At 36.1% G+C, this 72089-nt stretch overlaps 1 protein-coding gene across 7 annotated transcripts; it reads left to right on the top strand.

Annotated features, from left to right (window-relative positions):
• The first annotated feature begins 2002 nt into the window (after positions 1 to 2002).
• SUCO (SUN domain containing ossification factor) lies at positions 2003 to 57768 on the top strand. Of its 7 annotated transcripts, none has more exons than XM_084799614.1 (24): positions 2003 to 2434; positions 12918 to 13029; positions 14626 to 14736; positions 16852 to 17009; positions 18855 to 18992; positions 19389 to 19539; positions 23172 to 23295; positions 24058 to 24194; positions 24629 to 24696; positions 28417 to 28524; positions 29813 to 29918; positions 31632 to 31652; positions 31856 to 31911; positions 32373 to 32464; positions 33209 to 33274; positions 38228 to 38296; positions 39279 to 39369; positions 41753 to 42913; positions 44107 to 44194; positions 46754 to 46858; positions 47877 to 48031; positions 48484 to 48575; positions 54234 to 54289; positions 55784 to 57768. In XM_084799614.1, exons 1-24 carry the CDS (start codon positions 2373 to 2375, stop codon positions 56225 to 56227), a joined length of 3771 nt encoding a protein of 1256 aa, XP_084655740.1. In that variant the 5' UTR covers positions 2003 to 2372; the 3' UTR covers positions 56228 to 57768. The 7 variants fall into 7 exon arrangements, 6 of the variants coding, with proteins under 6 accessions (XP_084655740.1, XP_084655741.1, XP_084655737.1 ...); XR_014782695.1 differs by lacking the exon at positions 55784 to 57768 and adding an exon at positions 48856 to 48954 and having other exon boundaries at positions 2239 to 2434; XM_084799611.1 differs by having other exon boundaries at positions 2239 to 2434; positions 24070 to 24194.
• Positions 57769 to 72089: the final 14321 nt, after the last annotated feature.

Here is a 72089-nt window from a genome sequence, read left to right on the forward strand (position 1 = left end):
TTCCGAGACAGGGCCTCTCTGTGTAGTCTTGGCTGTCCTGGACTTGCTTTTTAGACCAGGCTGGCCTGGAACTCACAGCGATCCTCCTGCCTCTGCCTACCGAGTGCTGGGATTAAAGGCGTGAACCACCACGCCCGGCAAAATAAATTTGTAAAATATGGGCTGACTTGCTGTTTTGGGATGAGAGCGACAGAAGCGAGGACAGTAAAACTGATATTTTCCAAGGCTTGAAATGCTCATGCATAGCAAGAAAGCTCGTTGGCAGCAATCTCTGAGGACACGCTGAGGCACACCAGTTCCCTATCCTGACTAGTATAATTCCTTGATTAAGAAAACAAGAAGCAAGTGATTGGTGGCACATGTCTGGGATCCCATACTCAGGCGGTTAAGAGAGGGAGGAAGTGGAGTTCAAGGCCAGTCTGTGCTACCTCGTAAAACAATGTCTCAAACCAAAACATAAAAAGCACTTGCATACTAATCACTTGGTTCTGTTCTTCATGTAAATAAACGTTGCTCTGCAGTGGGATAAACTAAAAAAACAAAACAAAACAAAACAAAACAAAAACCGGCATAAGATGATTTGAATGGTTAACTCTGTAATTGACAGATAAAAGTTTGAGAAAAACTTTTCTGAGGACATTAGCATCTTTCGTAGAGTTTCTAACATTTGATTGTATTCTTTTCAAAATTTACTCAGTAAGTTATTTTGTTCGTCTCAAAATCTGGTATTTAGTAGACACTTTCCTTGCTTTTTCCTATGGCGGCACGAATAAATTTCACCACTTTCTCCCCCCCCCCCCAAAATACAAAATGTCATGTCCTAGGCACAGATAGCTGGGGGTAACCTCTGTGTTCCCTTCCTCCACTTTGAACAACGTTCTTGAGATAGTTTCCAGTCTCCCGATAGGAAAAGGCAATAAAAACAAAACAATTGAGCTGCACTTTTATATTTTGTATCCAATAAAAAAGTTTCCACCAGTAACGACTAGTTTAAATGTCAGAGTCTGTAAGAAATGTGCCACTAGAGACCAGCCGAATGAAGGACTATGCTACGAGGCCAAATGTCTCCTCCTGTTCTCTTCCAACAGCTGCCTTCCAGGATCAGAATGCTACTTGAAAAGATGTCTGGCAGTAGCCACAAAGCATTTTGAAGTTGCCCGCCAACACACCCTAAATTAGGATCCTGGGCCTCAGCTTTGTACAGATCTGGGATTTCCATACTGTGGACATCACAAACTGAGATTTTTTTGCAGGGTCCACAGCAAAAGTGTGTAGGAAGTCACTTTCCCTGCTTTCCGGGAAGCGCAGCACGCGGAGTGCCTGCAGCGCCCTGCCTCGCAGCAGCGAACACAAAGCCCGAAATTAAGAGAACAAAAATGAACTCCAAAGCTCTATCTCAGGAACCTGGCGGGCAGGTAGGAATTCTCACTTAAGTGAAAGAAAAGCTAGCTGCAGCCAGTCACATGAGAGAAAACCTTGACACGCCTCTTTCTATCTTCCAATCAGCGTCCACCTCAATAAAGCCCGACCCACTGCCTCGGGTAAAACGACTTTTAAATTACATTAGTGTGCCTTTCTTCCGACCCTCCCCAGTCATTCTAGGCCATCACGTGACTGTGCTGGAAGAAAGCTGGACGTACCAATGACAAATCTAGGTGAGGAGTGAAAGTATAAGATTCTAGAATCAAACCTGCGGGTTCTAAGGAGAAAGGCGTGTTCGGGCGAGAGGACTACAACCCCCAGGTGGCCGTGCGCGCAGCCGGAGAGGGGCGGGCCATTCAAAGGCGGAAGGCCGAGGGTCACAGGACTTCCTGTTCGGCGCCAGAAAGTGGGCGGGACCTGCGTAGGCAGGGCGGCGGTTGTGAAGCTTTGTCAGCGAAGGGGGCGTGGCCCGCGCGGAGAGTAGGTAGAGTGCGAGCCGAGAGGGACGTGGGTGACGCGTCTCCTTCCAGCTCAGCGGAGAGTGAGGCGTCCCGGCCCGGTCGGCGATTGGCTACTGAGAGGCGAGTACGCGGCGGCCGTTGGTCGCTGGCAGCACGGAGCGAGGCCCCGGGCGGGAGGGGCGGAGATGGGGAGGCTGTGGCGGCGAAGGCCGGAGGAGGCGGGCGCGGGCGAGCGGGCGGACACGGCGGCGGCGGCGGTGGCAGTCCCCGGAGCGTCCCTGTGAAGCGTCCCTGGTCCCGCTGCCTTGGGTCTCTCGCGGAGGCAGGCCGGGAAGCGAGCCGCTGCGGAGCCGCTCCCCCAGCGCCACAGCCCTTGAGCCTCTCGGTCCCATCCTCGCGCTCCTGCTCCGGCTCCTCCATCTTGGCCTCGGCAGTGGCTGCTCCGGGGAGGATGTGCCGCCTCCTGGCAGGGGGAAGAAGGAGGAGAAGATGAAGTACCACCGGCGGGCCTTGGCCCTGGTCTCCTGCCTCTCTCTCTGCTCTCTAGTCTGGTGAGTAGGGGCGGCCTCGGGAGACTCTCCCGAGGGGATGGGAAGGGAGTAGCGGGGGGCGGGGGGGAGGAGCAGGTCGGGTCACACCCCCAAGTCCATCTTGGCTTTTAGGGTGGGCGGGTGCTCCTGCCTCCGAGCAAGGGACCCCAGCCCAGCTGTTCTTCTTCTTGTTGAGATTTTCGAGTTGTGTTTTGGAATTTGCAGCGTCCAACAGGGAGAGAAGGGGAATAATATTGGAGATCGCTGTGTGCCTTCGTACACAGGTGCTCCATCACCGCAGCCGGGGCAGTTCGGGTAGTGTTCAGAAAGCTGATGAGTGAGTTACTGGGTTTTACTGTCGGTCGTTTGCTTTCATGATGAGGTAAGGGCATGGGCGAGTCAGGTGTGATGTTTTCCGGGCCTATGATTTTGAAAACGTGAGTCGTCAGGAGGGTAAGAGTAATGTATAAACTGTTGTTCTTCTGGTCGGTTCTTCCACAGTCTTGACCAAGAGTACTTTTGGGGCTGCTGCTCTTGAAACACGGCGGTGGGCGTGGGGAATGCCTTATGAATTCCTTTTTTTTTGCTTTCTTTTTGCTTTTCGGTTAGCTTGGTGGAGTTATCGCAGATGTAGTGTCTACGTAGTTTTGGGACATTGCCTTTGGTACTGGAAGAGTAAACTATTTTGCGACTTGTTCCCGTTCTTTGTCTTTGAAACTTTATGGAGTTCAAGTTAATTTTAAGCGCATCTCTAGTTTGTGAGGAGCAGAAATAGCTTGTGAGCCAAAGGATTGCCAAAGGTGTACTTGGAAAGGCAATTCTTTCTGAAGGAATTCCTTCAGAGTTATGACATTAGGTGACTGAAATGGTGGCTTTTCTGTCAAAGTGATTTTTGTTTCTTATATTTAAATCCCGACAAACTTCCTTCCTTAGCTTATATCGTCAAAGCACCAACAGTAGTTGTGTTTGTATGGGTATGTAATAGGAATCCAGAGGCTTGAAGCTGTAGAATTGTTGCTCACAAAGGATAATATATTAATAAGCTGGAAAGAAAACACTTGTTTGAGAAAATATGACTGGAAGGACTATTTGGAGAAGAAAATGCTTGGTCTCCTGTTTGTCATTCTGAACCCTGTAAATACTCTTTGGCTGAAACAGGTATCTGAAACCAGTGCAGAATTGGACAGCAATTTCTTAGAGCTGGTGAGCTTCCATCACCGGCCACCTTTTCTCCTCTCATTCAGAAATAATCTCCAAATTTTGTTAACCCCTCCTGTTTTGCAGATTGAGTGTTCTATGTTCATATTATAATCCATTTCTATGTTTTTTACCCCCTTACCCTACTACTATTACTGCATTTTAGTTTGATCTTATATTGTCATAGTTTGATATAGTGTGATAATGTCTTTCTTGTCTAGAGTACTGTAGATTTACCCTAACAGAACAACCAAATGCATCCTAGCCATCTCATTCATTCTGGTTGTTACGGTTTTCTTTTTCACACTGTTAAGGTGCTAAAATGTATTCTAGATGTAGTTGGAGCATAGCTACACAACAGCAGTGGTAGCTAATCTCTATCGTCAGCTGTGCTGAGCATGTAGCATGTGTATATTTTGTAGCGTCTTTGTCAGCATGGCCCTCTTAGCTAGGTATTATTCACTTGATTCCTTATTTTACAGATGAGTAAGTAGAGAGGCTGAGGTTAAGCAGCTACTGCATTCTAACCTAAACAACTAGTAATAGATGCTCTTCACTATAGTGGTCTTTGACTATAGGTTAAATAGGCCTGTGTTATTAGACAGATATGGTCTCATCTTTTACTAGATACGTCTACTTGGACATGTTGTATAACTCCTTTGAACTTTAGTCCTTTAGAGCCTCAGTATGATAAAAATTGATCCATTCATATCAGTTATTAGAAGAAAACGAGATAACACATAGGCTCCTCTTTGTAAAACAGCAGAGCATACTATCTGTGTCTTTCACTATAGAAGCATTCAAAGGGGTTTTCTTATGCTTACTGTGCATTGAACATTGTGCCTCTGGAAAATTTGAGTGAGCAGCCTGACTTGTTTTTAGTACTGAAACTATCGTGCCTGAGAAGCCCCCTTGTTTGTTCCTACTGCTGCTGTAACAAATTACCAGAAACCTAGTGGCTTACACATAGTTATTTTATAGTTCTAGGGAGTGTGTGCAGGAGTCCAAAATCCGTCTCACTTGGGCAAAGTAGTTAAGGTGACATGGCTGCCTCATTCTGGAGGCCCTGAGGGGGACTAATTTCTTTGACTTTTTCAGCTTCTAGGTAATGTATGGACTCTGTCTTTTGTCTTACATCACTTCAACTTCTCTTTGGCCCTCAACATCTGCTTATGACTCAATCTCCTGCTCCTCTCTTTCTTCTATAAGGACTTATTATATTGGGTTTACCCTTGGTCAATTTCCATGCCTCAAAACTAATTTGCTGAAGTCTTCAAAGTCTTTTACAATATAAAGTACAATATTCAGATGTTGGAGATACAGAACTCTCTCAATCAGTGGCAAAAGAAAGTTGGTCATCACACTGAAGTGGAAGATATGACCCATGCCTCTGAATGTAGCTATTCTGATGTATGCCCTAATTAGTAAAAGTTTGTGCATGTGCCTTTAAAATGTGTCTTAATTATTCCTGAGTTATATATATGTACCAATATGACATCAGTATATTAGTACATATAATTACAAGTTAGATAAGAAAGATAAAATATTTTGTTATATTACCATATGTTTTCATAAAGTAGTAATTTTCAGTGAGAATTGTATGATTGACTAGATTATTTTATAGCAAATGTAAATGGAGAATAGTTTATTCTGCTTAGTCTTCTTAGCCTTGCTGTTTTCTTATTGGCTTATGCTTGTTAAATTATCTTTGTTGGCTGTTTTTTTTTTTTTTTAATATAAGGGTTTGTTTAGTTAAAATAATCCATCCGTCTTCCTAGCGGGACACACGTGTAAAGCATAGCAAGTCATGGTATGCTGGAGGTGAAACCCATTGCTTGGGAACCTCTCTACCTCTTTACTCTTCCTTTGGATATCTGGCTGTAGTTCCTGCAATTTTTGGTGTGTCTCCAGCTAACTCTCAAGATCAATAAATCTTTTACATTAATCTTAGTTAAGGCTTATATTTTTTAAAGTAGTAACTTCTTTCTGTGCTTCAGATGATGATCTTAGAGGAACTTATATTTAGACTAATGAGAAGAGCTTGACATTTAAACAACTGATATATTTGACATACAATAAAGATACTTACAAAGGACATTAGGAACAGCAGATGAGTTTGTATTTTAGAGTATCTTTCCTGTCCTATCTTCAACCATATGTCTTTGGGTCAGTTATTTCTGTGAATATCAGTTCTCATTTATTAATGGTTTCTAGGGTAGATAGTCAAGATGGGAGACTTGTGTTACAAGCAGAAGGAACATTTTTGCGTTTAGTAGGGATGGAGAAGCGTTAAAAGGATAGGGCTTTGATGAGAATTGATTATTGCACAGGTGAACTCTTATTTTAACAAAGTCAGGATGAGGAAGTGAAGTAGGTTAAATAAGAACAAAAGAGGCCGGCCATATTATATTTTAGGTTACTATCAAAGATAGAATGGATTTTCTGACAGACTCTGGAGGTGGTGGTAGCTCATAAATGGAGATACAGTAGGAGAGCATAGGGCGCTGTGTAAATCAAGATGATGGCCTTTTTGACCTTGGACATAAGTCAATCTAGTTTTTATGGATAGAGGAGATATTTTTCCCCTTTGGGTTGTGATTCTATTTCTGTATTCTTTGTTTTTTTTTCTCTGATTATGTTTCCCATTTATTTTGTTAGTATATGAGCAGAAAAAAAAATAAACTATATAAAAACTTTCCTTTTTTATTGTAGAAAAATTGAAAATTCCTATTCTGTTTCTTACCTGGAAATGTTTTTTGACTCATTTTCTGCTTCTGTAGAGACTTTAAAAATGTCTTTGAGTCTATTTTCTGAATAGAGTGATATTCAAAATAAATAATGAAATAATCATAACTCTCCATACCTTTTGATGTTGCTAGAACTTAACAGTATTTAGGTTTGCTGAGATGTATATTCAAAGGATAACATTTGGTGCTTGGAAAGACTATAGGGTCATTATAAACAGTGCCGGATCCCTTCATACAAGTTGGGTGAACTAGGTCACTTTAGTGTGCAAAGAGCTCTGTAAAAAGGGTGGTGGTGCATCTTTATGCAAATTTGTAGCATCTGTGTCCAAACACAAAAGGCACACAATTCTTTATACTCTTCTTTGAATTATTTTTAAGAACTGGAGATATGGCTCATGTTGCCCTTTTAAGGTTATTAAACATTTGAAGATGTTTTAGAATGTAAATAAAAATAGACTTGGCAGACAATAAAAAAAGAATCAAAGATATTAACACTGTCTTTGAGTACTTTCATTTCATAATTTTTGTTGTTTGTGACTAGTAAATTATTCTTCCCTTTTCAATATGAGCAGAGAAATTAATCAAATATGTGTACTTAACATTTTTGTACTTCTAATAAAAAGAAACTTATAAACTATTTAATTGCTTTTTGTCTCTCAAGTCATCCTCTGCTGTGAACATTATATATGTTATATACAGCATATATATATATATATACACACATACACACACAATATATGGAAATAAATAGAACACTCTATTTGAAACAATGATTTACATACGTCAGATTTTTTCTTTAGTGCTAGCTATATAACATACAGAACAGAAAACACAATTTTGACCTGCATTACCTGTTTTCTTTTTCAAGACCATATTGTAGACTGCTTTCACAAAGTATGGTTTCACGTGTCACAAGGGAATGGGAGATTGCTTTTGAGTATTTGCAGTATAAAAGCTATAATCCCTTGGGATATACTTGTTTCATAAATGGAGTGCTTTTTAATTTTTAAAGATTTATTTGCTTTTGAAGGACTTGTCTTCCTTCCTTTTTTGTGTGTGAGTGTAGAACCTAGGGCTTCCCAAATGCTAGACAAGTACTCTACCATGAACCACACCCAGATCCAGAACTTTACTTTTTTATAGTGAATTACTAGTTAAAATGATTTTTGTATTTTATATAAAAGTTAAAGTGACACCTAGCTTTGCTATAGTGTTGGCATGGTTCTTAGGTACTAAGCTCATTATATATTAGGTGCTGTTACATACATTTTGATTCATTCACTCTGTATACTTTGGTAGCTTATTGAACTAGGAAAGGCTGTGTATTAGGATTTGTAATAATCCACACATTATTTTTTTGTAAATTTACTTAAAATATTACTTTGTTACCCACTATGCTTTGGTACACAAGAGGAACAAAATAAGTGTCAGACCTGCGCCTGGTGTGTAAGTTGCTTGTCATAATACAGATAGATATCTATATTAGAGTAGTGGAAAGGGCTTGATACTCTTTTTATGATTGTTGTAACTCTTGTGGAAAAAAGATGCAGCCCTTTTAGTATAGGCATCTTCACTGAAAGATGAAGAAGGAAGATACATAGACACTAAGGAATCTGGCCAAGTTTTCTCACAGCGTTGGATCCAGAACTTAGGTAGTTTTGAGTTTGTGTTCTCTTAACCAGTGTTTTGCTTGTGTGCCAGTTGATGTCTTGGACTAGATTTCTTATGTGAAAATGGTGGTGCCTGGATAAGCCAAGAAAGGATTTAACAGCAAGAGTTAAAACCTGATACTCTTAAAATCCTAGCATTCCGACCTTGAAGAGACTATATTTCTGGATATTTTTGGTTTTGTATTCAATTCAGTGTTACTGGACTAGATGAAAACTATTTTTCTTCAGCCAACATTCTAGAAATACTAGAATCTAATGAATCATTCAGAATGTTGAGTTTCATAGTAATTCTTAAATGGAGAAGATAGGGCTAGAATTGCTAGGAAGGCTTGAAAGTATGTGCCCAGTCATAAACTCTCCTGTGGGAACAGGTGCTTCATGAGCTGAAATAAAATACACTGTTGCTGCTAATATGAATGATGGCTATGTCTGTGTGTATGTGTGTCACTGCCTGTAGTCAGCAGATGGCACTTAATTGTCAAGAGGAAAGAATATGAGTAAATTAATAATGGATGGATAGAAGTGGTAATAAGCAGTTAAGCGTAAGAAAAAGTAGCAGATATATTTGTGAGATTATGGTGAATTTTGTATGTGAAGCCAAAGAGCTAGATGATAAATACTGAGCAAGGGAAGTTCTGAGAAGGCTGTGTTGACATCATTGTGCTAGATGTGTTTCAGAGAAGAGAGACTTAAAGCTTGCAGGGACAAATACTTCGAAACAGAGTGATTGAGTTTGCCACGAGAATGTGGTCCTAGAAATGAAGAAGAAAGTAAGTGTATTAAGTACAAATTTTACGGAAGTAAATGATTTGGTTTTATAATAGTTGTGAAGTTGGCCAGTAGTACAACTGTAGTGCAAAAGATACAGCATTGAGCTAGGATTCAAAAGAACTGTTTCGGTTTGTCTCTGACCTGCTTTTGTTCAACACCTATTACTCATCTCACCTTCAACAGATCTACCAAGGTTCCTATGCTATATGGTGCATTATTTGTAGGATTCTGCCAAACAAGAAAAGATAGCTACTTTATTGGAACATACTGTAGATGAGAACATAAATCCATGTATATTGAATTATGAATTTGTATAGCAGGTTCAAAGAGAGAAAAATTGTATTCTTGTGTTAGTGGTGTACAAAAAGAAATAGAAGTGTTAATAAAATATTGAAAAAGGAATGATTTTTTTTAGTTGGAGGGGAGTATGGAGTATCTAAGCCCAGAACTGTATGGGACTTAAAAATGCAGGCCTGAGACATAAAAGATTGAATTGTCTTCACAGAGGAAATAGTTTTTGAAGGAAAATATTTGACTTTTGAAACAGAGCACTGAGTTTCTGTAGATAATAGGAATCAAGAAAGATGACAAAGAAAGCAAGCTTTGAAGGCCTGGAATGCTGCAGCATTCTTGTAATCCCAGCACTTGGCGGAAGGAGGGAGGATCAGGAATTCAAGGCTGGCCTCTGCTACATGGAGGACACTCTTAGTTACAGGAGACAGTAAAAGGATAGAAATAAGGAAACTGGAAACAAAGATGGAAAGAGGTATTTAAGATCACTTTGTCAACAATGTAAAGAGTTTGATAAGGTTGAAGTGTTTGAAAACTAAGTTTTTAAGAGGGAAGTGTTGATAAACTGTTGTAGTTGAAATAGATGTTTGGAGGTGGCAGGCATAAATTCTTGCATGGTTGTTTGGCAGCCTGGAGGAAAAAGAATACTTACAATAAGAAAGTTAATGGCTACAGTAGCCTTATACTTTTTGTTTTAATTTTTAAAAAGATTTATTTTTAATTTTTTATATGTGTACATACCTTTGTGCATGTGAATGGAGATTTGTATGGAAATCAGAAAAAACCAATGGATCTCCTGGATTTAGAGACAGTGTGTTGTTATTTACCCAATTTGAGTGCTGGGAACTGAACTCTGGTACTCTTCAAGAGTGGTTTGTACTATTAACCACTCATCCGTCTCTCCAGCCCCATGCTTTTGATTTTTGTCAGCCCATTACTGAAATACTTTTAGATGATTCTGTTTGCCTGAAGATAAAAATTTGAAAGCTTAGTCCCTAAACGTACTTTTGAAGGTTATCACAAGTCCATGGGCCTGATAGAGGTGAAACTTAAAACATAACTGATCAGTCTTTGAAAATCTGAAGTATACTGGAAAAAAATGCTTAAAAGAAAAAAACTAAGCAAATTTAGTATTAAAAAAAAGTATTTCTGGGAAAACTGGAGAAAAGGAAACAGACTATTCAAGATGAATCAGCTGTAAATACCGTTAGCCATAGCAGTAGAACTGTCAGTCTAAACCAAACTATGACGTGACTGTATTAGCAGCATGTAACGGGATCTTACCATAATAGAATAGTTGGTAGTTAACACACTGAAGAATTCTTCTGATACCAATAATATGTATTATTAATATATATCCTAATATGTAGTCTTAATATATTTTTATATATAAAGTTTATATATGTACACAGGGTGTCTCTGTGTAGCCTTGGCTGTCCTGGACTCCCTTTGTAGACCAGGCTGGCCTTGAACTCACAGCGATCCGCCTGCCTCTGCCTCCCAAGTGCTGGGATTAAAGGCGTGCGCTATCACGCCCGGCCTCACACACACATTTCTTAACCTTACAGTTGGAGCTCATAAAAGCTGCTTTGCTTCTGCTTGGTCTCTTGGTAGATAAGAGCACAGTGTCCCTTCTCTCTTCAGTGTAGCTGAGAAAACTGTTCTACCGATTGCTGATAATCAAACCTCACAGTGTAGTAGTTCAGACCATTACTAGTAACATAGGACTGGATTTTCTCAGCCAAAATACTCTGCATATCAAATTATATTCAATGGCTGATCATTAAAAATTAGCCTATAATTTCAGTGATCCATCATGAAGACGCACTGAGCAATGTAGGCAGTGATTTGTGTCTTAATCTATCATTAGTTATTTTGTCAATAAAATCTGTCCTTATAGCTGCTGGAAGTAATCATACACGAATCATACTTAAAATGGCATCTTTTAAGAAATTGTGTAAGATGTATTTATTCTAGAAAACTCAAATCACAGCGCTTTTGCTATAGTAATTTTCAGTTCAAAGTACAAATAAAGTTACCAAATAAAATTAGTGCCAGGCTAACAGTGTATGTACATGCAAAGACACACATGTACACACAAGGGGGTAGGGGGAAGGAGGAGGGAGGAGAGAGAGAGAGAGAAAGAAGTCCCAGAAAAACATAAGCCAGAAACTGTAATATATATGCAGAAGAATGGTTAGGAAAAATAAAAATAAAAATAATGCTCAGACAAAGCTTCATGAGGCAAGGAGCCTCCAAGAATGCCATTGAGGTCATTTTGTGTTGACTATCTACTGCTAAACATGGAGTCTGTCTTTACAAGTGGTTAGTATAGCCAGTGAGACTCCATTGGAAAAAACTAATTTTCCCTTATGAATGATTATCTATTAGAGCTAGCTTCTGGGTTAGGGATGAGGGCTTATGTTCTCTTCCCCTCTCAGTACTGGAACCCATCTTGGTGTAAACCTGTGCAGGCCCAGGACATGCTGAGTTCAAATGTGCTTCAATCTTGCTGGTGTTTAGAAGGCCTTGTTTCCTTGGTGTCCATCCCCTCTGGCTCCTGGAATTCTTCTACCTCCTCTTCCAGAGGATCTTCTGATCTCTGGAGGGAGGAATATGATGGAGACATCCCAGTTAGGACTGAGTATCCCAAGATCTCCCACTCTCTGCACATTGTTTTATTGTGGGAATCTTCTGTTTTTAATCCTCATAGCTTGTGATACTGTTGGCCATAGACTAGTGATGCTGTTGTGTTTCAGAACTAGATGGATTACTTTTATGTTTTTTTTTTTCTTTTTTAATATTCTGACTTTTAAACTGGGTGGGGGTGTGTGCCTTTAATCCCAGCACTCAGGAGGCAGAGGCAGACAGTTCTCCATGAGTTTGAGGCTAACGTGGTCTACAAAGTAAGTTCCAGGACAGCCAGGGAGAAACTGTCTCCAACAAACAAATAACAACAACAACAACAACAACTAAAAACAAAGACGAAGACTTTTAGGATTATATAGCTTATGTTCCCCATTGTGTGTGTTCATTTGCATAGTCTTTATAGCTTTGTAAGTTTATCCAGATGTCTTTTAGTGGCTATGGTAATGATCCTAGGTATGCATTACAAGTGAAATAGATTACAATTTTGACAGTCTACTTTCTAAGACTATCTTAATTTAGAATGAAAGTAGTGAGAATACTAGGCTACAAGTTTCTGGAAATTCCTGTTTTATTGTTATGAGGAGCTGCTTAAGTAATTTTGACATTATGATAGTTCAGAGATCTTGTGTATTTATTTTTGTTGCTTGTTGTTTTGAGCCAATCATAAGGTGTTCTGTATTTCTGTTATTTTGTAGAGAACTCCTTTGTTTAGAAGAGTTGCATTCTATTTCGTAGTGCTATCAATCTGTAGTATTTGTGCTTGTACAGTTTGTTACTCCTGGCTATCAGTATGCTTTATATAAGAATAGTTTATAAGCGCTACCTTCTTGCTTTGGAATAGTTTAGGCAGGTTTTAGAATTATCTTTAAATATTTGTAAATGTCTGGCATCTGGACACTTTCTCAGGAGGCTAACTCTGGCAACTTTGTGTACCTTCTGTGATAATTATCACAGAATGCTTCTATCGTACCCTCCAGAAATGTGCGTATTATTTGCCATTGATGTAATAGAATGGTTAGCTTTTTTCCCTCCTAAGATATTGATACTCTAGAATTGTGTTCTTGAGCATATTAGGATAAGAATTGTTTTTTATTGTCTCAGGCTGTAGCTCATAAAAATACATTTACTTAATAATTTTCCTTCTCTGTTGTTTGTTGTTGCTGGTGGTGGCGTCTACAGGCTCCCCAGTTGGCATGTATGCTGTAAAGAGAGTTCTGCGGCTTCAACGTCATATTATTCTCAAGATGATAATTGTGCGTTAGAAAGTGAAGATATACAGTTCCAGAAAAAGGTACCTTAAATGGAATTGACAGTCTGCTTTCTAAGACTGTTTAAATTTAGAATGAAAGTAACGAGAAATACTAGGTTGCAAATTTGGTAGAGATTTTTGTTTTATGTTATATTATGAGGAGCTACTGAGGAAATTTTGACATTAAGATAGCTTAGAGATAATTGTATATTTTTGTTGCTTGTTTTTTAAATTTTGGTAACATACTGTGTTATATAGTAGGGAGCAAGAATGATGTATATTCAATAAGAATTGTTCTTTTATTGCTGCAAAGAATTTTACTATTATAAATTAAAAGCTACGAGCAATAAGTGTTGTTTGGAGAATTTGCAGTTGGAGGCTTGGTAATTCCCAAGATATAATTAGGTACAGTGAATAGACATAAAAAAAAAAGTAGTTTTGAAATAATTTAAAATTTTACTACTTCAAATGATAAAGGTAAACAATCACTTGTATTTATCTTTTGCCTCCATCTTTCTGTATTTTGAATTACAGAAGTAACTTTGGCTGACTATAAAATAATCATCCTTTTATATACTATTTCTATCCCCAAAGAAACCATAGCTTGCTGCTTCTTTTGAGTGTTCAAATGCTTTCCTGTGGGTATAGATACACCCTTAAATAGGAACACAAACTAATATTTTTATTTCCATTAAAATAATAACATAAAAATATTACATAAAGTTGATTTCCTTCTTTCTCCAAGGATCCATAAACATGACCTTTCCATGTTGGTCATTTTCACTTTAAAAAAAAAATATATATATATATATACACACACACACACATCAGAATGTATATTTTTCTTCATAGACTTTACTGCTGTTCCTCAGCTGTGTGTGCATGTATACTTACATATACACATGTTAAACATATGTACTATGACTTATTTTTATTCATATATTTGGAGGTTTTGAGATATGATATTTGGACTGGAATATTTAATTTTTGAGTTGTATAGAATTTATTTCCTGGATGGAAGATATAAACTTCTGAAAATTTGTCTAAATGTTTCTTTAAAAACAAAACTTAAAATTTTATGCTTTTACTCAGAGTCAATAGAACTTGTTTCTAATATCGTCCTTGATGAAATATTTAAATGTCAAGCGTTAAAAAGGTGAATTGAACAAACATTAAGTGGGAGAAAAATTCTTTCAGCAAAAACAATATTTTGTGTGTACTAGATAAGCTCAGGTTGAAAAAAGACAAATATGAACTTTGCTTTTTATGAAATGCATATTCTAGGAAGCACATTTAAAGGTACAGATATAGAAAATTATAATAAATGTGTCAAAAGAGATAAAACAAAAACCATATGTTCTGTGTAAAAATGGAAGTTTTACTTTGTATCTGTTACTTATGCTTCGTGTAGGATGTATTTATTAAGCAATCAAATGAGGTTCTTAAACTCACATATTCCATATTTAAATGTGGTACAAAGGAGAGAGCTAGAAGGAGAAAGAAAATAAACATGTAAATAAAGTTGAGAGTTAAACGCACTCAGACTTGTTTATAGCAAAGAAGGAGACAGTTTTGATGACTGCATTCACTTATTTATTTAAAATATTTTTCACCATTTGTTTCTTTGTCACAATGTAGAGTGAAAGAGAGGACTCTCGTAATGCTGAGCTATCAGAAAAATTGAATTCATATTTACCTATCCCTCCAGAAGAAAATAAATTAGAAGATGACTACACTGTTGATGTACAAGTAAGCTATATACTGCTTTTGCTTTTAATAACATACCTTTATGGTCTTTTTGCACAGGATTGGATGCCTTTGTTTAGTCCACATGTTATATTTTTTTCACTGTAACATGCCACATAATGGAATGTAAAATTGTTCGCCTGTTAATAGTAGTGCTGATTTTGAGAAAATGTAAAATTATAGATTGAATAATAAATATGACTTTTCTTGAAAGTAAAATTGTAGTGTAAGTATATATTTCAGCCTAAGTTCTATTTTTTTTGCTCATATTTTCTGATTTTTAGTTTCCATATAGTTTTCCCCATCTACTTTATTTTACAACAGAAGTAGTTGTATGTAGAACTCAGAGCATTTTTTATAGCAATACTTAATTTTATATAGGAAATGAATTTAAGAGAATAGGTTAAAATGTTTTGCCCTTTTTCTTCATTCTGAGACTTGTTTTTATGCACCAAAATTTGTGGAAGATATTAAAAACCTGAATAACTATTTTATAAACCTAGTATAATGCTGATACATCTGGAAACCATTTAGTGGTCGAAAGAACTAGGGATGTTTGATTTGGAGACAGAAAGATTAAGAAAAACAAAATGTCTTATAGATTAAAAAAAATATGTTCATTTCAAAATAAAGGAATTTCGTTTTATTACATTTTGAAAAATATTTGCCAAAGATTTATGGATAGACTAAAAACAAAACAAAACAAACAACAACAACACAAAGAATGCTATCTATTGCCCTTCCAATTACACAAGTATCTTGAAACTGGAACAGCGGTTCTCAGCCGTGGGTTCGATCCCCACGGGGGTCACACAGCATTAGGAAGGTTGAGAACTATGGGTCTAGAAGCTTTTCTCTCTCGTGGAATCTCTTACTCCTGTGTTGTTTAGCATAGTGGTCATTAGGTCCTTTGGGTTTTGAGCATTTGGAATGTGGCTGATTGATAAGGAGATTTACTGTTCCATGCAAAATACATACTGAATTTTAAGGAGTTAGTTGAAGAGAATGTAAAGAATCACTTTTTAAAATTTTGAATATATGCTGAAATAATACAATATTTGATAATGTCCTTTCCTAAGGACTGTCTACCTTTAAAAAAAAAACGGAGCTATTGTTATTTGTGAACATTTCACTGATACTAATTCTCAAGTGATCATACTTTGACTCCTATTGACACTGTCCTGTGTCGTCTTTTTCTCCCAACTACTCACCTGTTTTTCAAGGCCTACCTTGCCTAGTCTGTAATAGTTCATAGTTTTTCTTAACCTTGACGTGAATTCTTCTCGCTTGTTATTCTTTGTTAAACTTTTAAATGCACTGTGTGCTAGACACTGAATACATTTAAATCAAGAGAACTTTCTCCTTAATACATTTATAATGGAGAACAAGAAGGAGACAATGGCAATTGAGGTATTGCTATTGGGATGAGACTGACTAGCGAAGATCGGAAGCAGACAGGAAATGTGCTGGCTCATCCTATTACAGCTGGGTTCGTGGGTAAGGTTCTCGGATACCAGTAGGTATTCAGTTGATTTTTTTGTTTGGGAGGGGCTAATGACCTAGAGCACTCAGGACTGAAAGAAAAACAATTTATTGTGTTGTAATACCTTTACATATCTTATGTTGTTTATTGATAAACATTTTTTCCCATAAACTTTTTAGGAGTAAAAGAACTGTATTGTACCATTTTTATATATTTATATAGGATTCTGCAGTTGATATTAGCATTCATTAATTAAGTAGCAATGGAATTACTTTTAGGACCTGATACAAACAGGAAGTAAGAAAGAATAGGCAAGCCGTATTTGCTAATGTGTGAAAACTGTGCAGATTCTATATTAGAATATGAAATAAATTTCTTGGGGTAGTAATGTTGGAAGGATTTTTTTATTGTTTGTAAAAGTTTTTTGTTTGTTTGTTTTTTAAGTAATTTTCTTTTTTTTAATGCTGGAGAGTTAAACCTATGATTCCAAGTCTCATATATATTAAGCACATTACTATTGGACTAAATACCCTTTAATTATGAATATTATATAGCCATTTTTCAGCTTTCAATGAACTTTTGCCCATCAAAAGAAGTGATTTATTAATCTTAACATTTAATATAACCCTTAACAGCAGAATATGGAAACAGCAACGTTAAGTCTGCCTGTGGTTGAAGCACGCCCCACAGCTGGTTTACATGAAGATTCTTCCAGTGTAGTTGGGGGCAGTGAGAACATCGAAAATAGATCAAGTTCATCTACCTCAGAGACGACTCCAGTCTCAAAGCTTGAGTAAGTCATTATGAAGAGGGTTGGGTGGGAGTAGGAACAAAACAATACATTAGAAATATTCCTTATTAAGACACCTTAATATATTTAACTTTGATATTCAGGCTAGATAGCAGCTCTAATTTATAGTATCTATGTATGTTGAATGTAATCAGAGTAGTGAGCTTATTTACCTGAGTAGATAAATAAAATCGATTATGGACTAGTCTTGAATCTCTACTTAGTGTAGGTTCAGCTTAGGAGAAATTGTGTATTTTTTAAAAATCTGTGTAGTTATTCAAAAATCAAACATCAGTTTATTTCCATTATTCCTAGCATTCCAGTAATAATGTTATTGTGTGAGCAGCTACCTTTTTGTAACTTAGTAACATTTGGAAAATGTAAGCTTAAGTTATCCTTAGCTTAGCAAATCAGTTCTGTGCTTCAGAGTTGTAATGAAGAGAGCAGAGCCAAACACCCTCTCAATACTACATGAGGTATTTATTTTAGCATAAGAATTAATAACAATTGCTAATTGCCGGGTATGGTGTGCACACCTTTAGTCCCAGGACTCAGAGCTAGGTGGATCTCTGTGAGATCGAGGCCAGCCTGGTCTACAAAGGGAGTCTAGGTCAGCCAGGGCTACACAGAGAAACCTTGCCTTGAAAAACCAAAAAACCCCCCCTCCCCAAAAAAAGAATAATAGTAAGCACATAAAAGAATATTTGACTCAGAGTAAGGATAAATATTAGTTTATCAGCACTATAAAATATCTTTTTACCGCAGTGCAGTCAGGCCTTATATATCTTCATTCCTCAGGAGTGTAAGCACTAGGCTGATGGAGTTGTGCACAAAGATGCTATCATTGGAGAATGTTGCTCACTTAAGTAAAAGGGAACAGAAGGCATGTCGAGAAAGGTCTAGAGGGATATTTAAAAAACAAGATAAAATACTATTTTAATATCTGAACAATATGTTCTTCCATTTTATTAATAATTATTGATAAGTGAATTATAAGTAAGACAGGGAAAATATTGAAACGTTGGCACATTTTAAAAAGTAAAGTTGTAAAAGTGCAGTAAAGCTTCAGTGAAATGGCTTGAAATAATTGGTTGATTTTGCTCTATGCAACAGCAGCCTTATTTCAGTGTCAGCAGAAATCAAATGTTAAAGAAGATACACTTAGGAAAAAATAATTTATTATTGTTGTTGTTGGTTTTCGAAGCAGGGTTTCTCTGTGTAGCCTTAGCTGTACTGGACTCACTTAGTAGACCAGGCTGGCCTGGAACTCACAGAGCTCTACCTGCTTCTGCCTCCCTGAGTGCTGGGATTACAGACATGTACCACCCTGCCTGGCTAAGATCTTATTTTTATCAGACCAAATACTTGCTTGTTTTAAAATTCAGTAGTGTTTTAGGTGGAGAGACACTCACAAGATCGTCAACAGTTGATTGTACATGATTTAAAATAAATAGCCCAGGCTGGCCTTGACCTCTCAGTCCTCCTGTGGCTTCCTAGGTACTGGGATTACAAGCATGTGCTATGTGCCCTATTTAAAAATAATTATTGAAAACATTCTATAGATCTGCAAGCTTTCTTTTCTTGGGCTTAGGTTATGTTTCAGCCTCACTATTAGCATTTTTAAACTTATATTAAGTCAGAGCGGGCATGGTGGCACATGCCTGTACTCCCAGCACTGGAGGCAGAGGCAGGTGGATCACTGTGAGTTTGAGCACAGCCTGGTCTACACAGCAAGTCCAGGACAGCCAAGGCTACACAGAGAAACCCTGTCTCGAAAAAGAACAACAACAAAACCCAAAAAAACTCAGTCAATTAAATCACTATCATTTTTTTCTTTTCCTCTTTTAGTGAAATAGAAAAATCTGGTACTTTATCTGTAGTCAAACCAGGTGAAATGGAGCAGCCTGAAGCTGACTGTGATGCTGGTGAAGCTCCTGATGCAGATGCTCCAGTGCAACAAGCTGCTTTTGTCAGTCCACCTGAGAGGTTGGTGTGAGCAGCTATTATCAGTGTGGTTCTTCTGTTGTCGTTTTGTCTGTTTGTCATGTCAGTGTCTTTATGTGCACACCACCTAGCCTAGCCTGGAACTTTATGTGTAACCCAGGCTGGCTTCAAACATAGCAGCATCCTGCCTCAGCCTTCCTAATGCTGGGATTATAGGCCTGCACTATATCTGATTAGAGATACGGTTCTCTAATAATTGTAGCGTGATTTTTAAAAGGTGTTTGGTGCAAAGTTTATTCTCCTTTTATGATTGAAATTTTACCTCTTTGTACTTTAGGTTTTCTTTGTATGTGCTAATCATAACATGTATTTTTTGTGTTAAACTTGTATAAAATGCTATCTTGTTAAAATGTTTAATATGTCTTTTGCTTTAAATAGCCTTGTTGGTCAGCATATAGAGAATGTGTCATCTTCACATGGCAAAGAAAAAGTAACAAAATCAGAATTTGAATCAAAAGTTTCATTGAGTAAACCAGATGGTGATGATCCAAAGTCTGCATTGAATGTTTCAGATACTTTACAAAATGAGGTTAGTGTGTAACTTTGGCTGGCTCACACTCTGTTACATAATAATGTATGTTAATAAAGTGGAATCTTGAAAAAAATTGCTAAACATTTGTTATGAAATTAAGAATATTATACATAAAACCGATAGGAGCTATGTTTCTATATATAGCAAGTAATTATTTTATGATGATCTGTCTTGTATACACATATAAAGGTGTTCTGGTATGGATTCTCTTGGGTTTTATATATATAATTACATAACTTTATGCCCACCATCAGCTATTTGGGGTAACATAAGTAAAGCCCTTGTTTAAGCAGTGTTTCAGAGCTATGTAGATGCAACAGCATTAAATTAATAATAATCACTTAATTCAATAAGAATAAATATATGCTGATCAATATTAGAATATTTTAAGGGCACATTTTTGTTTTTGTTACTTATATATAAGGTACAACGAGATGCTAAACTACTCTCTTGAACCATTATTCTTGCAACAAAGATGGACTTCATCACAATGAAACACTCTTTCTGAAGTCTACTTTAACTGCATAGAAGAGCCCAGTAAAAAAGTTCCTGAGGAACTGTTACCCAGCAATTTAGGTCCCTCTGATCATAAGAAATAACTAAGTGAAAGATGCTTTTCTTTTTCTTTCTTTCTTTCTTTTTGTTTTTTTGTTTTTGTTTGTTTTGTTTTTTGAGACAGGGCTTCTCTGTGTAGCTTTGACTGTGCTGGACTCACTTTGTAGACCAGGCTGACCTCAAACTCATAGCGATCCTCCTGCCTCTGCCTCCCAAGTGCTGGGATTAAAGGTGTGCACCACCACCACCTGGCTGAAAGATGCTTTTCATCAATGTGAAAGTAAAATAAGTTGAATAAAAGAGTAATTTAAAGTATGAAACACATTTTTAAGATAACTTTTAGTTTGGGATTTTCTGTTCTTTTTAGTGAATTTTCACTTAAACTTCCTAACCTACATTTCAGAGCTTTATACTAGTCATAGGACTAAGCTGTGCCTGTCTCATACTTCCTGGAAACACAGGAGGTCAGTGTTCTATAGTCTGGTATCTTAAAAGACCTCATTTTAATTTTCTCAGTAGAATCAGATCAAGCATTGTTAAGTTCAGTTGTCAAATATCACACCCATAAGTAAAAGTAGGCAAACATTAAAACATGCCTCCTTCGGAGCTCTTTAAGTATCAAATATGAATTAAAGCTTGGCAGCCAGCTGTAGCACTCTTTTTTAAAAGCTCAACTTTATTTGGGATGTTTAGGCCTCAACTTCCCTTCCCCTTTACTTCTCCCAATTGTTTAGGGGGTGAAGGGTCTTTGGAGCTATACCAATCTCTGTCAGCAAGCAGTCAGCAGTCTCCTCCAAGCTGCTGTGCCCCAAAGTGTTTGTTTCAAACACTCTCTGGTCTTTTCAAACTGCTACAGGCTACACACCAACACCATCTGCTAGGCCACACACACTCTGGGTTTCATTTATATCCTCAGAACCCTGGACCATGCCTCTCTCTGTGTTGGTAAGGAGGCCTTACCTGCTGGCAAAAGCCATACCCTGCCCAGGACAGGTATCAGCAGTAAACAAACTAAAGCTATTTATGTAACACAACTGAGTTTACAAAGAAACCAAAACTTCCATTGCCGCCAACTCTGTCCTAAATTTATTTATTCCCAACTATTAGCCAGCTACAGTGCCCAAGGCCTTAGACTGTGAAATTTTAATTAAATGTGTAATTATCTCCTCAACAAATTAATATCCCAGAAAGGTTGTCAGAGATAACACAAGTATCCAATTCAGAATAATTCTGCTGAGTTAAGTCCATATAAACCACTTTGTTTTCTAATACAAGTAGATCTGTGCAGCATCCATTATTTAAAAGATTTATGGGACATTGACATGATTGATACACATAGTACATTACAAAGTAATTCCATTTGTAGAAAGTGCATTAGAAATTGATCTTATGTTTTTGTTTAGATCTCTTAGTTGGCGAGAAAAACTTTTTTACCTGGAACTCAGAGTCTGTACATGTCTTTTTTTTTTTTTTAAGAGGAGGATGAGCCTTTACTATCTCAGCCAAGTGAATTTTTATAATTATTATTTATCAGTTAGTGCTCTAAACAGACTTTATTAATAAACATATTAAGTTTTTATAACATATAAACGGTTAAACCGTGAATTGTTAAGTAAAATATTCTGATTAAAAAAAAAATAGTGTGCTCTTTCTCAGTTACAGCTCCTCTTCAGACAGTGCTATCATGCATGTGGTGATTTTAAAACTTTTTCATTTTAGGACTTTGAAACAGTCTGTAATGACACTCATGTCTTAAAAATATATATTTATTTATAGTATTCTGCCTGCATGCAAACCAGCAGGCCAGAAGAGGGCACCAGATATAGATGGTTATGAGCTACCAGGTGGTTGTTAGGAATTGAACTCAGGACCCTTGGAAAAGCAACCAATGCTCTTAATGTCTGAACTCTCTCTCTAATCCGTATTCACTCCTTTATTTAGCCTTTTACTCAGTGTTGAGGTTGAGGTTTGTCTTTGTTACTGCTGGCTATAGTTACTCTGTTACAATTATTCGTTTGAGGAATATTCAAGTTTCTGATTTCTTCATAGTAGAAGTAGTGCCCCTCTATGCTATTAAACACATTCTTAAAAGCCACATACATGCATTTTTACTGACATTGCACATAGGTGTAGAATTAGTGGGTATGTACATTTTGTTAATACTGTATTTTAGCAAGATATTCTATCTTGCAATCTGATAGATTTCCCCATGCTGCATTAGCTATGTCACACTTTGCCCAGACTGTCACACTACAACCTCCATCAGACTGGTATTTATTTTTGTCTCTGATTTTAACTATTTGTGACTATTTTTATGATTGCATTTCTTTTTGTTGAATTTATTGCTTCTATTCCTTCTGCTGCTTATTTCTTACTGATTATTTCAATTATTCTTTACATTCATTCATTTGTTGGTTGAATATATTGTAAATACTCTTGAGGCTTGTTTCATGCAGCTTATTGTCTTAATCTTATTTTTAACTTTTATATTGCCTGTGCACCAAAGTTTTAAAAATACATCCCATACATCCATTTTTTGTTAAATCCTTTTGCTAGCAAGAGATATAACACAATTTCTGTATTCTTTTAAAGCATAAAATCTTGGGGTTTTAAAAATAACATTTTAAAAATCTACTTAAGTTTTGTGCATATACTTGTTACTGATTTTGTAAAAATAATATACTACATTTAAAACTACTCCTTTGATAAGTGTGTATGTACATTTTAGATTTATTTTAAGGTATTTATATTGCAAGTACTCTGTGTGTGTGTGTGCACACGCGCGTGTCCCTTTTTTAAATGACTAATGACTTAGATTAGGGTATAGCATTCTGCCTGCTTTATTTTTAAAATAAATTATATTTATATTATTAATGTGTGAAGGAATATATTTTATAGTGCTTGAAGTTTCTTTTATGTGATCTCGAATTTTAAGTAAATCAATATTTTATCTTAAATAGTATTCATTATAAAATTATACTTTTATTTAGTGTTACAGAAATACTTGTGCTTACCTTCATTTTTTTTTTTTAAGATTGAAGTCTAACTTTTTTTTTTTTTGGCATCTCTTTCAGAACTCAGATTATATAAAACCAGGAGAAACTGACCCTACATCTGTCACAGGTCCCAAAGATCCAGAAGATATACCAACATTTGATGAATGGAAGAAGAAAGTTATGGAAGTAGAAAAAGAAAAAAGTAAGGAGCATTGAGATTTTATTAATTAAAAGAACCTTTTAGTTATTTGAGGAGGTAGTTTAAATGTGATTTTTCTCTTTTTAAATGATAAAATAAAATTTCTAAAAACTTCATTAGGGAAATTTACCACATTGCTGCTGATTTCCTTCCATATACTGGTAGTGTATAATTTTAATCTTAATTAAAACCCGTTCTTAGATTAGCTAATGATAGTAAAATAAGAACATAATGATATCATTCCCAATTTATGGGGAAAAAGCTTGGACATGGAAAGTTTAGTCAGAAAGCTTTAAACCCTTTGTGTAATAATTCTGAGTTAAGAATTCTTGATGTCGGGGTTAGAAGTAGAAAGAATAAAACATAAAAGCAATAAGGCTGTATTCTCATGGAAAACTTTCTATGTTCTGTTATTAGGCATACCTCAGGTAATGTGGATATTTTAAAGCACTTTGAATTTCTAGTTTGTTAGTTTTAAGATAGCTCAAAGCCAACCAAGATTACATAGAGAGATTCTAACTGTGAGTACAGGCTGGCTTCAAACTCATGGCAGTCCTCTTTGCATGGCATTTCAAATGCTAGGATTGCAAGCATGTGCTGCCATGCCTGGCTTGATTTCTCATGTATGTTACAGCTCTAATTGTAGGAGTTAAAACCTGTTCCTTCTTGGAAAGTAACCTGTTACTTTTGAGATCATTGTGTTGCTGGGTGTAGGGGTAGGTGGGTATTGTCAATCATAGTCATCATATGTATGTTTATAATAAGGTTTGTCTACAGGTCAGTCCTTGCATCCATCTTCTAATGGAGGTCCACATGCCACCAAAAAGGTCCAGAAAAACAGAAATAATTATGCCTCAGTAGAATGTGGTGCCAAAATTTTGGCAGCTAATCCAGAAGCCAAGGTACTTAAAGTATATAAGTTGTTTTGAAAGAAAATAAACTAGTGACTTTATTAAAAGTAGACATTGATATGATGGTAACTATTTTAATGTGAGTTATTTTTTAACTTTACTAATTAATACAACATTAGGCTCTTAAATATTTTATAGTGCCAATTTTCAGTTGTTAGCATTACATCTTTAAAAAGCATGTAATAACCTTATGCAGCTTTAAAAATGATGAGAGACATTGTATATTTTAAGAGGACAAATTAATGTAAGGCTAATTTAATGCTATAGTCTTAACCGCTAAATTTTAACCATTTAGTTTATTTTTCCCCCACAAGTATTCCATCTTAGGTTTATTTTAATAGTCTAAAAATAGAAGAACCCCATGATATTTTAGAATTGAAATATTATTAAACTGCTTTTTGGAATTTTCTTTCCTCTTGAAATAGAGCACATCTGCTATTCTTATAGAAAATATGGACCTTTATATGTTGAATCCTTGCAGCACTAAAATTTGGTAAGTAACATAAAATTTTATGAAGTTTATTGGGGTAAGATTGATATAGTTGTATAATGTAGTAAGCATTTATGATTGATTAGTATTGATATTACTCCCAAATTGAGAACAAAATGCTTTTCCTTTTAAGGAGGTAACAAAAATGCTATTAGTGACAGGGCTGGTCAAAAGAAATTTGGAGGTGTTTTCTACATAGAGATAAACACAAAGGAAAATTTGTAGAAGAGACAGTTTCTAGGCTGAATCTTGAAGGAAGTGACAGATGATGGAGATACTGTGCTTTAAAAGGCCCACATTTTTTTCTGGGAGACTATGTAGAAGCAATTAAGTTGTGACAAAAAGTTAAAATTAGAATAGTGAGCTATATGATGAGGCCAGAGCATTAGTTTAGCTACAGTCAGACCATCTGGTGCTGTGGATACTCTCAACTTGACAATGTACATGCATCTCTCTCTCTCTCTCTCTCATTGTTTGCTTGTGTGGATGGAAGCCTGATGTGTCTTCTTTGAATGCTCTCCACTTTTCATGGTCTAGTTGAACCCAGAGTTTGCTGGTTCTACTAGTCTAGTTAGCTGACTTGCCCAGGAATTTCCTGGGGTTACTGGCAGCTGTCACTCACACTCAGCTTTTACCTGCTGGGTAAAAGCTTGCCTAGCAAACATTTTCCACGTGTGCTCTCTCCAGTTTGACAGTTTTTAAGCTTTGGTTTAGGGACAGGTAGGCTAGCAATTATTTTAAATAAAGAAGTGGCATTATCTTATGAGCAATTCAAGAAAGCTTGTCTTCAAAGAATGGCCTGGAAAAAAATGCAGTTGAAGCAAAGAAATGAGAAGGAACACTATTGTCATAGCCTTAGTCAGAAATCATGACCTTGAGCTAAGTAATTGGTAGTTTGGGTACAGAAGAGAGGAATATATCTGAAAGACATTTAAACAGGTAAAATTGACAGAATTTACAGCACTTAGTAATTAGGAATGTAGAAGAGAAAGACATCTAAGAAATACTCTGTTATTAGGCTTTACTGCTTTATAATTTTTTGATTAATGAATGTCATAGACATTGGAACAGATTTATGGGGGAATTAATAGACTTTCATTACGATATTTCATTGTTCAAAAGTTCATGCTTAACAGCAGTTGAGGGGGCTGTGGAGCTGGCTCAGAGGTTAGGCGTACTTACTGTTCTTCAGAAGACCCCGGTTTGGTTTTCAGCACCTGCATGACAGCCCACAACCATCCATAACTACAGTTCTATGGGCTCCAACACCCTATTAGGTCTCTGTGGGAAGCAGGCAAACTGTAGTGCACATACGTGTAGGCACATATATGTTTGTGTTACAAGCACTTTACTAAGCTATCTCCCTAACCCTTCATAGTGTTTTTTGATGAAACGTTTACCTTGATTTTGGTACCTCTGGGATTATTTCTTACATTGTGTGTTGGAAGAATTCATTCCCCACTTTCTGGTTTTTCTGTTGATAATTTTTTATTCAGTAATTCACTCTGTTCCTTATCTCAAAAAACTTTATTACAAAGTTCCTGTACATAAAAACCTTTATTACAAAGTTCCCGTACATAAAAACCTTTATTACAAAGTTCCCATACATAAAAACCTTTATTACAAAGTTCCCGTACATGCACTTTTGTTGCAGTGTTTCTTGTGGTTGGTCAGTTTATCATGATTTGCATTAAGGCCATAGTTTGGCCTTGTAGATCTTCATATCTAGTAGGCAAATTTTCTAGTAGGACTTTTGTCTCTGGTTGATTACTATTATTTTTAGCCTTTTCTTGTTGAATTCCTGATTTCCATATGGAGATTTTGAGATTGTATTGGATCTCTAAATGACAGATACTGAATTTTCTTACCAGTAAGTAAAGTTTATCCTTATTGTTTTAACATATTTAACCTTTTTCCATAAAAGTCTTTTCTGAAATATATTCCTCAGTTTTTTGTTACTATTGTAATCATCTCTTTTAAACTGTTGTATATAGAGATGCATTTGACTGATATATATATAGCATATGTGGAGAGATAGCTACCTCCTTTTACTTTCTGTTGCTAATAACTTATAAGTAGCCAATGAGGGCATCTCTATGTAGGGAGTTCTATATAATGTTCCTATAAAATAGTCCTTTAAAAATTTCTAAATCTTACCCCATTTTACCTTTTCATCAACATGGTGATTTGACCTTGAAAATTGTTGAATAGAAAATGTCAACAAATATTTTCAATTCTTCTATATTTTAAAGACAGTACCACTAACTTTGCACCTCTATTTTTTAAATGTCTTAGTGGTGTTTTGCCTACATGTATGTCTGTTTACCATATGTGTGCCATGTGTCCTAACTAAGGCCAGAAGAGGCATTAGATCCTCTGGAACTGGAGTTAACCTAAAAGTTACAATTGGCACTTGTGGATATAACCCACTATCTAAAACAAAGTCTGTGATAGGGAGCCGTATTTGAGCTACAGCTTAGGAGGTTCTGTTGTTAAAAGAAGAAAAAAATGTGAAGTAGTTAATTACTATCTATTAAATGATTCTATAGAGACAGTATCCTTTGCAGAACGGATGCAATGTCTCATGAGGTATCTGAGCCAGAGTAAGTGTTTGATAAATGTTACTTGGCTCTTTGTAACCTCTCTGAAGCAAGGTTGTTTTTACCATCTCCCAAAACTTGGTTCTATTTTTCTCCAAAATTAAACACTTAATTTTAATACCTTTGATTTCATTTGAAGCTGGTAGTATCACTCAGTACATGTTATCAAGCATGATGACCTGAGTTCAGTCTCAGGGGCCAACATGGTAAAGGGAGAGACCAACTCTTCTGCAAGTTGCCCTCTAACTACCACATGCATACACTGTGACATTTGTTTATACAATGAATGAGTGAATGAATGAATGAATGAATGAATATAAATAAAAAATTAATTACATTTCATGAAAATTGATTAAAACGGAATGCTGGCCTTGAGTTTCTTTTCCCACAAATTGATGCTGTATGCAGTTTTTGTGTCTGGAAACATATTCAGATTTTTTTAAATGTGACATCTTAACTATATCAGTAGGCTCTCACATCTTCTTCTTTTTGGTCTTTAAGTGATAAAAATTGAACCATTGACTTTGATCTAAGGGACATTTGGTTTGGTTTGGTTTTGGTTTTTTGAGACAGGGTTTCTCTGTGTAGCCTTGGCTGTCCTGGACTTACTTTGTAGACCAGGCTGGCCTCGAATTCACAGCGATCCACCTGCCTCTGCCTCCCGAGTGCTGAGATTAAAGATGTGTGCCACCACTGCCCAGCCTAATGGACATTAGTTGCTTCATTGTCTGGAAAGACATTTTTAAAATCCTTTTGGCTGAATATATAAATTGGCATTCTTGCTTCTTCTTAATAATCTTTACAAAATGTTAATACAGATGTGGACATTTGGAGTATTGTTGCCTTTAGATAATTTTTAGGAGTATATCTTCATACTAATTATACAACAATTCTTGTCAGTTTAAATAAAATCATTTCAATAAGAAAGGTATTTTTAAGACTATCATGCATGTATTAATGTTCCTCTCATCTTACTAGATTATGCTTGTCCTGATCAAGGCATTTTCACCCATGGATATGTTAAGTTACAAATAACTTGTAGATGTGTAGTTTATACAGATGTTTAATATAGGTAGCTTTGACTGGTTTATGTAAATAAATAATTGTCTTTTTTTTTTTGAAGGTTTGTTATTGAACTTTGTGAGCCAATTCAAGTGAAACAGTTTGATATTGCAAATTATGAATTATTTTCTTCTACTCCCAAAGACTTTCTGGTTTCTATCAGTGACAGGTAAATTCTTAAGCTTTCTATAGAGTCCGTGATAGAATCTCAGAGTAAAAATTAAGCTCTGATGCCAATCTGTTGTCTTCCTTCATTTTAGTTTTTATTTTAATATCAGTTTGTAATAACATTTGAATTATGGGCTCTTATTAATCACTTACCTAAGCATCGCAACTACGTTATGTTACTCCCTCATAAACTGAAGACACACATAGGAACTAGCTTGCTTAAGTCCTGTGATTTGTTATTTGGGAGAAACAAAATTCTAATCTAGAGCTGTGTGACTTCACAGTCCTTTTAATCATTATACTTACTGCTTTCAGACTGTCCTTTAAAACTTACTCAAAGTGTGGATATATAAGTGCTTCATTTTATATCACAATGTATATTTTTGGTGAAGAGTTAAAACTTTTTAACTTGGATGATTATGGAAGAAGTGAAAAATCTAAGAAATTAGAAAGAACTAAATTCTGTTCCTAGCAACTAAAATTTATCATTTTTAGCATTTTAAGCCTTTCCTGTATAATTTTTTATTCCACTAACATGAGTATCCTTTTATTTCTTATATCTTGAGAATATTTTTGTCACTTAAGCATAGCAGTTTTAATTAGAATTTAATTTTCTCCCACAATGGAGGTGTTTACTTGCTGCCTGTGCCTTGCCCTAGAGGATGCTGTGACTTCACTGTGCTGCTCTAATGAATGTCAGAGTCCCAGCGTTCCTCCACCTCACAGTCACCATTGTATCTGTACAGCTTTTGGAACCAGTTCTCAAAGTATCTTGAGAATTCCGTCTACTATTGTGACACTTACCTTTTTTAAAGCTTACTCCCCCATATTGCATGTGTTAGATGGTTATATCTAACTGTGAAAATTAAAGTATGCATTCTTTTTTAAAGACGAGAAGAGAGAACTCATTAATTTGGGCTCTTTAAATGTTATAAACAATAACATGCTTAGAGTTTGAGTATTAGATTTCCTTTTAAAGGAACTGGCTATGGAAGATGTCTGTTTAAATTCTAACCTGCTTTCTACTGTTCTATATGCATTCATCTCCTCATCATATTCACTGTCACTGCTTGTGTGTAGTCTCTTCCTTCTTTCTCACAGTATCTCATAGCTACTTTTATTCCCCAAACCCTCAGCGGTGCCTTGCTCCTGCTTTTGTCTTTTCTCGTCTTCTGTTTGTTAATGTGATTTTCCAAGTATTCTTTCCCAGTGAAGTAGTACTCAAGGGCCTGTTTTATTTAAATGAGAAGAAAAACTGTACATGATAAAATTACTTTTATATTTTTTAGGTATCCCACAAATAAATGGATTAAGCTGGGTACTTTCCATGGTAGAGATGAGCGGAATGTCCAGAGTTTCCCTCTGGACGAACAGATGTATGCAAAATATGTGAAGGTAATGTTTGTACATAGAATACTATGTTCTGTATTGAAAATATTCTATTCACCCAGCTTATTTAGAAATTAGGGAAACTAAGAGGAATCATAGCATAACACTAATTAATTAAATACTTCTTAGTAGGCTATTTTAGAGACATCTGTTATTCTGGCTCTTTTCTTTTTTTTTCTTTTCTTTTCTTTCTTTTTCTTTTCTTTTTTTTTTGTATTCTTGGTGATTTAGACTAAACCATTTATTTATGGCATTAATAAAATCCCAAGTTGCAAGTCTTCTTTTTGAGGTGTTTTTGTTTTTTGTTTTTCTTTTGAGACAGAGTCTTATGTAGCCCACCCTGGTCTAACTCACTAAGTACCGCTGCCTCTGGGCATGAAGTAGTGTCACAAAGCACCATGCTCAGCATGCTTTAGAGTCTGTAAAGTGTCAGTCACCTGACATTGTGTTCTATTTTGCAACTTAAAATATTGCTGCCATTGGAATCTTTTAAGTAGGTCTGATTTGTTTTTATTTGTTAAAATCTTATTCCTTGATGATTGATTCAATTTTGGTATCCATTTATTTACAGCTCATCAATTGGACTATGGCCAATTAGCAGTTTCAGATAAAACTTTAGATACTCCCATTGTTTACTATGGCAACTGTCAGTCTTGAGTTTAATTTAATCTATGGAAGTCTCTGTGCCTCTTTCCTGACCCCTTTTTTCCTTAATAGAAAATAATGGACATTTCTTAAAGTACCATGCTGTTAATAATAAGACCTTTTGGAATGGCAGAATTTCTAATTTCTGTTCTATCTTCCTTAAATTGTAAGGACTTATAGCTACTTGATTATGTCTTCTGGGATTTTACTCTCTCTTTTTAAAGCATGAATTAAATTGATTTCTATAAATGGGTAAACTTGCAGTATTCTTAATTTCAATATGAAAGTTATAGATTCTACTTTGAAAATGTAGTTGATATTTTCAACATAAAAATTGCCATGTAAAACTCCCTTCCTGTTTCTTTTATGGAGAGAAACTATAGAATGTTTTTTAATTTATTTGAAAAAAAAGCCCTCCTCTTTAATATACACAAGTCTAAAAGCCATTTGCTTGTGATTATTATAGTGATGAATACTATATATGTACACAAATTCTTACCTGGATTTATGCTTCCTTAAAGGAACTAAACATAAATATGCAAATTACCTTTTAAAACTTGGATTTTGTAAATGGAGCATCTTTTAGTTGTGTTAGTTATAAATGAAATAATAGTATACCAGAACTTATACATTCCCTGAAACATGTTGGATACAATATTTTACAACCACCAGAAACACTTTAATAAACTAATTTGTTTATTAATGTATACATTTATCTATAGATATATGTGCTTTACATGGCTGTAATATTTAACATAAGACATGGTTTCTAGAAACCACTGGTTTTAAAATCCTTTATCAGATGGAAAACAATAGCAACAAATGTAAATTTTATTTAACTGTATTAGCTTAAAGCTAATCTATTACATATATTTAGATTGTGCTTTTCAATTGTTGTGGTAAAAATGGAAGTTGTGGCTTTTGTTTCTGCCAAGAATTAAGAGTACTACAATGTTACCTCTCCAGTGTGCGGCTTCTATACTTCATCCATGTGGGTTGCAGATACTTGTTACTTATGGCATGTGATCCAGACTTGCAACTGATTCCTTTTTCTTTTCCTTTCTCTTGCTTCAGATGTTCATCAAGTACATAAAGGTTAGCAACCTTCTCTTTTGCAATATTGAATAACAGAGCATGGCATATTAATGTATTACAAAGAAAAGCAATCCCAAAGCTTTACAAGTATTAATTTGGGGAGAAATGGATGTATTTTTAGAAACACTCTCGTGAGAAGATTGAGTATATTAACCTTACAGATGCCCTGCTGCCTTTCCAGTTCATGCACTTCTGTTTTTCAGGTCGAGTTAGTATCACATTTTGGATCAGAACACTTTTGTCCTTTAAGCCTAATAAGGTAATACAAAACAAAATATTTGCTGTGTTTTTACAAGTGATACAGAAAAGCTTAACATTTTTAAAGTGAAGAGATAATTTTTGCTTATGTGAAGTTAATGGCATTAAGCCTCCATTTGACTGTGTTAATAAAAACATACCCAAGATAGTCTGAAAAATAAACTTTATTTTTTTAATGTTTCTGTTTGCTTTGTACTTTATTGTGGTGGTAATACATAGAAGCATAGATTGGTGTAAAAATTCAGTCATTATATTCTAAATGCTTTAAGTTACTTTTATATTTTAATGGAAGAAGTGGATGAAGAAATGTAAAAAATACTTATTTTGAAGTGCGAAAGCTAATTAGTGGCCTATACAACAATCCCAGTATTGATGTTCGTAACATTTTTGTTCCTGTGTTATGAAGAGATGAGCCTTAGTAACTTCTGTTTTAATGAAAACCTGTAATGAAATTGTCACTAGGGTTTTTGGCACTAGCATGGTGGAAGAATATGAAGAAATTGCTGACTCCCAGTATCAGTCAGAACGTCAGGAACTATTTGATGAGGACTATGGTGAGTGATTTTAAGCAGGTGACTCTTAGGATATTTTCTCCTCCTCCTCCTCCTTTTCCTCGTCCCTCTTCCCTCTTCCACTTCCTCTTCTTCCTGTATCAACAATTGTGGTCACTTTAGTTTAATTCATTGTTTTTAGTTGTAGAAGCAAAATTTTTCTTAAATGTATCTTCTAATGTGAGTATTTTGTAATGTACATTGTTTCCCAAGCCCATCTGTGAGTTCTTTGTAACTGGACTTCTCTTTTGTAACACCAGTGCTATAAATTATGAGTGTATCCCAATTCTGGGCCTGAGAATCTGTTAAACCGAAACCGAAATAAGTATTGATTCCTTTGATTTGCATTGAGTCTTGGAGCAAGCACACAAAGACCTGAGAGTTTCAGAAGCTCCTTTGAGTCAGAAGGGGGAAAATTTTTCCCTGGCTGCTTTGATCAAAATGGTGTAAACCATAACTTTAAAAATTTAAAGTATCTTTCATCATTTTCCTACAAAAAAATTACAATGACATTTGCTAAATGCTGGAGAAATATATTGTGTTTAATATTTTTAGTTATCACTAATACATTTTCCTTGATTTATACCTTTTAAAGGCTTCTGAACCTCTTTATGTGAACATGTTTTATGTTTATAATTAATATTTACAATGTTTTATATGTCAGTTGATGACAAAATAGAGGAACTTTTAAATGTTGTTATTGGAATTAATTTTTATCAAAAATATTTTTATCTTCTCTTAAAACAGATTATCCCCTGGATTATAATACTGTGGAGGATAAATCTTCAAAAAATCTTCTTGGTTCCGCTACAAGTGAGTATTTGGGGGTTCCTTATTTATACCGTTGAAGTCTCAACGTCTCTTGCTTTCCTGACAGGCTGTTTGTTGTAGTGTATTTTAGGATGCTTATGCTCCCAATATTGTCCTTTGTTAGCTTTGAAAGATACTTATGTGGAAATGAAATACAATAGGTGAAATAGATGAAAATGTAGGCATTGGATGTAATCAAATTGGAAGGGTGTGATCTCTTTACAGTGAAGACAAGCCTATGTATTTCTTGGGAAAAAATTAAGAAAGCAGCACATGAGTAAATTGGTTGTGAATGAAGGCTTGGTAATCTGTGTATATACTTAGTTTTCTATTCAGCTGTAAATTATCAAAGCCGTTCCCAGCATGCACCAATAATAGTAATAATACAGTATACTGCTGTCAACGAAAAAGTGCCTAACATACCTACTTGGTGGTATAGTTTGTTCTTCCAAACTAGTGTGGACCTACGGGCAGGCTAGTTAAAGAAACTTATAGACAACTTCTACCCAACTGGAACATTATTTTTGCTGTTAATACAAAACTTAACTAAGCATTTTCTTTGTATTTAGAGATTAATAACTGAATAGCTAGAGGTCATACTAGTGTGTGTATCGCCGTATCTACTGCCTATCGCATGTATATGAAGTTGAGTCATTTCCCTTTCTTTTTATCTTCCCTTTTTCTTTTCTGTCTCTTTTCTCCATGGAGGACTGTAGTTTTTAGCAGCCTCCTAGGGATGAGAGTAAGAGTGTTAAAAATACATGCAAGAGGAAAACCCATTTATGTAGTGTTTGTTTCATAGTAGTTCATTATACTTTGTGAATATTCATTGATTTTGTTTTCTTTCATACATTAGGAAAGTGCTGTAGCACTCAGTACAAACCTAGCCACTCTTGCTAGTTTTTGGCTTTTTAGGTTTGAGCAACTACTCTCAATTAGGATCTATTGTTTATTTGCTGATATAAAAATAGTATTGTGGTATAACATTATTTTACTGATCAAAAACAAGATGATATGGTATATATGTGAATTTTACTATAATTTTCTTAAGTGTATATTTATTATATGTTCTATAATAGTCATTATTCTTAATGATGTTTAGCTAGTTCTAAGGAAGCACCTTTTTCTTTTTTTTTTATACATGGAGTTAGAATCATATTGGAAAGGAAAGGGCAAAAAGGGCAGTAATTAGTTTTTTGTCATAATTTTAGATAAAGGAAATCCCTTTTAATATTCCTGGTTTTATTTTTTTCTTCCTATGGTATTAGGTCATTGATACCATTAAAAAGATAATTATATATAAATGTAAAACATTTCCTTACTTGTAATCTTTACTTTAAATATATGTATATATTTGCATAGAAACTCCTATTTTGGCCCAACTTTTTCTGTCTTTCTTCTTGAGAAATGTGTTTCTTGCAAACATTTTTTTTTTTCTTTTTCCTTTTTGGGTCTTGAATGGGCAATCCATTTACCTTTGAGTGTTCTGAGTATTGAAATAATTTGCATAGTGAAATGAAGGAAGAGGGAGATGTTACTTGTTCTATAGTATGGAAAATAGCCTTTTGAAATGCATATGCCTCTTAAAGTTTCAAAACAAGAGGTGGTAAGAAGAAAGCATTACTTTGTTGTTACGAAGCTTACTGGTCTGACCTATTTGGTATTCCCTGAAGAATTAGGGTTGCTTTTTGAACCTGACTTAATTACATTGGCTAAGATAGGATAACTAATAATGTAAGGAGTGTACATGTGTGTAGACTTAGTCTAAAGAGTCCATGTCTGGCCATAGAATGTTCAGGTGTAGGAGTTGTGAATGAGCTTGAGATTGCACTTATTTGGAACCCATCATTTTGATGCTGGAAAGGAGACCTAGGGCAAACACTCTATTACTCGCTAAGTTTTCTTCCCACTCTTTAGAGTTTTGAAAATCTATGCAGGCCAGGTTGTTTAAGACTTGTTATCCTCCTGCCTCTATCTACTTCCTAAGTGTTGGGATTAAAGCTGTACGAACACATAAACTTTCCCCTTTTTAAAATTGTGTACATAGTCTCTACAAAACAGAATTTTGAAACTTTAATCTTAATAGAAACTCCTTATCCCTTTTTCTATTGGGAACATGTTTAGTATCCCTTAATTGAGGTTCTTGGAGCCAGAAATATTTTGGCTTTCACAGTATTTAGATATGCATAATGAGATATAAGTTTAAACATGAAATTCCTTGTTTCATAATTTGTACACATAGCTTCAAGGTAATTTTGTGTGATATTTCTAGTGTGCTTGTATTTTGACTTACGATCAATCATATGAGATCATATTTAAAATTTTCTAATTGTGGAACTGTTAGTGCTCAAAAGTATATTTTGGAGCATTTTGGCTTTCAGGCTTTAGAGTTTTGGAATAGGGATGCTTAACATATAATTAGTATTCACAGGATGTCTACATCACCAGAATACATGCCCACTCCATACCTAGACGTGTTGTTACTGTGTAATTTAACTATTACAAGAGGAGGCATGGCTGTCTTCTGACTCATGCTTACATTCTTGCACTAAGACACTTAAGTCTTTTATACCAATACAGATTCTCCCTGAGGCTTCTTCTGCTTCACTTGTGCTTTGTCTTGTGGGTTTGCCAGCTTAGATACATGTTTAAGATGAAATGGAGTTTTAAAATCAACATATACTTAGAAAACTAATATATATGTAGTATGCAGCCCTATAAAGAGAACGTAGAAATGATTGTTCAGAAGTAGCTGAGTACACATAGAAGGTGTAGTATTTTGCTTGCTTTATCTTGGTATATTGAAATAGAGTCAAAAACTCCTTCATCTTTGCATCCTGCATTTGTCTATAGCCAAAGTGCTGAAGACTCAGCAGTAATTTAGAGACATTTGGTTCCTAAGAAAGTTCATTCTTCAGTGAATAATATGGGATGAAAACCTTGCCCAACTCAAGAGGACTGGTGGACTGTTTAATCCAATGTGGGATTGTGTCTGACATTGTTGCTACTTCAGCCATCTGAAGGGATGTAGGTGGCTTATGGGGATAAACTGCCTCACATTTGCTGTGAGTGTATAATAGTCAGAATAAACTGTTCCCACAGTTGCTTTGTCTCAAAAGTCCAAAAGAGGAAAAAAATGTAATATTCTGTGACCAAAGGGAAGTTGTTTGTTTTAGTTAGATGAGCTAAGGAAATAGAAATCTTTGAAATTTTGCTTTTGTTACCAAGCAGTCCCCTAAAATGATGACAAATAAAATTTTAAGATGTAGAATCTGTGTCTTCTTATTGTAGAGTAATAAAATTAAGTTCAAAATAACACAAGAGACAATTCTTTATACAGATGAGTAGAGGTTTTTGTTAATTGAATTCTTTAATGATGACCTAAATTGGAACTGAGATACAAGTTTACTTGAATACAAGAGAGCATTAACCAAAGATACAAAAGTTTGCTTTTTGTAAAGCAGGCAGCTTTGATTGGCCTGTATGTGGAGGTATGAGTAGAGGGCCATGCCCAAAGGGGCGGTGGTATTGGCGTTCAGAGTAGCTTTGTGAAGAAGCAGGAGTTTCCATTCCTGGCTTGTAGGTTTGTGAAGTGACACCATTATTGTTTGTGTCGTTACCTCAGGTGAAGCATCCTCTCAGTCTCAGTAGGAATCCAGGGCTGTACTTTTGGGGTCACCAGTTTGTCACATCTAAGGGCACAACATTTGAAAGTGGCAGCTTTTGTATTATTCTGATGACTATAAACAAAGTACCCTTTCGTTTCATTTTCAGATAAATTCACAGTTATGTACATATCAAAATTACTGTACTTGGGGTTTAAAACAGTCAGAAGTCTTTTCCCCACCCTACACACATATTCACGGAATTGGGTCTCTGTGGCTGTGCTGAGCTGGCTCTCAGCCTTCTTGATGTGCCTTCCCTTAGACCTTTTCTTTTCACATCTTTGGTTTTCATTGAAAGTGTAACATTAACTCTATGAATCACTTTTATGAAGCAACTAAGACAGAAATAACTTGGGAAGCTTCCAGTACAGCCTCTGTCCATTCTTAGTACTTTAATATTGAAAAACAGATGTCAAGTAACAGTTCAAGCTAGACTGGGGAAATTCCTGTGTAATTATATTATATTACTACAGGACTCCCACACCAGTGCATTGTGGGTTTCTGCCATTCTGATGTTCTAATGTATTCATATATGTATTTATATAGAAATGGATGTTTATACCACCTTTATTTGTTAATTAAATAGCTTTACTGAAGGCAAAATAATATTAATAGTAATCAGAACAACCAATGTAGCAAATTGTTTTATCTACTAATCTTAGTTTTGTCTTTGACTTTTAAAAAACTTGTCTTATCCACACAAAGATATTTGGGACAGTATATAACTGATAAGACACTGTTTTGCCCGATTAGTCATCAAAGAAATTTAATTATGTGCATTATCAGTTTATGTGACCAACACATATTATATGATAATATAATAGTATAAAATTGGATAATAATCTTCCCATTTAATTTTTATCTATGATAATCACTCATTTAGAACTTTTTTGTCTATATAAGTTAAGTTTTTGTTTAAAATTATAGAATCTTTTTAAAGAAAATTTTGAAATATGAATTTTGGAGCTCTCATTTCCTCCATGTTCCAGTCCATGATATAAGTTGAACTATAATTGGATTTTATAATGTATTAAAGACAATATTTAGTAAAAGATAGGAGGAAATTTTATTTAAAGAAAAAACTGCATTCAGAATTCCTTCTGAACATTAAAATTTCAACTTACTCTGGCTAATATCTATGTCTTATAGTAGACGTTGATAGGCAATAAAAGGTAACTAGTCAAAAAGAACAAGACTAAAAGACCTTTATGGACTCTTTTTGGCTATCTTGAAATTTTAATAAGACTGTTTAGGTATATTGGCGTTGTTTTCTGATTGAATTTTGTTTTAGATGCCATTCTAAATATGGTGAATATTGCTGCTAATATTCTGGGAGCAAAAACTGAAGACTTGGCAGAAGGTACCTGATCATTTTATGGGTCTTTATAATAGTACTTCATGGATCCTTTATGTTAGAAAAAGAAAGTAATCACAAAATAGTATTTTCATTTAGAAATGGAGAGACCATTGAAAGGAACTTAGCAATCTTGTATTAGCCATTGTTTATTGAATTTCATGAGGTTTTTTGTTGTTGTTGTTGTTTGTTTGTTTATTTCAATGAAAGGACTTCATCTACATAAAATTAATGAATTGATCTCTGCCCCTCCAAACCCCTCTCCCACCCTGGTAGAATTGATTTAACCCATGATACCATATCTGCTATACAAGTGCTTTTCGAATAAGCATTACACATAGCCTTTAAATTTTTTTGTTTTGAATCAAGATCTCATGAAATTGCCAGGCTGGCCTTGAACTTCACAGTCCCTCTACCTTAGTCTTATTAGTATCTGGGTGGTATCAGGATCTCCCGCCTGCCCAACTTAATTGGTATTTGATTCTACCTAGCTATAACACTAATGATTCGCTGCCCTCATCTCTATACTGCGAATTTGAAGTCGTGGTGGTACTTTATATTAGCCTTCTTTTTGTGTAGCAGGTATATCAATATAGTAAGCCTATAGTAAGAGACTGGCAAATAATATCATTAGCAGAGTAACATGATGCCTTTTTATTTTTTAAAACCACTAAGCCAAGTGAAAGCTTCAAAATTACCCATTTTACTTCCTTGCTTCCTTGTTTGTTAATAACTTTCTAGTCTAGAAGCATATTAGTCATGTAAGATTATGCAAACTTTATGATATCAAATAAAGTTTGATAGTAGTGATCATCTTCAGTCTTGTCTTAAGAAAATTAGATTTATAAGAAAAAACTCCTCAGTAGCTAATATATTTGACCTTTTTCTTTTCCCCTGAGAGGCTGAAGCTCTTTATTTGTTACAGTAAAGTATTTTATGGTACAACGTTTAAACACTTAACTCAATGTGGGCATCTTTCTTAAAACAGGAAATAAAAGTATATCTGAGAATGCCACTGCCACAACTGCGCCTAAAATGCCTGAATCAACTCGTGTTTCAACTCCTGTTCCATCACCTGAGTAAGTTACACTGTGACATTAGAGTTCTATTAAAACAGAGCTGAGTGTATCAATTAAAAAAAAATAGAGCTTGTCATTTATACATTATATATAGTCATCTCTAAGAACCCAAATCATCGGGCAGATATTCTTATAGCCACTTAGAACACTTTTCAAATGCTTCAATTTTTTTTTTTTTAATATATAGGTGCATTAAAAATACACTGCATTCCAGACCATACATTTGTTTTGGTATTATGTATTACTTTCACACAATGAATCTTAAAGATTTCCTTACTGAAGGTATTACTCTAGGTTTGAGGATAGATTTCAAAGGCTTCTTACTAAGTTCAAGTTTGAAAGCATTGCATATGTACATATGATGTCCCTAGAAAGCCACAAAGGTACCCAAAATACCTAGAACAGTTATTCTGAAGTATATTTATCCATAGCCAGCTAATTTGCTCCATTTTTCAAACTGATTTGTATAGTTTGAGGTTTTTGTTTTTTGTTTTGTTTTGCTTTGTTTTTTTAGTGGCACCCTTTTGGCAGTGGTGTATGTACCGGTAACATAACATAAAATATCTTACTTTGTTTTTTTTTTTTAATGTGTGTAACTTTCGGTATTATTATAAATATAGATAAGATAACATAAAATATCTTCATTTTGGGGAGTTTCTTACCAAAGACATTTACTTTCTAGGTACCTATTATCTATAATAGACAATAAGCTCAATGGTTTGGCTAATGAGTTATAATTATTGTATAAAATCTTAAAATCTTTTTCTCTCTGAAACTCTAGTAGCAAAGATATTTGACTGAACTATTTTACAAGAGTAGGAAGTGAGAACTGCAGTAAGTATGCTTTGAACTGTAACTCCCAAATAGCATACTAATTAAAAGGGGATTTTGTGCTTTAAAAAGTAGAGTGAGATACTCATATTTTGAAAGTGAACAAAGATATTTATTAATTAGTTGGAATGAGAAATAGAGCATATATATTACTGATTCTTAGAACGATCTAAAATATGTATTAGTGATAAAGACATTCTTAGTGCTTCTAATTGTTGCGGAGGTGTAATTGCTTTTCTAGATTTTATAACTGGGCTTCTTCAGTTAACATGTCTTTTAAACAAACTAAGCTAGCTAATTTTATTTATATACACATAGATGCAAATATACTTTGAAAGGGACTTCTTTGAGACAGAATCTCCTTATGTAATTCAGCCTAGCACTTTTCCTAAGTGTGTTTTAACTGTATCAAACTAGAGTATGTACAACAATATGTATCTTAATATTTACTAAGTTGAGTTTTATTTTCTCCTTCCTCCCTTTAGACATTGCTCATTTTTGTAACTAATAGATGATGTGCCACTTGAATATGTAAGAAACCTATTCAGGTTCTAAATGGATCTATATGGCTATAGATCTTCGTGTTAAGAGAAACATAACTTAATTGTTTTATCTTAATCGGTTATAATTTTGCCCCCAGCAAAAATGAAAATCTGTTTTTTAGATGTTCTTTGCTTTGTCATTGTGACAAAAGTCTCTACTTGGAGGAAATTTTGCATATGAAGATAATTCAGTTTTGATATTCCTAGTATCTGAGTTTTTCAGATTTTTCATTTGTTCTTTTAAGGTTGTACTAAAAAATTGTCTTTATCTCAGACAAAACTGTGGGCATTGTAATTTATAACCCGGTTTCTACTATTCTACCCCTGTCTAGGCCCAACCACACAGAGCTACCTTACAGCCCATGGTGAGACAGAATTAATGACACTGTTGGTTTATGATGAGCCATGACTTTTTATTAAGTGGTCAGGTCTTTTAGTAAGAAAACTAGTTCAGATGATGTTAACATTGCATTTCCTTAAAAGCAGAAAGTCTGCTGTGCAAGGATTCCTCACAACATCTGCAGGAACATCATTGAGAACCTTAGCTCCTTCTGCAGATGATATTAGGAATCCTGGGTTCTGATTATAGCTCCTGGGTTTCTTAATTTCTAATCTGTAAAGAGTGGTGGTGAGGTTTGTCATGAGTTAGTGAATGTTATGGAAAGAAAGTTACAGTGTACATGCAGGGGAGAGACGTAGTTACCTATTAAGAGGCAAACAGATTAAAAGGCAGTAAATTTGATGTGAAATAAAGTTCTGAGCTCCCTGGTTGGTTACTTTGTAAGTGGACTTTGTGTTGCCATTTCTACTTAAGTACATTATTTTTAATATAATGGAAAAATGTTCTATGGGGAAAACTGATCAAACATTTAAGTGTACAGCTTTGTACTTAGCATTTCTTTTGTAACCCCAGTCTTCCTTTATGTTGTGCCTAATACATTTTCCCTAAGATTATTTTAGCATTAGATTTCTAATTTAAGTGATATGTAATCATGTATATGTGTTTCTAGATATGTAATCAAGGAAGTCAATACACATGATACAGAACCATCAACCACAGATTCTCCAAAAGAAAGTCCAATTGTACAGCTGGTTCAGGAGGAGGAAGAGGAAGCGAGTCCATCTACAGTGACCCTTTTGGGCAGTGGTGAACAGGAGGATGAGTCGTCATCCTGGTTTGAGTCTGAGACACAAATACTTTGTAGTGAACTGACCTCAATCTGTTGTATTTCTAGTTTTTCAGAGTACATGTATAAGTGGTGCTCAGTTAGGATTGCTCTCTATCGGCAGCGCAGCAGAGTTGCTGTGAGTAAAGGAAAGGATCGTGTGTCTCCTCAGCCTTCATTACCACTTCCTGTAGAATCAGTAGTGGTTTCAGTACTGCAGCCTCCCAGTGGAGATGTGGATAACCAGAACCTGGAAAGAGAAGCTGAAACTGCTGTTCTTGATGACTTAGGCAGTGTGCACCAAGGTGACCTGATGAATCACACAGTGGATGCCATGGAACTTGAACCAAGCCATCCTCAAACTCTTTCTCAGTCTTTTCTCTTAGATGTTACTCCAGAAATCAGTTCACTGCCTAAGGTAGAAGGATCTGAGTCTGCTAACCATGAGGGAGGACATAAACCATCACAAGTGATGTCCCAAGAGAGTTCTGTTGAGTTTGATGATGGAACAGCAAAAAAGCCTGAAAGCTTTAGTTCTGAAGAGAAGGCATCTGTTATTTATGAAACAAGTAAAGCTAATGAGGTCATGGATAGTACTGTGAAAGAAGACATGTCCTCCACAGAACTTGTCACCAAGCCCTCTGAAATAGTAGTACCACCATCTGCAAACACAGCCACTGTGCTAGAGAGTGAAGATGGGGAAACCAAAATGAGTATAGCTGATGTACCAAAGCATATAGTGACTCCAGTTATGGATCCTTCATTGCCTGAAGTGAAAGAAGATGAACAGTCTCCAGAAGATGCCCTTTTAAGAGGGTTACAGAGGACAGCTACAGATTTCTATGCTGAATTACAAAATTCTACAGATTTAGGATATGGTAATGGAAATCTTGTACATGGATCAAATCAGAAGGAGTCAGTATTTATGAGACTTAATAATCGTATTAAAGCCTTAGAAGTTAACATGTCTCTCAGTGGTCGCTATCTGGAGGAGCTTAGTCAAAGGTAAGCTGACACATTAGCAGAACACATTTTACATGATTTAGTAGCTGAGTACAATCTACGAGGACATTGTGATGATGTAGTAAGCATGACAGGAAAAAGAGAGAAAGCCATTTAGATGGTTTCCAAAGCTTTCTAGAATTTTGTTAATTATTTTTTCTAAGTACTTAGTGTTGTCCCATCATTATTGTGCTAACAAATTTTCTGTGTCTCATTTTCCCCTTTATAATTTTTCTGTAGTTTCTGTGTTGCTGAGATTAGTCCCATGAGCTCTTGTGCTTATGTGATCTTCCTATCAGCATGTTCACTGGGACTGTAGGCATGTGCTAGCATGTCCAGCTTCATTTTCCTTCTATTGCTCGACTCTTAAAATTTTACTGATTCCCAGAGAGATCATGGGAAAATTACCTTAAGGCTTATACTACATCTTGGGCAGGTATTTAATAGCTTAGGTACAGAGAAGAGTAAATCAGACTTGATGATTATGCAGCATTTTTAATCAACATACCTTTTATACAGATCATAGGATCTCAGTTCTCTGTCATAATTTATATCCTTTCATTCCTGAGTGTCAGTACACTTATGCAGTGATCAGCTTGTTTTTACACCTGTATTCTGTTTCGTATTCCATAGATGTTCTATATCTGTCCTAGACCTTCTTTCCCCTACATTGCCATCCCAAATGTCCAGTGTTCATTGTTTGGGTTTGGTTTTGCTTTTTGTTTGTTTTTTTATGTTTGTTTGTTTCTGTTTTTTTTTTTTTTTTTTTGAGACAGGGTTTCTCAGTGTAGCCCTGGCAATCTTGAACTCGCTTTGTAGACCTAGAGTTCTTGAAGTACCACTTTTTATTATCCCTCTTAAGTTGAAGTGCTACTAATGAGATGTCAGTAAGGTATCAGAAAGGGAGCTTGCTTCTGGCCTTTCCCTACTGTAATTCATCCCAAAGGAATCACATTATTTTTTTTTCTTTTTTCTTCCATTTATTTATTTATTTATTTACATTAAAATTTTTATAACAATGAAAGGAATAGGCTTGATGCTCAAGATCTATTGGTTATATCTTTTGTATGTATTGCTGTATTGTATAGTCCTGAATAGGTCATTTTAAGAAAACCTGATTGTCCAATCTCAAAATCAGAATTATTTTTTCCAGTACTTAATGAGAGAGTGGATTTAAAGAAATTCTTATTCTGTAGGTACCGAAAACAAATGGAAGAAATGCAAAAGGCTTTCAATAAAACAATAGTAAAGCTTCAGAATACTTCAAGGATAGCAGAAGAGCAGGTTGGTTTCTTCTATTGTATATATACTTTTCAAAATATAGCATGATGTTCATACATCTTTGTGGAGTGTATTGTAGTTAATGTATGTACAGTGTATAATGGATAATCAGGGTAATAAGTTGCTTCAACCATTGGCAGTACCTCTACTCAAATATATCGTAAATTACATTAACCAGTAGTTTTTACTGTGCTAAAGAAGAAACAGAAGAAACTCTTCCACTCTACCATGGTGTCCTTTACTGAACTTCTCTTCATCATCTCACCTATGTTCTTCTACATAGATTGACTTAATAGGTTCCACAAATGAGTGAGAATATATGGCACATGTATTTCTGTCTGTGGCTCATTTCACTTGAAGTTATGACCTTCATATTGATCCACATTGCTACAAGCAATGATATCTTATTTTTTTTTAAGATTTATTTATTTATTTATTATGTGTACAGTGTTCTGCCTGCATGTACACTTGTAGGCCAGAAGAGGGCATCAGATCACAGTACAGATGGTTGTGAGGCACCATATGGTTGCTAGGACTTGAACTCAGGACCTTTGGAAGAGCAGGTAGTGCTCTTAACCACTGAGCCATCTCTCCAGCCCATCTTATTCTTTTTTTATGCCTGAATAGTATCCCATTTTATAAATATATCAATGTATTTTTGTTTTTTGTCCATTCACTGAAAGGCGTCTGAATTGATGACATAATTTATCTATTATGAATAATTCTGCCATAAGTACTGGAAATTGTTTTATTTCCTTTGGCTCCATACCCAGCAGTGAAATTGCTGGGTGATAGGGAAATTCTGTTTTAGCTTTTAGAGTAATTTCATACTGTTCTCCACATTGACTTTTCCATTGACTATAGTAGGATGTAAGTAGCGAAAGTAATGCTTTTTCACATTTTCCTCTAATAGCTAATGATTGAGCTTGGATATGATGTCGTGCTTGGGAAATTATTTAGCTTTTGGTGTCATTATCTCATCTAGACAAAAATTTTTGAACATTGAATATTACATTTTGTATATACAGTTTCTGCAAGTTGATAAAACTGTAAAATGTTTTGTAGATTTCTCTGCTTTTTGATCCTTCTATCCTTATTTATTTACCTCTTGGCCAGGTATAGATAATGATAACAGTGTGACTGGTGATAAGTTCATGCCTTTGTCTTAAGGAAAAAAATCAGTATTACACTTTTAAATGTGATGTGCTGTTACAATCAAGAAATACTGTATTGAGCTTTAATCTGATATCTTTTTTATTTTCTCTCTGCGTTATATATAGTATCTGTATATTATATCTCAGAGACCAGTATAAGTACTTTTCATGTTCTTGTAATCTTAACAAATGTATTGATTAGAAATGTTAGCCAGGTTAAGCTTGCCTTTAGGTGTTTTTAACTATTTTGGGCTAATCAATGTTGTATGTATATTGGGTTTCAAAAGAAGTGACTTAATAAATCATTAACTTGGTATTTTTCAAAGGTAAACTTTCATGATTTAAAAAAAAAGTAAACTATCTAAAAAAAAAAGAACTAAAGGGTTACACCCCTCTTCCCTCACACACAGTTGAGGCTTAAAACCTTTTTAAATCTAAACTTGAAGTCTTAGATCTCCAATAATAAATGGTTATGTGGTTTCTATTAGGTCTTTAAGTTGGGGTCTTCAATTTCTTGGACTTCTTTCTGCCTTTTTTCCTTTCTTCCTTCTCTAGATTTATTAATTAGTTCAAAATTTTCCTACCATTTGCCTAATATCCAATATGCATGAGAATAATAATTTATATAAAGATACATTGATTATAAAAGTTTCTGAAATAAATACAGAGAGGTGGCTTTGACAGCCTTCTTTTCAGTTGCAGCATCAATTAGATGACTGGCTGTAGCTGTGACATCCTGTCTTTCATTGTATTTTGCTGTGAAAGGAAAGGTTACTTTTTGTTTACATTAAAATACTTTGTATTCAGAAACTAACTTCAGAAATGTTTCAGTTTGTTTTTCTACTGGCTGTTTTGCTGCTTTGCTTTAAAAACACTTAGTTTAAAAACACTTGGAGAGATGTCTCATAGGTTAAGAGTACTGTCTGTTCTTCCAGAGGTCATGAGTTCAATTCCCAGTTCAAAACCACATGGCAGCTCACAACTATCTATAATGTGATCTGGTGCCCTGCTCTGGCCTACAGATGTACATGCAGGCAGAGCTCTGTATACATAATAATGAATAAATAATCTTTAAAAAACAAACAAGTAAACAAACACTTGGTCAGAGTAGCAGGTGTGCAGCTGGTGATACTAATTTGGAGAACAGCTCATAAGCTTCTGTTACAGGGTAGGCTACATCCTGGTAGTAACAGAATAGTTCCTTTTGACGGGGAGAGGAGTGAACACAATCCCAGATTCTTACTTTTTTTTTTTTAACTTTTCATTAAAGTTTGCATTATCCATTAAGATCTTTGCAAAAATACATCTGAAAGAACTTAGTGGTTTTTCCAAATTACACGTTTAACTTAAATTTGTAATGTAGTTAATATGCAGATAAAATATAAAGAAAAATGATCTTTTGTTATAGGATCAGCGGCAAACTGAAGCCATCCAGTTGCTACAGGCACAACTGATCAACATGACACATCTTGTTTCAAACTTATCAGCAACTGTAGCAGAATTAAAACGGGAGGTAATTGTTCAACTGCCTCTGTAAAACTCACTGCACCTAGGAAGTGAGCTTGTAAACATAAACATGGTAGTTCAAAACCTGAACCAAACAAGACTGTCACTTATGTAGAACGTTTTCAGAACCCCAAAATACATTATTTTGTTGTTGGGAAGTATGTTATGATGGTTTTTTAATAAAGTGTGACTTTCATGATTTGCTCTTACCTGTAAGACAGGTATTACGTTAATTCTGTCGGGTTTTAGAAAAAGCAATTTAGTTTGATTTTTATTCTGCGCATTGCAAATCATTGGAAATTAGTAAGTAAAGAAGTTATCTGGATCATCTCAGTAATGCTTAACGTGTTGAGAAGTTCCTTATTTGCTGCCCTGCTGAGAATTATCTGTTTTCAGGACAAGAACAGAAACACGAAGGGAATTTAATAGGAGATGGTTGCAGTAACTTGGGTGACGTTAACTTGAACTAGGATTTTTAGAAGTAGAAAATAATAGGAACTTAATTGAATTAAGTGTATATTTAAGAGGTAGAATATTAAGCCTTAGTGAAATATCAGGTATGTGAGGATAAGGAATTAAGGCTGACTCTGGGGGCTTTGATGACTGAGTAGTGGTTTAGTTGGGTATAGTTGGAAAGCTACATTTTAGCACACTTATGCCCAAGGAAGAGAGTGTAGATGGAAGGACAAATTAGATGTTAACAGAATGTTAAGTGGTGAGGATAAGTCTAAGGCATAAATATGCTTACTGTACTGTTTTTATACCTCTTTCATAGGTTTGTTGTTTTTTTTTTCAAGAATTGGATGGAAAGAATACAGAAAATGAGCAAAAGTGTCTATAGTTTTTTTTTTGTTTTTTGTTTTGTTTTGTTTTGTTTTGTTTTTTGCTTTTTTTGTTTTTCAGGCAGATGCTCTATACGGTTTTGGAGCACATTGACTGTTTGAAATTACTTGTTCTTTGCATTTTAGGTTACGCTGTATATTTTTAAAATAGTTTATTGTTATGATTATTGTTTATCTTTTCAGGTTTCAGATCGACAGAGTTACCTTGTCATGTGTTTGGTTTTATGTGTTGTCTTGGGACTGATGCTCTGTATGCAACGTTGTCGAAATACTTCTCACTTTGATGGGGATTACATTTCAAAACTTCCTAAAAGTAATCAGTATCCAAGCCCTAAAAGGTAAGGTTAACATTATATTTCAGTTTTCTTCTTCTTTTTTTTTTTTCAGTACTGCTTTGTTTTTCTCAAAGAAATACTGAGCAGATAAAGGAACTTGAGTAATTTTCCTCTTGAAACCAAAATATTAAAAACATCCTGGTAGCAAGATGCTAACTATCAATGGAGATGGCCCTGTTGAGCAGTGAAAGACGTTAATAATAAGTGCTGCAAGCCTTTGCGTGGTTTTAGTTGAGAAAGATGTTCAAATGCGGCATGCAGAGGTGGAAAAGAAGCACCATTGTAAGATCAGGATCTTTAGAGGATTTGTTTTGCTCACATTAGCAGTCATTGGTATGCTAATTTAGGCTTGTCCCGTGTGTTATGCAGTTCTCAATATCGTCATTTCAATCGGCTATCCAGTGGGTTAGATGCCTGTGTTCATTAAATGCAATGCTGTTTTCTCAATGTATTAGGTGTTTCTCTTCCTATGATGACATGAATTTGAAAAGAAGAACATCATTCCCCCTCATCAGATCCAAATCTCTGCAGTTTACAGGCAAAGAAGGTAGATTTCTGTGACTATACTATATGTATGCATATATATTTAATGTGAAACTGGCTTCTGGCATAAGCATAATGTACATGCTGTGTTTGTGACTATGCAACCAAAAAAATGAATTGAAGTTATCTTTGTGTTTGTGCTAGTCAAAGCCACTTTATCATTTTCATACTTTAAACTTCTTTGTTCCTTTGAAAGCCCAAAGGGTGGGGAGGGGGACTTAGTTTTAATTAGCAATGAGTAGTTTTATTTGCACATGCTCCTGTTTAGAAGTATTTCTTTTTAGAAAGGGATGTTTGAGAAAGTTCAGCAGCTATGGAAAAACCTGAATGCTCAATGTGCTCCCATAGCATCCTGTGCTTTTCTGCCTCCTCTTCTTGTGCAGGTAGGACCCTTTTTGTCTCTAGTTTAGGACTTTTGAGGCACTTTATAGCCCCAGAATTTATAATTTGTTTCCATTCAAGACATGCTAATATTTGGGTAAACAGATGCATACTGAGTCATTATTTTCCTATTTTAGTTCCTTTGTAAATTAGTACTTATTAAGAAACTTTGAAATTTATTCTCATAGCAATAGTAAAATAACCAGTTATATATTTCATTTAAGGATGCTTTCTAAATAACTAGCTGTTCTGCTTTTCTTTAGGATTTTAGCAATTAGCAGAATGTTTCCATTACTATGTCCTTCAAATGATCATTCCTGAGTTTCACTAGTTTCCAGACTTAATTCACTCCATGTGCCTTTACTAAGCTTAGAAAATTTTTACAAACTCAATATGCCTGTATAATCACATCAGAATTAAAAAGTGGAGTGCAGTCTAGCCCCTCAGAAACTACTTTGTGTGTTTCCTTCTCCCTGTGTAGCCAGTATTTTAACATCTCATTGTGAGTCACCGTGCCATTCACTCTGATTTTAGTACAGTATCCCACTGTTCAAATTGTGCACATTAACATTTACCTTTGAACTATTTTCATTTTGATGCTATTACATGTCTTTTAAGTCAACATGTACATATATCTGCCAACAGAAATGGAAGTAGGAATGCATATATGTTAGCTTTAGTAAATACCAACATATGTATGGTCTTCTAGAGTTTTCTTTGAATGACCTCCAGTCAACTTTGGATGGCTTCCTCCCAGCATTTTTAGTTGTTCCACATCCTAGTAAATATTTAACAATTTCAATCTTGTATCTAACAACTCCTAAATATTATTGTATTTTGTTTCCTTTGAATTTAACTACTTTCAATACCTGCATATCTATGGAATTGTGCCGTCTTTATCTTTCTGTGCATGGTTTACTTTATTTAACATATCTTCAGGGTTCATCCTTGTGAAAGTGTTCAATAAGATTTCCTTTTTAAAGCTGAGTAATAGTCCATTTTGTGAATGTACCACACTTTCTTTCTCCATTTGTCTTTTTGCTTTATTTCATTTGTGTGTGCATACATGAACAGCTGCATGTGGAGGGCAGGGGATAACTTTGGGAGTCAGTTCTCTCCTTCTGCCATAGACTTGTGTAGTCCTAGGAATCAAATTCAGGTTGTCAGCCCTGGAGGCAGGTGCCTTTCCCCAGTGAGCCATCTCATCAGCTCTCCATCTTTTGATGAGGGTTTAAGTAGCAGCCCCTCTGCTGTTTTAAGTAATGCTTCTGTGAGCATGGGTATATAACTGCAAATGAGATAGCTAGGCCATGTGGCAGGATTGTTATTCTTTTGGAGTAACTGCTATATTTTCCATAGTTTCTGTACTGCTTTACAACAACAGCAACAGTGTTCCATTGTTTCCATATCCATATGCATGTTAGTTTTTCCTTTTTCTTCTAATAATAGGTATTCTAATATCTGTGGGATATCTTATTGTGACTTTTATTTGCATTTCTATATTTTTTATATATGTGTGTATATATGTATACATATGTGTATACATACATTTAAATGCATATATGTATATATAAACATATAAGTACATATATATACACACACACACTTAAACAGATCTACAAATATTTTCTCCCTTTCTGCACATAGCTTTTTCACTGTCAATTTTGCTTTTGTTATCTGTACTTTCAGTGTCCTATCTAGGAAGTTTTTGTGAAGCCCAGAATCCTAAAACATTTTTTTCCCTTTAGTTTTATAGGTTTAGATCTTTACTACATTTGGTGTTAATTTTTGTATTTGACAAGGGTGTGGTTTTTTCTGCACAATTTGTTGATTAGATTGTCCATTTCTTATTGAAACTAGTTTAAGTATCCTTGTTTAAAAAAATCACTGGACTATACGCATACATACTGTGATATCCTATTATTAAATCTGTATGCATTTATGATCATTATGCATTCTTGAAGTATTGACCCCTTAGTCATTATATAATTTTTTTTTCTAGGTCAAAAATCTGCTCCGTCTCCAATGAATATAATTGTTCTTTCTTTTGTATTTAAATAATTTTTTTGGTGATTTATGGTTGTATCTCATTACCTTATTGACTGGTAGTCTCTTTTAATTAGTTTATTTGACTACTAATTTTTAAAAATGATTTTGACAGTTAGAATATTACCATATTATTGTTTTTCCTTTGCTAAATTTGTTATTTGTTTCTGTTTTGTCCTCCATATTATTTATTTCTACTCTTTTTGGTTATAAATATTTTACTTGATTCTTTTCCTTAGCATATCCAGCATAATTTTTTATAGAGTTACTGTAATGATTGCTTGTTTACAGTCTACATTTACAACCAACCTACCTCCACTTTCAAATAAAGCCATTACTTAACTACACAATACTACTAAATTCTGTCTCCCATCACTTGCATTATTGCTATCACTTATTCTTTTATGCATATACATACATAGCTTATATACACATACAAAACATATTGGTGTTAACTTAAAGATTGTTAACCAGTTAAGGCTAAGAAAACAAATGTGTTCTCTTTTCTTATTTCTTCTTTCTAAACTATTAATATTTTTACAAGGCAGGTCTGTGGACAACAGTTTCCTCAATATTGCATATTTCTCCTCTTTTGAAGAATGCATAAATAAGATAAGAATTACATCTCATTTTTCCCTCCTCTAAAACAGAATTTTAAGAAATCCACATCTTACTGTTTCAGATGTTACTTTTGGGTTTTGTTTTGTTGTTTTTGTTTTTCTTTCTTGTCATTCTGTTGAGATACACCCTAGTTATGGATCATAGGCTTCCTTTTGAATTAGAAAGTTACATGGGTGTAGAATTTTCTTTGTAAGAGTAGTTTAGAGTCTTTAGCTTAAGTTGTAGGAATGAAGTTTTCTGATAATGTTAAATTGCAATTCCAAAAATCTACTTATCTTTCCTTAAATGTTAGGGTGTATTAACACATACTTAGCCTTTGATCTTAACTTTCACAGAGTGAGCATTTGGGGTTGTGGTAGTCTAGTGTGCTCTCCCTCGTTGTCTCAAGTGGAGGGTTTTTATCTGGATAAAGTGGATATTTATTTCCCCAATATAATGCATAGATTAGAAGTCATTGGTCTTTATTGGTTACACCTGGAAGGTCTAAATACTTACTAGTCTAAAGAAACATTTTTGCCTCTTTCTGAACCAATATGATGATCTTATTAAATCCCTTGTTTATCCTGTTTAATTTACAATGCTTTCCTTGTTTATTATGTTCATTTTTATCTTGTTTTACCTCAGTTCTATTTTTATGGCTTAATTCTGACTCAAGGTATTACATTTTATAATATGCCTGCATATTTACTGAGGTTTTTTTTATGTGACTTCAATCTTTTTTCTTAAGACTTTTTTTTTTTCATTATATCGCTAAACCTCTGAATTACATTTTTTTTTTTAACTTCTTTTGAGACAGGATCTCTCTATGTAGCCCTGGCTGTCCTGGAACTCACTGTGTAGATCAGCCTGGTCTCTGACTCACAGAGACCTACCTGCCTCTGCTGGGATTAGAGGTGTGTGCTACCACACTGGCCCCATGAGTGACTGTTCTCATTCTTCTTTAATCCTGTGTTAGATTTGCTGGGCTCTTTAGATCTCTAGATAGATATATTTTGAATAATAGAAAATTGTCAGCTGTGATTTTTTTCCTCTAGACACATACCTATTCCTCAATTTCTTAAGTATAAAATGTCATAAACGTATTAATCCATCTCTCTGTATGCTCTTAACCTTGTAAAATTTTCTTTTTAAAAAATTTCTTTTAAAATTATGTGTGTGGCTGTGTGAATGGAATACATTTTCTTTGTCATATGTTTTTTGGTGATTGGGTTTTTCTAAACCACACAATCTACAGCTAGATCTAACTTGTTCTTAAATTCATCCATTGAGTTTTAAATTTTATCTACAACATCTTCTGTTCCTAGGAGATCTTTATATTTTGTTTAAAAGTCTTGTCTTATGTCTTGAGATATTTTACAGTTTTTCAATTTTTAAACATACTCAAGTATAGTGTCCTTATTGCCCATGTTTGAGATGAGGCACAGTCACAGTCACAGTGATACGGCCATTAGACGATCTAGTCTGTGTTTGATCATGCTAACATCATAAGTGTGTGTAAATCTGTTCATTTGCTTGTGTTTGTGGACCCTTGTTCAGGATGTGCTGTGACTTTGTGTGCTTTCTCGTTTTGAAAATTATCTGTAGGGATATTTTAAGAGTTAGGTTGTAGAGTCTTTGGCAGCTGCTCCGTGGTTTTCGTTTTGCCTTTTTCTTTTCCTACCACATTAATCTACAGTGTGGACTAACACAGCATTCCTAGAAGAAGGCATTGTGGTATGTTTAGAAAGCAGCTGGAGACAAGTGGCTTGACAGAAGTGCCGACTCAGAGGAAATGTTGGGATACTTGGAAGTGTTTAATGACCTTTTCAGGAGCTTTTTGGGAATAATAATACAAGTTGTCGTTGATTCGGTCATGTTATTAATAAGTTTTTGGTTTAATAAGCTTTATGATAAATTAGTGTGTCAGACTAAGAACTGTTTTAACAAGTTGCATAGGGCTGAACTTCCATAGCTCTGCTTAGAGGTTTGTGCCTATCTTTGGAGGGAAAGGAGGGAGAGTCCGAATATGTTTTGAGTAACAGAATTTTTAAGACTTAGATGAATCTGTAGATCTAATTATCATGCCAAAATGTTTTTTCATATGTGATCACATGTACTACATGTTCAAACTGTTTCTATATTTTAGAGTTAATAGTTTTAATCAGAACTATAAAATGTTAGAAAATGCATTCCTAAATCTCTCTTTTTCTTCTAACTAGCATCTATACTTAACAGGCATCATTAATGAATCTTCCTGGCTATCTTCTAGGGATTACCCGTAGGCTTGGTATTGGCTTGCTCAGTAATGCTATTTTTCTCATCTGATGGGGAATGAGTCTGGTCCCATAAAAAGACCCTTATTAATTGATAACTTCATTCAAAATCTAAAATGGAAATACACTTATTTGAATTTTGGTTGGCTTCAGGGTTGATGACCAACCTTCCGATAACTTTGACCAAATTCAAATTCATAGCCCACCTTGCCCATTCTGGCTTACTAATTTTCAATGTAGAAATAATGGTTACCCTGATACCTATCATCTGTTTCATTAATAAAGTAATCACTAATGTTGTTTTGCATGTTTAGTCATAGCATAATCCACTTTTCATTTTACACCCCTTTTCCTTATTATAGTAGACCCGAATGATTTGTACATCGTAGAACCCCTCAAGTTCTCTCCAGAAAAAAAGGTAATACTCTTTCTTTTCAAGTTCGTTGTAAGCTATCTGGTAATAAATGGAAAACAAATATTGAAATGTTAATGTGTATTCCTTGTCATTTTGTTTATTTTAATTTTTTGTTTTGGGTGAGTTTTGTTGGTTTTACATTTGTTTAATGTGTGAGGGGCAGTTACCCTGTGAATTCTTGGCACTAAGTGCCTTTACCTGCTAAGCCATCTTGCTGGCCCTACTGTTTGTTTTTGAGGCACACTGTAGCTCAGGCTAGCCCTGACTAGCATCAGAGTCACTGCATTCCTCCTGCCTCAGTCTCTGAAGAGCTGGGATAATAGATGTGAGCCATCATACCCAACCATAATGCTAATTTTTTTCCTTTGTTTGTTTGAGATAAAGTCTTGTGTATGCCAGGAAGGCCTCAAACTTGTTATATACCTGAGAATGACTTTGGTCTTCTGTTTGTACCTTCTGGGTATAGGTGCTTAGGATTGAAGGCATTCATTGCCACATCCAGTTTGATGCAGTACTCAGGATCAAACCTGGGGCCTCCTGTCTGCTGTACAAGCACTTTACTAACTGAATTGTAGTCCCAGTTCCCATATGTTCATTTTCATTGGTGATAATGGTACAAATAAATGTTTAGAAGGGTCATTAAACTGTGGCCTATTTTGTATAAAATAGAAAAGTATTTTCTCATGCTTAAAGGATTACAAAGTAAAAACCAAGAGTACATTAGAGGGACACTTAAGAAGCCCCAAAAGCCTAAAATCTTACTATCCACCCCTTTAAAGAAAAGTATATGCTGATTCTTAGATGATAGTCATTATTTACTGAGCTTCTGATGCCTGCCAGACACAGTGCAAGCACTGTTTCTGTAATCCTCTCCACCACCTATCAGTTATTGTCCCCATCTTAAAAACAAGAACACACACAGAGGCTGTGCTGTACTTAGATGTCCCATTAGATAGTAGGCAATACTTTGTATCTTCTTAGTATTTCCCGCCTTGGCTATAAAGTCTGCGTTTTCTCTTTTATGTCTCAAATTATGTAATATTTATTTTTGATTAGCAATTAGAATTTTAGATTAGTGCTAAGTACGTTAGGATTTAATTCTATTTTGTAATTTAGGCAGGGATCCAAATCTCTAAAGTTTGATTTTTCTCATGTAGGAGCCAAGAACAAACCTTTCAAGGTTGCTATATAAAATACACATGAAAGTAACCAGTATAACATCAAATACATAGAGGTATCCCAATGTTAGCTATCACTACCTGACTGTATGCTGAAGTGGCCATCAACAGGTGAAACTTTGAACAGAGTCGCATTTACAAAATAGGATGTCAATGACACTCTATTCACAGCAGAACCGTGCGTGCGTGCATGAGAGAGAGAAGAGAGAGGAGAAACACTGACTGTTCTACTTCTCATTGGCACTGCCACTTTTTTCTTACATCTTATCTAACTTATCTAATAAGTTAATTTCTGTGCTTCCTTTTATTTCTGTTATAGAAGAAGCGTTGCAAGTATAAAACTGAAAAAATTGAGACAATCAAGCCTGCAGATCCATTGCAACCTATAGCCAATGGAGACATAAGAGGAAGAAAGCCCTTTACGAACCAGAGAGATTTTTCTAATATGGGAGAAGTTTATCACTCTTCTTACAAGGGCCCTCCATCCGAAGGAAGCTCAGAAACTTCGTCACAGTCAGAAGAGTCCTATTTTTGTGGCATTTCGGCTTGTACAAGTTTGTGCAATGGACAGACCCAAAAGACAAAAACTGAGAAGAGGGCTTTAAAACGAAGGCGGTCTAAAGTCCAAGACCAAGGGAAGTTAATAAAAGCTCTTATACAGACTAAGTCGGGGTCATTGCCGAGCCTCCATGACATAATCAAAGGAAACAAGGAGATCACCGTGGGAGCGTTTGGCGTTACAGCAGTCTCGGGACATATCTAATAGGAACTGAACATTTATACTGAAGACTTTTTTGTTGTTCTTTGAAGAACAGCCTATGGTATTTGAAGGGTTTGGGGAGGGATAAAATATTGGGGAAAGTATTCAGAAATTATGTTTTTTGGGTTCTTTTGTGTTTTTTGTTTTGTTTTTGTTTTTGTTTTCTTTTCAAAAAGTAGACGGGATTGTGTCAATCTTGGCTGATGAACTACAGTTTTACAAGGCTGATCACTTCCTATAAGGATGATTATAGACATTTTATAAAGATTTTTTTCACAGATAATTACTGGGACAAAAGTAATTTGCAAGCCTAGTTCTGTGGGTGGATAGGAGTGAAAGCCTAAACCTCTTCCTTCAGCTTGGTTCCCATTTCTTGCACCTTCCCATATTTATGTGCCTTTTGTCTATTTATAATGCCACTGGGAGAGGAGAGAGAAAGCTTTTCTTGTCATTTGATTTGTTTTGTGACTTTATTAGGTTTTGAAGCTGCGAACACTACAAGGCTCTAAGGTGGTCTGTGCCTGAAGCTCAGCAATTTGGGTCAGTTGCATAAAGATCCTACAGACTTGCCAACTTAGAATTTCTCAGCAGTCTCACTGGAAATAAACACTTGGTGAAATTTTCTGAAGTCCTTTTAGATAAAAGGTGATGATTTCACCCTTGTTCTCATTTAATTTAGTTGGATTGGGTTATTTTTTCCTGAGTTATTAACTCAGTGAAATGATAAGATATTTTCTTGGAAATGACAGGTATTTGAAAACAAATTTATTATAAATTCACCTTTAAACACACCTAACTATTTGTGATGATTTCTTTACACTGAATTCTGAATGTTCACAGTAAACACTAATCTTCCAAATTTTCACTTCACCAAGACAAGGTTTCCCATGGTCCAGTCACTGCCTTTGTACATAGTCACAGACCAGCCAGTGAGTGTGTCAGGACTTGTTCAGTCTAATTGGTTAAGTCTGGCAGGATTATGATTCCTTGATGTTTGCTTTTGTTGGCTACAATGTGCAGATGTATATGTATGTGTGTCAGTGTCTGTCTTCATTTGTCCTTTTATCCCCTAAGGAATTGTCAGTATCTGAGTAAATTGATTTCCTGATGTGTGATTGTACAGAGATGAGTGAAAGTGAAATGTGTTTCTTTTTGAGAGAGAATTGACCATTTTATGTTGTAAAATTTAAGTTATAACTTATTGAGCACTTTTGTTAATAATTGTTTTTAAACTTGTCTAATACCTGTCTTGGTATTGTTTGTAATGTGATTTATTTAAAGCCTTTTTTGTTTAAGTTGCTGCTTTAGATTAACAGTATGTTTTAGGAGACGATTTTCCCCCTTCCAGTCTGCACAATTAGCCATTGAGAGCAATAGGGCCTGATGGTGTAGCAGGCCCTTGAGAAGTCCAGATGAGAGCAGAGCGTGGGTGGTCACACTGTCTGTGTGTTGTGAAAAGAGGGTCTTAAATATGTAACTACAGAGCTGTAGTACCATTAGAAACTGTGAATTTCCAAATAAATCTGAACACTTGTCTTTATTAATTACTGGCTCTTCTGTCCTTTAAAAGATTGCACAAATTTAATATAAACCTCTGATCATAGATTTAAGGTTTTTTGCCATCTTTCAGGCTAAATATGTCAGCATTGCTCACAATTCAGGCAACCATAATAGACATGTTCACCTAAGCATTATGTTCTCTAATAAACACTAAAAAGACAGCTCTGGTATTTAGTACAATGATTATCTACCTAGAGAATTAAAGTTTTAGTCTGAGTTTTATTTCTCCTCCAGATTATAATTACATATAAGAGGAGAAAAAACAAACAAGAACCCAAACCTTTAATGAGTGAGGATTCCTGCCAACAGCAGATTTGTGTCTGTTAAAATGCAGCAAAGTCCAAGGGCTGTAAAGTCCTAAAATTTTTAATTACTGCTCCATTTTTGGAGGATTTGTAGCATATTCAGATTTTAGATTTTGGAACTAAGGATGCCTGCCCAGTAAATATAATTAACAGAATCTAAAATTTCTCAAATATTTCTCCCAAGTATTTCAGATAAGACTTATTTAAACCTATATGTAAATCTAAAAGGTTTTCAACATTCCTTTGTAGTCAATCTCATTTTACTTGAAGTGTTAAGTAGGGTATTAACAGAATTAAATAAATAAATAAAACTCAAGCAGAGTGAGTTCTTTGGATTCTTTATGTATCAGGGATGTTAATATATGCATATGATTTGAGGAACTCAGTTTTACAAAGCTCATACACGGATGCAGACACACACACACACACACACACACACACACACACACACACACACACACACACACACACACACACACACACCTTTCACTGTCCAGCATATCTTCTTCCCCAGTAGCATCTATTTTCGGTTCTGAATCTCAGGTTACTGTGCTGTACTTTGTACCTTATGTTGATATATTCAGTTTTAGATGTGTATCCAATTTGAACAGACACAAAGCAGATGTAAACCTGTATTTGTTTATCTAGTTTAATGAACCGAAATCATAGTAAATTAAATAATATAGCAGAAAGTGATGAAATCAGCTTTTTAAACTGTTTCATAAAAACAGTTATTAAAACCCTGACTTACTTTTATTCAACTGGTAATCTGAGAAATTCAAAGCCATGGAAAGGTTGAATACTCATGCACCATTATCCCTATTTAACAGTTGTTTTACATTTAGTTTTCTTTATTTATATATGTTTATATCTGTGCATATATATGTATATACGTACATACATACATACATGTATATTATGGGTACATAGGAGTATGTGTATACATAAGACATTTGGTAGGTGAACATTCTGGTACAATATGACCCTTCACCTTAAATAAAACTCATGTATTTTCCTAGAATAAGGTAATTACACTTATCGATGAATCTCAGTATATATAACGGAGACTTCTTAGAAAGTCTTAGAGGCTGTGTTCCAGCTAATCCTAACAATGGCTGCCTATGAACAGAATCTCAGGTCCAAGAATCCAGTGGTTACTCAGTCCACAAATACGGATGTCTCAGCTGGTTTTCAGTATATGCTAGAATCCTGAAGAAGCAGACTTAGGAGGCATGCTTAGGAGGCAAAAGCAAACAGGAAGAGAGCAAAAGCTTCCTCCTTCCATGTTCTTAGGCTTCCAGGAGAAGGCGTGGCCCAAATTAAAAGTGGACCTTCCCACCTCAAACAATCTGGCTTAAGGTTGTGTCTTCTCACCTCAAAAATCTGGATTAGAAGTGTATTTACCACTTCAAATTAAGCAAAAAACAAACAAAAAACCCTCCACTTTTGGTTTTAGTTAATTCCAGATGTAGTCAAGTTGACAACTAAGAATAGCTATTACAAGTTCTCCTTTTGTCAGCTTGACACATAATTATACCTCCTTATGTCATGATTAATTTCCAAATGAAAACAATAACCAGATAGTAATTACACTTAAGCATGATAGAACTATCCCACGTACAGTTGCAGATGCATTATATATTTAACCGAGTCATAACATTACGTAACATGATAGAACTGTCGTAAAACTGCAGATGCATTATAAATTTAGAATGGATGGCAATGTCTTTTAAGGATTATTCTTTTAGTATCTCAAACTTAAATATAGTAACCATTAACATTCATAATTAAGATTCATGTTACATCACATGGGAAAGAAAACTCAAATATACCACCAAATTCTTAACAAAATACTCCAGAGACACTCCTGTCAATTATAACCCTTGTTTCTGAAGCTGGTCATGTGGCCTTAGCTGCCTTTTGTAACTACCTTCCTCTACTACTAGGGCTGATGCAACTTAGAGAACATTTCTCTAGCTTTCGTGGTATCCATGAATGTACTTCCAAAGCAGATACAGCTGGGCACAGCCTAGTGTGACCAGTGTGTTGTGGCTCTACATCACACTGGGTTCTTTGCAGAGAAAATCCCTCCTAGGTTTCTGTTTCATTTTGATCATTCTGTTAGGAGGAATAGGATCCATTAGGTTTTGGGCTTTAAGATTTACTATGTGTGTGTGTGTGTGTCTGTGTGTATGAATGTCTCATTGTGTGTGTGTGTGTGTGTGTGTGTGTGTGTGTGTGTGTATAAGTTTATTGAATGTCTCATTGTAAGAAAGTGTATTTAGAGGCCAGAAGAGGCATTGGATGCTCTGGTGTTGGAGTCCAAGAAATTGTGATCCATGCAGTATGTGAGCTGCGAAACACAACCTGGGTTATCTGGAACAGCTGCAAGTGCTCTTAACTGCTGGGCCACCTCTCCTGCCCATATCTGACCCAGAATTCATTCTCCTGTGCTCACTGTCTTAATGACTCATGGCTAACTATAAAAATGTTTGTGATAGTCTGTATATCCAAATGAATATATTTATATTAAGAATTACTTTACCAAATTCCTAAGACTTCCTTTTGAGCTTTTGTCTTAATTAAAATATAAAAATCAGTATGTAGAGAAATGTTTTTTTCAAAATGTTCATCTTTTTGAAGCTCTGTAATTCTCTTCTTAGGATTCTTATAATTTGCAAGTCTTATACTTTTCTATATTGTTGCTATTATGATTAAGGTGCTTCTAATATACTTTCCAATAATTTTTGACAATATGAGAAAAGACAGGTTTTATTTAGGCATTTGATCACTTTACTGGATTTCATCTGGTTTGTTGTTGTTGTTGTTGTTGTTATTGTTGTTGTTGTTGTTTCTCTCCACTGATTCTTCCCGGGTAGTCTATCCGCAGCACATTTATCTCATTTCATATCGTTTATAGCTTTAGTCTTTTGCTTTTATTTAGAATTTACTAGGACTTCCCACCTCAACCAGTAAGGATGCTAGCAGGCATCATTTTCCTTTGTATAAATTGGAATTTTTACAGTGGTTTATAATTAATAGTAATGATTTGTTTGAGACAGATATTTTCAGTTTGGTGCAGTGGCTCATGGTAGAATTGTACCATTTGGTAAGCTGATGATGGAGAATTGCTGTGAGTTTGAGGTGAGTCCGGGCTACAGGGAAAGACCCCATAAAAGGCAAAACAATAAAAATCTTCATATTAACTATTTTGCTTAAAGTTTTGTTTTGTTTTGTTTTTAGTTTGGAGTACATGGTAGCTTTTATTAAAATATATTGAACAACCTAGTTAGCACTTCTCCTGTGATCTCTCTCTTGTGAAATGAATTATTTACTGATAGGTTATTCAGTACTAAATCATCCTTTATATTATTTGGAGGAATCAACTTGGGTTTTGGATCCGTTATTGTGTATGGGTTCTGTATTACCTGGCTAGAGTAAGCTATTATTTTTCATAACGAATCAGATCTGAAACTCCAGCAAATTAACACAAGAAATCTTTTTGTCACTTATGTAAACTCTGGTAGAGCCTGATGGCCTTTCTCTGTTGTCTTAAGACTATCTGGAACACACAGACTCAAAACCTCTGGCAAAAAGGGAAGAGCGGGCCTGGAGATAGCACATGAGCACCTCAAATGTGGAATAAAATGCTATTTTCAGTGATGAAATCAGTGACATTGCCCCAAACTAAGCAGACTTGAGAGATCTTCCTGTTTTTCTCTGCCCGAATATGTGTTATCATAATTTTTAATAGTATGGGGGAAAGCCAGAGAACAATTTACCTTACTGAATTCTATTGGGAGGGAGTTGGGTAATCTTCCATAACTGACTATGCTACAGGCTCTGAAATTCTTCTCATCCTTTGTCTTCCTATTTCTATAGAACGCTGCAATGCTGGTGCCCATGTCAGTTTGCTGAGTGCTGCTCTGGGCATTATCCCAGACATAACTTGCATCCACATCTTCTCAGTGCTTTCTTCCTCTGCAGGTTGTTAGACCCTTCTCTCATTTCCACCTTGTAAGAGGAAAGGCACATTCAGAACTGGTTCTTCTAACTGTTTACATTGTGTTTGGCATCTCTCTCTCTCTCTCTCTCTCTCTCTCTCTCTCTCTCTCTCTCTCTCTCTGTCTCTCTCTCTCTCTCTCTCTCTCTCTCTCTCATGTCCCCTACCCCATCCCCAGTTTTTCAAGACAGGGTTTCTCTGGTTTCTCTGTGTAGCTGTACCTGTCTGGACTCACTTTATAGACCAGACTGACTTCGAACTCACATTGATCCACCTGCCTCTGCCTTCCAGAGTGCTGGGATTAAAGGTGAGTACCCTCACGCCCAGCTATGATCTGTTTCTCTTAAGATTATGGCTTAGTTTAGCTCTCAGGCCTTTGGCCACTATCCCTGCCTAGTGCTTCCCCTCAAACTAGTCATGTCTTTATTTTACTACCTATGTTAACTGATTACTCCAAACCAATGGAATTCCATTATTCAGGAATTGCTGCAGGCTTCCTTGCAGGGGCTATATTTTCTAGAATGTAGCATCTTATGTACTTCATGTCCACTTATCTCCTGGGACATGCTCTTTCTAATGGATGTAGAAATCTACTTGGAAGTCTCAAAAAGTGAGTCTAAAGTTGTGGCTAAGGAAATCATGATGCTTTAAGACAATAGGAAAAATACCTTGAAGGTACCTTAGGAATTGGCCAGACTTCACAGACTAAAAGGTACTATAAGTTCACTTAAAATACTATACTTTGGGGCTGGAGAGATGGCACATAGATTAAGATCACTGTCTGTTCTTCCAGACATCCTGAGTTCAATTCCCAGAAACCACATGGCAGCTCATACCCACCTATAATAAGATCTAGTGCCCTTTTCTGGCGGATAGGCATACATGCAGGCTATACATTGTATACATAATAAATAAATCTTTTTTTTTTTTAAACCATGCTTTGAGAACAAGGGACTACTAGTGTGAGCTGCTCACAGGGCCACCTAGGGAAGCATTTCCTTGTGTTTAGCCATCCAGACACTCTCAGGTCACTGTAACTACTGTCCAAGGGAATCCAGGGTACTGCTTGAGCTAGCAGCTGACTGGTCTAATCTATGCTGGATTTGAAGGCATCAAAATGCCTGAGTTATGGGATCATGGAGACTTCCACCTAAATGTCAAAGAAAGGCCTGGGAGGGACAACAACTGGTAGCAGTTAAGGATCCCTACAAGGCGTGCCCTGAGAAAGCCAAAGATGCCGTGGAGTCCCTAGGATGTTGGAAATTCAAGGGACATCATCTTGGAGATGCACTGTCTGCTGAGGAAAGCTGTAGGCACTGAGGAAAGGCCTACTGTGAGAGGCCGCATGGACTGCAGAGGGCAATGCCACAGTGGAGAGGCTGCCTGAGCCCTTCAGAGCTCACAGTGTATCAACGTGTGCCCCAATGCTAGACATGGGCCTGTAGATTCAAAGTTTTCCACTGAGTCCTGATCTCACAGTGGTCTGACTTTTCCCTCCTGTGCTCCTCTTCTCCCCCTTAGGGATGGAAATCTGTTTTGTGCCATTGTACCTCAGGAATACAAACTGTTCTTTTTGATAATATAAGGACTCATACCTAACAGTCTTCTTGGAGTTTCAGGAACTTCTAAAATATATATTTACTTATTTATTTTGGATATTGGAACTTTAAAAAATATTTATCTTTCTCTGTCTTTGCTTATGAAGAGAAGAGTTTAGAGCGCAGTTAAAAAGTATACTGGCATAGTAAAGTGGTGGTTTAAGGGTTCCTCTAGAAGTATAGTTCAAGCAGTGGGGTAATGGCTCTCATGCTGGCTCAGTGTGTGAAATACCTGGAAAACTTTGTCAGCAGGAAAGATGATAATCTAGGTCACAGTTTCTGACTCCTGCCATCTGCCATACAGTCCCATGTGCTTCAATGTTTTCCTTTTAGAAAGGCTGTGAAAATAAAATGAAAAAAAATTGAGATAAAAATGATAATAAAAGAGCTTTTCAAAATGGAACCAGAGGGCAGGCCTTATTCATGTCTCCAGCTGCTTCCTGGAATGTGAACTTTGGTTGCCTTCGACTTTTGACTGTAGACATCTGGAATAACCAATTACAATTTTCCCAGAAGCTCAAGATTTCATATCAAGGGGGCATTGAACACTTGTTTTATGACTTTTCCATGTTTGTACAGTGTTGGCTTTAAACATTCTCTTAGGTACTTGCCGCTGTCGTTAACATTTCATTACGAGTTTTCTCTAGGTTGCTTTCTCGGGAACAGTGAACAAATTGAAAGATACTCTGAACTGTATCCTCCTGTGAGATGAGCTAGGTAAAGCCGACTTTGATGGTCCTGTGGCCAGATCCTTCCGGCATGGCTCACAGCCTGGGAAAGCAGACAGACAGTAAGAGTAAAGCTCTAATTCCTAGTCAGAGGCAAGGGACCCAGATCATATCTCTGGTCCTCTGAGTAGATGTGACATCCTGAAGGTCATTATGGATGACTAAGCCCAGCTCCAAGAGATCCTCAAATCTTCTGTAACCACTGTCCAACTTTCTGAAATGAACTGATACATACCATCACCCGCTTCTGTAATTGTCAACCCAAACAGGCCCGGACAGGAGAGGACAAAGTGCCTTGGCAAAGTTGTTTGTCCTAGTGATTTTAAAGATAGAATAAATTAGCTTGCCTAAAGTATAGATCAGAGCAGTGGTTCCTTTGGCCATTTGCCTATTCCCATCCTATGACAATAGGCTCTGCTGGCTCATATGTTACCTTCTGACTATTTTCTATACCATCGCTTTGTGTATCTCAGCTGAATTCTGCTGATGGGGATCACAAGGACTGGGGAGCTGAGGGGAGTCCAAATTTTGATCTTGATGACGCTAAGACTTACAACTAAGTTCTTTTTACTTTGATAGTTGCTGAGTTTACATTGATCAACAATGACTTCTTAGCTAAGACTACCAAGAAAAAGTGCCATAAACTGGGTGGCTTAGACAAAATATTCCATACAGTGCTAGCAGCTGAGAGTCTAGGATAAGGGTTTATAAGAGTCATCTTACTGTGTCTCTCCACGGCAGAAATCTAGATAACAGATGGGCCCCTTCGGAGGAGGGCCTGATCCCATTTATGAGGGTGCAACTCTCATGATCTAAGGGAGGGTTTTAATTAGGAAGTTTGAGGAAAACAGAGATGTTCAATTCATTTTAAGTAACATAATATGTATTTTACATATATACTGGTTCAGTTCAACCTTATCAAACTAATGCTTTATCAATGCTTTCACTTGCACAATTACATAAGTATTTACACTGGTGGTGGTGGGTGTGAGTATTCTAAACCCTGCTACTAGAGCTTCTAAGATAAAAGATGGGGTTTTAGAAGCCCACCAAGTTAAAGTGTGCAGCTTTCCCCCAATCTGTCAATTAAAGTGACAACTAATAGTTAAAAGCAAAGAAAAGAGACTTACTGAATGTGGCCACATTGGAAGAGCAATAAATAAAGGGGTCCAATAACCCCCAAGTCTTTGAGGGATGCTGCATGAGGATTAAAGAGTAGGAGGTACATACAAATAAGCAGTTCTGGTCAGGTTGTGGTCCTGCCCATTGTAGACCCAGATTTGTCCTGCAAAGTTGTCCATAAGCTATTAAGCTATCAATCTGTTGATGAGTGACCACGCAGCCTCATCTTCGTGACAGTTGTCCTCATGAAGGAGAATTTATCTTTCCTGGGAGACTTTGCGCCTTTTGGAATCTAAGGTGATGCAAGAGGAAAGGTTACGGTTAGTAATTTATCTTTGTGCTGTCACCCAAAGTATAGGTGCAGAGATCCCAGGCTTTCATTCAGTTCTTAGTTCCCTTGTGGGCTCGAGTGAAAAGCCAGTGCCTTTTTTTTTTTTTTTAAGTTTCTCTTTTAGTACCTGCTGGAAGCTCAAGTATCAAATGAATTCAATGTATGTTTTGCTGCCAAATGAATGATAAAAAAAAAAGTTCTCTGATCTTTATGGGAGAGGAGTTATAAGTCACGTGCAAGCGTGTACATGTGTGCATGCGTGTATGTGTGTTTAATATACAACAGACCTCTACAACTCAACAAGTAAAACATTGTATAGAGACCGTTCATACACTGCCTATTAAAAATCATTCTGGTATTGATCTCCATTTTCACGATGTCTAGAATTAGTCTGAGCATGTTGAGTATGATGTTTTTTTAAAAATTATCTTTGATCTCTTCTTGGTTTCTGGCACATAATTCCTCAAGTCATTAGACCCTCAAGAGTGATAATAATACCTTTTGTATGCAAAAAAGATACTGGATGCAGGAGACTGCCGGAGTCCAGCTCCGGATGAGGGGCGGGCCCTGAAGAAGGGTGCATGTAAGAGCGATGAGAGAAGAAAGAATCAGACGTGGGACACCACTCAGTTCTTTTGATGAGAGATGGGACAGAGAGGAAGCCTTAGTGGCTTTACCTGCTCTGACATCTTGTGGCTCTTGTAAGCTTTATTTATACACAAAATCATTTCCTTAAAAACTTTAATTATTGATTACACAGCTTGAGATCTTTTTGGGTACATAAGTATATAGGAACAAGGGGAGCAAAGCAAGCAAACAGCAGATTTCCTGAGAACTAAAAATTAGCTTTAGGATAAAATCAGCTTTCTTTTAACTTAAAATTTTCTTCCTAATGATTGATGTCTTAAAGCCTTGTGGTTACAAAAAGAGTTAAACAAAGCGACTCTATTTGATTTTGTTTTAAGTTGGCATAGAGTTAATAGATCAAAAATCAATCCCTCCACCTGGTACCTTAAACTTGTCTTCCTGACCCTTAGTTAATCCTTTCTTTTCCTACTTCATATTTAAAATAAACCTAGCATTTAAAAATATTAGGTAGCCTTTTTCACGTGGAAGCAGCTTGTCCTTTTGTCTTTGCATAACATCAGGAAAGTCCTGGCCTGTCACGTTTACTCAGAAGGGCAGGCAGTTCACTGAGACAACATGCCTGTCTCTGTGACTTTGTCTTGAACTTCTATATCAATACAATTTCTATCTTTACTGTAGTTTTGTAAAGAACAGAAGACTATTAGGACTTGAGGACTGTCTCCAATGTCTTCCTTTAACCTCATCATGAGCTGTTACTTCAATGCAATTTCTATTTTTAGTATAATCCTGTGAAGGAACATTAGAATTTTAAAACTGTTTCCTTTTGCTTCTAGGTAGGCACCAAGGTCTGTTGATAATGGCATGGTCAAGATCTCTTTTCTTTCTAAACTAGTTCCTTGTTTCTGGAGCTGAACATAAAGACCTAGTGATTTTAATTATAATTTGTCAGCTTTCAAAGTTTCCCTAAATTTTTCTTCTTTATTAATTCTTCTAAAATCCACTAAATCATTTACCAAACTCATTTATTAATAATCTAACAATGAATCTGAATAAGTTTTATAAAAGACTCAATTCTCTGCATAGCTGTATTTTCCCAGGGAATCACCAATGACTTTATTCGTTTTTATTAGTATCAGCTTTTACTAATTTTCAATTCTAGCCTTTGGAGAGAAGCCTCTAACAGAAATTTCTGCAGTAAAAGATCAATCCAGGGCATCCAGGCACTGGAACTTTGTCGAGCAGTGCCCCCAGAATTCTTGCCCTCACCGGGAGACCCCCAGACAGCTTCAGGATGGGAACAGGTAATGGAAGGGCCAACGTGTGTTAGAACATTTACATTTCACCCCTGACCTTTTCCACTACCCGATCTTAAGGAAAAAGTAGGACTCACAGACTGACTTAATCACCATTCAGTAGTGATATAATCAACCAGTCATTCTAATTAGTTAAGCCTCTGTAAAATTCCAAAGTGCTATGACTCATAGGAGTCTCTAGAGTGGTAGAAGCATCCATGTACCAGAAAGGTTGTGGTCCCCACCTCCTCCACAGCAGAGGCTTTTCATTAGGGACTCTTCAAAGTATATTGAACCTGTATCCTTTATAACATTATGACATAAATTAGTAAATAAGAGTAATTATCCCTAAATATCTGAACAGATTTGATGCCAAGGTCCTCCACATCCTTAACACTCATATAAAATAGCATATTATTTGCATTTAGCAGATTACATTATCCTGCATACTTCAGTCACCTCTATATCACTTGTAATATTAGTACAATGTAAATGCTGTGTGAATTATATTGTTTGGGAATAATGTCAAGGAGAAATATCTATAAATGACACTTTTGTTTTTAAATATTTTGGAGATGTGGTTAGTCAAATGGTAAATTGTAAATTGTTATTTCTAAATCCGTTTCCTGTATACATCTGTCTCTATGACTGCCTATACATTCATCCACTTGCATACCTACCTATCTACTTACTAATTATCTACCTGTCAACTCTACGTGTTAAAGTATTTGTCAATATCTCTTTTATTTTAACTAGGCACGTAGGCTGCTCACACATGCACTTATCCTTAACTCATTCTAGCTAGTGAGTCGTGAGGAAAAGGGATCCCTGTGCCTTCATAGAAGTAGCATTCAAAAGCAAACAAACAACTTATACTTCTACCCTTTCTTCTCTCTGCAGTGACTAGCAATGCAAATGGTGACTCTCAGCTGTTCAGGGCCCCTTAATGAAGACTCTGCCATCTACACACTGTAGACTTTATGGAAACAGAAATATACAATTATTGTGGTGAGCCAATGAGGTTTTATATTTCTCACTTAACCTAATTTATGCTTATTTACACACTGTCTTGCTTTGCACCCCCCCCTGCAAAGTTTAAAAAAGTTAGAGAATAATAGGATTAAAAAGTGAATCATTGCCAGAGAGGGTTGTGTCCACCTGTTATCCCAGCGCTGGGGAGGTGGAGGCCATAGCATCACGAGTTTGATGCCAGGTTGGGTTACAGTAGTTAGATCCAGGCCGGCCTGGGCTATGTAGTGAGACCCAGTCTCAAAAGACAACAATCTAAATGAATAAAGGTAATGTAAAATGGCGTTTGGCTTGCTGAGTCACTGGGGGAAAGCACACCTATCGTGTGAGTGATAGCCAAGATAACCAATATGTATAAAACAAGCTAAGACACAACGTTTTGTATTTTGGTTTTTCAGCATGTACCACTGATGCTTTCTCTCTGCTCGGGTAGCTTCTCTCTTCATACTAGGACAGGCAAAGCCTTCCTCAGCTCACCTACTTACGGTTTCAGCCTGGTTCCCTCCACTTCACGCTCACTTGCACCATTATGTTCTTCTCCCCATCGCATGTATCACTGTAGACCAGACTCTACCTGTGATTTCCTTTTATGTCTGTTCCATAACGCTAGACTGGAAGCTTCATGGAAGATGGCCTTCTTTATTTACTGCTCCATCTCTAGGATAAAAAGTGTTGCACGCTGTGCCAATCTGTTTCATACACAGCTGTAAAGAAAGTATGGGTTAATAAGTTATGCTTTGGTAGGGGCCTCTTAGTAAAGAATACCAGTGGGGAAGGAGCCACTTGGCTGGAGCCGGAGCTTGAGATATGGACTCATATATACTATGAAGAACACTTTCCTAAAGCCTAATCTTCCTGAATCTTCTGTCTTTATCTTCCGTTTCTGAATCCTGGACTTAGATATACTCCCCATTAGATAAGCTTCAACAGCCATAATAATAAGAATCAATAGTAATTATGGAACAATTGTGATTAATTGACACTACCTGGTCTAGCACCAAGGCTAAATATATTTCCATTTGTGATCTACTATGAATTTAAATAATCCCTGTGGTCAGTGCTTTAGTGACTGACCCTTATTTGTATGAAAGATGTACACTGAGGCATACAGCTAATGAGCGAAATGTGAGTATAGGGCCGTGTGACAAGGCACACAAAATGCAGCGATTCAAAGCAATTTTATTATTTGTCATGGCTCTGTAAGCCAAATGGGCACAGGCAAATAGTTCTGATAAGAGGCCTGGGGGAGGGGAAGGGGACCGAGAGGGGAGGGAGGGTGAGAACGGGAAGATAAGAGTGAGGGGATAACAGTCGGGATGTAATGTGAATAAATTATAATAAATAAAAAATCAATTAGAAAAAAAAGAAGACTGAGCGGGGACAAGAGTTCTCATATACGCGTTCGTATTGTAATTATACGGAAGAGTTCTCTCCTGGAGGCTAATAATTGGCCCCAGTGTAAACACAGCCTTCACACACGGGTCACCGGATGGACTGGGGGAGCACTTAGGGATGGCCAGGGCATCTCACTCTTCTTCATACGGTCTCTCCAGTGTTAGATTGGGCCTCCTCGCCGCATGGAGGCCACAGCACAGCCAGACTCTCCTGTAGTGACTGGATTCTTCTGGGCTGCTCTTACCCCTTCCCTGGCAGTCTGTTTGTCGCACAGGAACCCTTCAGATTCTGTAAATACTTACTGGAGGCATAGCTCATCAGGAGATAATCTCCAAGTCTCATAATTACAAGGGAATTTTCAAACCTCACATTCTAAATCCAGGCCTGAAGCAGCAAGCTTTCTTTGTCCATCAAGAATGAGAAAGTGATGGCGTGTCTAAGGAGGACTTGAAACAGGACAATCCAGACAAAGACAGACTACGGTGACCTGGAGAGCACAGGCTGTAATAAAGAGAATATATATATTTCACACAAACATGCTAAGATGTGGCCACTACAGCTAAACACAAGGACTTAGTTATGTGCACATATACTCATCAACTTAGACAAACAGGATGCATTTTTACCACTGTAGGCATGTATAAAAAAAACTTCTCCCAGCACAGTTGTGTCTTTGCTCGGTGTCTGTCTGTGCACTGTGGTTTGGTCTGACTCTGACTGCCTGTGTTTCCACTGGTTAAGCCTCCCAAACAGTGTGAGATGCCTGGGAGACCAGCTGAGTTTTCTAGAAGACTGGAGGCTTCGGCTTCGTGGGCCTTCTGTGTTGCCCGCTCCATGGAACAAGATGAAGCCAAATTTCTGTTGTTCCGTACGCACATGTTCCACTGTGTGCTGGAACGCTTAGCCTTTGAACTAGACCACAAAGTCCTGTGGGCAGATCTGCCTCTGATCTCTCTCACCTCTGGAAACCTTGACTTTCAAGCAGCTTTAATTCTCTCTAAAGGAACACGGCCAGCGTTCAAGGACAGAGTTCAAGGACAGCCAGTGGACTCCTCCAGTGGCAAGCAGCCAGGGAAGTCTGTGGCCTGAAAGGGCAGCTCAGAAAGAATGATAGATATTGAAATACTCCCAGTAACCTTAGCAGCTGGGATTCAAACCACTTATCAGACTTACAACTTCTCTTATTTTTTTTCTTCCTATAACCCTTTTTAATGTATTGAATCAAAAATATTTTGGTTGTTTAAACAAATAGAGATTATGATTTTCTTATTTTTGAAGCAGGTTTTCTCTATGTGATCCTAGCTATCCTGAAAGTTGCTATGTGGACTAGGCTGGCCCAAATTCACAGAGATCCTGCCTCTGCTTTCCATGTGCTGGGGTGAAACACATGTGCCACGCATGGGGTGTGAGCTTACGATTTTCTAAAAGCACCATCTCACATGTGAGCTTCTCCAGGAGATGTTTCCTTAGCCCTCGACTGTGTTCATTCCTCCAGGACTCAGTTTAAATATGCTCTTTTCTCTCTAACCTAATACTAGCTTGGTGGTTTCTTAGAGTGTCTGCCGGACAGTGGTAGCACACACCTTTAATCCCAGCACTTGGGAGGCAGAGGTAGGCAGATCCCTGTGAGTTCCAGGCCATCCTGGTCTACAGTGTGAGTCCAGGACAGCCAAGGCTACACAAAGAGACTCTGTCTCAAAAAACAAAACAAACAAACAAACAAACAAACAAACAAAAACAAAAAAACAACCAAACCAAAAAAAAAGTCATAAGTATAGCTAGTGGCACATGGGTACTTCTCAGCTTTAATGCTGCGGAGGACAGGACCAAAATCCAAGGATTTGGCCCTCTGCCTCCTGCAGTGGCTAATGTAAAGCATATCTTAGAATTACTCAATGGCGGATGACAGAACGA

Source organism: Acomys minous, assembly GCF_964271855.1.
Source record: "Acomys minous genome assembly, chromosome: 1".
Classification (NCBI taxonomy): Eukaryota; Metazoa; Chordata; class Mammalia; order Rodentia; family Muridae; genus Acomys; species Acomys minous.

Excerpts from the sequence above, each read along its gene's own strand:
- SUCO (XM_084799614.1), top strand. The coding sequence starts at position 2,373 with ATGAAGTACCACCGGCGGGCCTTGGCCCTGGTCTCCTGCCTCTCTCTC. Across the intron at positions 18,993-19,388 it reads TTTGTCAGTCCACCTGAGAG|CCTTGTTGGTCAGCATATAG; the intron begins GTTGGTGTGAGC and ends TGCTTTAAATAG. Across the intron at positions 54,290-55,783 it reads AGTTCTCTCCAGAAAAAAAG|AAGAAGCGTTGCAAGTATAA; the intron begins GTAATACTCTTT and ends TTTCTGTTATAG.